The following is a 72,089-nucleotide window of genomic DNA, read 5'->3' on the forward strand; positions in this document are numbered from 1 at the left end:
TTAAGTACCGATTGAGAAGAGGAAAGTTTCTCCCTCCTCCATGGAATGCCAATTAAAATGCAGATTAAGTCTATTCTATGATCTCTCCAAAGCTTTAGAAATGAAGTCTATAGCAGGGTGTTGAGGGAAAAGGCTGTATCTTCTTGGAAAGAAAATGAGAAATTCTATATGGGATTTGCAAGCACAATTAAAAACTGTGAAGCTTCGATTCCTTCCAGGGATTTAACCAGTTCAGGGGAGCAGGGGTTAAACCCTTTTCCATGGATGGCTCTCCTTGAATAGGAACAGGCTGTGCAAAAAGGTGTTGTTTTAATCAGAGATGTGCTTCTAATGGGAATTCTTGCTATAGAAAGTGACTTGTTGAAAACATAATGAGCGGCTCTTTTTGTTTTTGTTTATATGAAGTGCGAATACTCTTGTGATAAGGGATGAAACAGAGAGATGAGATTTTGAAAGAAGAAAAAATACGTAATTATTATCCACATTCTATTTCAAATTAATGGAAACAAATTGGTAAGGACCCACACCTTTTAACAGGAATCAGAAGACTCAGAAGGGATTCTTGTGAAGTTTAGAGATCCTGCATGATTTTTGATGGCAATGCAAAGGGGTTTGGGATTCTTCAGAATAGATTACGTAATGTGCTTTTCTGTCTATGTACCTGTGCCTTATTATAGCGTGAGCTTGAGGGACTTCTTAAAATGGGCATTGTGACAGTTGATAGCTACATTGTGGACCTCTGAGCAGTTTCGTTTGATGGGTCTATTTGTACGTGGTCTACGAAAAAAAACAATGCTTGAAGAATGGTCAATGTGGATAGAATCGCACTGTTATTTATATACATGTTAATCTAATTTTTATTGGTTATCATTGATTATACATTCTACAAAGGAGTGTCCTCATAATCTGGTTTCCCTTTCAGCTCTGCTACTTAAGGGTGTAAAGGCAGTGAAAACCTTGCTTAGCAGTCTATTAAGAAAAAAACATATATTGGCTGGTTTATAATAAAATATGACGTATCGGTGCATAATGGTTATGCACTGGACGCATATGCGGTGCTCACTCCCAGATACTCAGAAGGCTAATGAAATGCATTAGTTTTACACATGATCTACAAAGCTTCAGATAGAGACCTGGGCCTAACTTGTGTGTTCTGCAGATATCTACATATATGTAGCCCACTTCTGTATTTCATTTAAGCTTAGTAGGTTTGTTGATCCACTGAGGTTCCAAAAGTTTATGTAACTTTCAAACTTTTTCTGTGTTTTCCCAATAAAAGGTATCAACTTCTACTAAAGACTCCATTTTTGTCTTGGTCTAATAAGACAATGTCATTTGACCTACAGTAGAATCATGTTAGATACTGTTTTATTAACGTAAACCACTGGAACGGAACATCGGGGATTTGATAAATCAACATTTAGTTACTAATAGCAATTTATTTAGAATCCAAATACAAAGATTGTGGAAATAAGACCATGGGGTACATAATACAGATGGCAAAGGTCCACAGTACTAGCTCCTCGATCTAGTGGTTGCTTTCTGGTTTCTAAACCAATAATTTTTTAAGCGACATGTATCGTCATTTACTAACCTGTGATCCATCAGAATCACCTTAAGGGCAGATGATTCCTTTAGGCTTGGAGTGTGAATTGTTTGTATAAATGATTACGTGGGTGACCATTACTATGTCTCTTGTCAAATGATGTGTATCTCAATGTGAAACCCCTTTGTCTATAATCCTAAACAGAACTGAGAATTTTCAAACTCTCCCAATGATACCCCTCCCCCAACTTCTTTTGTGTTTGTAGAATTGAGATCACAAGTGAAAAAGAGAGCAGCCAGGATCGCCCAGGAGAGTCAGGAGGGTGATTGATGAAGCAGCGGGTGGGATGTGGTAATTAGCCCTGTTCTTTCAAGCTATTCTTGAAAAAAGTGAAAATAAACAGGTAATGAGACCTAGGTGCTAAAAGTATTCCTCCTTAAGATAAACTTCATTAAGTAATTAAATTAACACCCATGTGTTAAGATTCATACCTTTTAGTAAGTGAGGGAATCCTTCCCAATTTTACAAAGAAGAATAAATTATTGTCCTATTAGTCGAAGAGAAAATTTAGTCCATAGTTTAGGTTGATGCCTTTTATTAAGCAAACCTAGAAACAATGTAAAGTTGCCGTGGAAGATTGAATCTGTCTAAAGAAGAGAGCTCTGATGTCCCAAAATGTTATAGATCCTTATTTTCTCCTGATTAAAGTGGACCTTTTTCTGGAATATTTTCATAGAACTCTTCATTACCCTTCCGCTTAATGCCTAGATATTCATGTTTAAATAAGAAAAAGAAAACAAATCTTAAAAAAACATGTTTCTTTTAAATCTGAGGGCTTTAAATAGCATCACTAGGTGTTGTTATTTTTTTTTATATACAATGAAAGTGTTTAACAAAAAGAAACAGCAGAAGTGAATCCAGACTCTTGATCAGTGGGAGTCAACCTGGAGTTCCCTGCTGTGGTCATCCACTATGATGTTTAGCACACCGAGGGACAAATATTGTACTGTTTAAGTTTCAACCGGTCTGCTGAGGATGAGAAGCATTGCTTTCAAATGGGACGAGATTTCAGTTTTTTGATTCAAGTGTTAACTTGGACCTCCTGTAAAGCAGATGATGAGCAACGGTACAAGCAGAACCTTGTTGGTGTGAACTGGACCTGGACCACCCTGTAGGAGCTGCAGTGTCGTTGTTGCTGTGCGGGAGATAATTGGCAATATTCCTTGTCCAATCCATTTTGCCTTATCCAAGCCAAGTCATTTTGGCAAAGTGCAGCCTCTGAGCAGCACTCAAGGAAGATGGAGTGAAAACAGGGTATATGCGACTGTAACTGTGGGGATAATGGGAGTCTAGCAGGCTTGTGCTGGGGTGTCATTAATCACTGGCGGGTGGACAGCTTCACGCTGGAGCTCTGGTCTGCGGCAGACATTGCACTGGCATTTGGGGATGACAAGAAACAGACCCTGGTCTGACTGGGGAATGGATTCTGCTATTAGGTCTGTTGTAGACTGCAGTGGGTTTAAGGTAGCTAAGTTACAGACTCTTGCAAGGAAGTTAATTAAAAAACTATGTCCAGGAGGTATGCTAGCAGTGATAATGCTGTACCCTGTCCTGTGTCAAAACACTCAATCTGTCTGTGGTCAGAATAAAAAGTTTGAGTAGAAACAAATATTAAATATGTAATATGTATTGCATCTCTAACTGATCCTTGACGTTATTGCGTTTGGATCACTTCAGCTTCCGCAAAGTCAGAATCTGGCCTAAACACCGTCCTTGAAGATTTCGTTTTTCCTATGAGATAGCAAATGCATGCTGATTAGAGGTTCATAGTAACTGTTTTCGTGGCAGATCTGTTGCCTATATCTCCAAGTTATTTAAGTGAACACGACTATTCTGTTGTAAAAGCTGTAGATATTTATAGGCCGGGATCGATGAGTGTGCGTGTGTGTGTGTTTTAAAGCTTATATTTTAGGGCTTTTTTTTTTTCTTGGGATCTTGGAATTTCTGGTTGTCAGAGGATTTTGGCAGGGATGATGAACACAGAGGAAGGTTTTGTAAAAGGTGTCCAGTAAGAACCTGCTTTCTATTTCACAGATGTAGCATAAATAATATATTATGAAACGCAGGTACTTAATTTGGTCGCTAGACGTAATTGATAATGTTGTTAACACAAATGAGACGTTATCTAATGTAGCACTAATAGGTATGGTGACATAAAGAAAATATGATTATTAATTAACCCCTTAAGGACAATGGGCGGTCCCTAAACCCATTGAAAACAATGAATTTTGAGCCTGTACATCTTTGGGCTTTGTCATTAAGGGGTTTATAGTTTAATGTGTTGTCGTAATACAAAGGCAGGGTCCCATCACACAATAAGATGCAATAAAGTAACAACTCTACTTAATAAGAGTTTTCTTTCCAACAGCCTATCAGGTGCGAGAACCTTTATTTATTACCTGACTGTTTAATACACCAAACGAATGGAGGACGGAATCATAGGAATCATATTGGGTTTAGTAGAGAAGAAGAACAGACAAACCCGCCTTTTCAACAGCTTTTCATCCTCATTTGGTTTTGTAACAATGAAGTTAGATGCGATATTGGAAGATCCCAAGGGTTCCTGATACGTGAAGGCGATGGGACACTCAGCGTTGTAAAGGTCTATGGTAAAATACAAGGGCTCTTTACCAGTAGCCACCGACAGCTGTCCTCTTAACCCCTTAATGACAAAGCCCTTACATGTACGGGCTCAAAATGCATTGTTTTCAATGGGTTTAGGGACCGCCCATTGTCACTAAGGGGTTAATGTTTCTGGGCCTTGGTCCTTTTACATCTTGTTCAACATTGGTAGTTCCAGCTGTTGGTGTAAAACATAAAATCAGCAGAAGGAGTTTCCTGGAGGTTCATTATTGTTTATTATATATTATATAGCACCATCAACAAGTAGTGAATTGCCTAACATTGGACTTAAGGAAAAAGTCTCTGCTCAAAGGAGCTTACAATCTATTCATGAGATGTCTGTCTTCTACTACTGTCTTTTATTTGAAGACCCTTTTATATATTTGCATATTTGGATTTCCAGATATGATTCCAACCTGCTTGGTATTTCATTTACATACTAAAAAAGTATCGAGTATTTGAAGCTTTAATTAATTTTTTTAGCAAAGGTGGTAAATTTTATATATTCTCTATTTGCCAATATTAGGGAATTTTGAATTAAAAATAAGATGTTTACCAATACTGCACAGAGGTACCATGTGCTTCCTATTACACAGTTAATACAGTTTGGCCCTCGAAACATATGTTTCTTTTCAACAATTCTCATTACATAGTGAAATACATGTGCAGTGATTAAGTATTTAACAATAAACATTGGTTTCCATTTTGGAAGTCCAAAAATGGTTGGATATCTCTGAGATCCTTTTACTTTTTCTCTGTGGGGGGCCATGCTCTTGTTTCTTTCGAAAACCGGTTCGGTTGGTAATTGTCACACATACCATCGCTCCCAGCATGCTCCATGAATGACAAAAATACATTTTTTAAAAAATACAGTAAAATAGAGTAACATAGATTGAAATTAGCACTAATCTGTCATTTTACCCCGTTAAACATCCTTTATCTGCAGACCTGGATACCTGTGATGATTTGGGTGCTCAAACACCACATTAAGCTGATTCTGTGTTGTAATGCTAATGAAGTCTGTTCCACCATAGACTTTCATTAGTCAGTGTGTCTGTCGGGGTGATTAAGACTAAGCCATTCTCTTGTTTACTGCAGGTATAGGATAAGTATAAAATCTTCTTTTATTCACTGCTTGGAAGCAACTCCAGATATGACTTCCAGATGGACCAGACCTGAAACAACATTGCATTTATTCCAAAAAATATCTACCCCAGCTGTCTGAACACTGAGTTAGTGTACTATAGGAGCCTAATATATAACTCTCATCCAGCTACAAACCTGTGACATATATCTAGATCGGAACAGGGAGATACTACTATTGGAGACTATTTTTATGGAACTCAAAAGGTGTATGTATCTTGCCTTTTCTTGTGTTTTTTTTTTTTAAAGCAAGGCCTGTGTTGGGGTCCCAATGGACAACTTACCCTCTCTGTTGTGTCTAAAGAGTCCAAGAAGCACTCGGTTAACACGCTATGTGCTGGTAACACTATACAGTATGGTTAAATTAAGAAAACATGAATAGTTTGTGCCAAATTACTTTTCTTTTGCTGTGGACCATTTTCCCAATCATCTCATACTCTAAATCCACATTTCATTGGTAGATTTTGTAAGAGTTCTGTATAATCTCTTAAAGATATTTTGAAAGTTGTTTAATGCCGTTTTGTTTCCATTTTGCACATGGCAGTTGTTTCAGAGGGTGGCAGTTAAACATCTAGTTTGGAATGGTACTGAGACCTTGAGTGTAAAAGAACTGATAAAGATTCAGGAGAGATACGCGATCCTTTAATCCTACTTAACGAGATAATTTATTTGAATATAGATATGACAGCAGGCTGGTTATCAGTCCTTCATACTTATCTGAATGATGTATTGCTTTCTATGTGTATTATGCTAAAAGTCCTTTACTGGAAGTAACCCAACAGACATCCAATTGCAGGAACACTAAGTTCATATATTGTATGGAATTAACAAAGGACCTTTTTCAACCTGAAAATCCACTTATGACCCAGAGTTTCATACTCGAGGCATATCCAACCATTAGTAACCTAAACAAGAAAGCTCTGTTCCATAAGTAATAGCTTATTAATGCTTAATTATAAATTGATTTTATTTTAAACCGCACAAATTCAAGTACATACATAAAATGGTTAAACATCCAGCCTGTTCTATTTTTGAATATAAGTTTTTAATTATTGGCTTCTTGGGAGTCACTGGCTGATGAGAATTAAAGTCAAATACCAACTGGAAGCCTACAGACAGTATGGTGTAAGTTTACCTGAATAAGACACTATAGCCTCCAGGCTGGTTCTTGCGACCGGGTAAAGGAATCTGGAAGCTTGGAGGGTGCGTAAGCGTTGAAACACGTTTATAAGGTGTGAACAATGAGTATTATCTTACAGAACCTGGGAATCAAGAGTTAAAAGCCAAACTTCCTGGAAATGTGGCTTTTACATTCACAGTAGAAAATTCTACATATCTTTTTGTACAGTCAACGTGTTTTTTTTATCTGGGATTGTTCTCATGTGGCTGTGTGCAAATAATTTTCAGCCAGAATCCTAAATGTACGTATATTTCCTTCGAGCAGCACCTTATTATGTCCTTTTATTATTGGGATGGGGGTGGTGAATCCCCAGTCTTTCTTAGGACTTTTACATCCATCATCTGTGCTGCCCCTTTGGGACAGATGTATTGTTTAATCTCTTTTGTGTGTTAAATGTGCCTTTATCTTTATACCCTGTATAGCAGAGCTGTTCCAGATAAAATTTTGGGTCGTCCGAGATTCACTCCACTCTTTCTAGTGATATCACTGTGCATCTGAGAGAATGATAAAGTAGGCATGAGGGCCACTCCAATCATCTAGATGGATGAATGTTTTCAATGCTGAAATTCCTTTCACTTTTTGTTTAATTTTCTTTTTTTCCTGTGCGCTTGGGGTACAGCGGTGGTAATGTATAAGAGAATGGATAGGACCTCTTAAATCTAGGATTGACAATTGTATTAGTTTGTCTGTATTTTGCGTTGGTTAAAAGTATTATTCATGCTCGCTTACGCCAAGGAATTTTATTTGAAATTTTTAGTAAATTTCCACTAAAAAAAAAAGTTTAGGTGCCTGTCTAGGCTCTCTAATGATTGTCAACTCGGTAAGCAAGTTTTAACCCTTACCATCCTATGGTAGTGTATTGTTATGATTTTTCACATTTGGTACTCTGAGAGTTAAATGTCAAGCATTCAAAAATTACCCCCCCCCTTCTAAGTGGATTCCGTCACTGTAACTTTGTAAGACCGGAGAACTTTGTTTAAACATTAATTTGTATAACACTGCCTATCCCAAATCCTTTAGTTTCATAGTACATAGAATAAAAAAAAAAAGAAAACACAAGCATAAAATTCTGTTTACATATACAGCTTACAAAAGCAGTGTCTCCGGAGACAGTGAGCAAACACAGCCACCTGGGCAGTTACATTCCCAAGCTATTCTCCCTTTCACCTTTTAATAAAAGAGGCTTTTGACTATTGTAACACACAAGCCTTTGTGCCTTTTGTGGTAGTTTGCTGAAGCACGTTTGTGTGTTTGTGAAGGTGTGTGTATGCGAGAGCTAAGCGGTTGGAATGTGGGTAGTGCTTACAATCAGAACTAATTGCCTCTATTCTTCCAGTGTCGGGATGGCCCGTCCAGGCTTGAAATATAAACATGTGCTCGGTACTTATCTTGCTGACCTAGAACAAATCTCTCCAGAAGACGTGTGTAAACCACACTGGTAAGAGTAGCTTGAGGATTCATTCTTCTATGCCTGGTCGTTGGTGGTATTACCCCTGTGAGTGCCAGTGGGCTCAGTCAACTTGACCTCATGGAAACAGAATTCGAATGCTGATAAAGATTTGGCTCGCGTAGCCTGCCCGTTCGATTCTACATGCTGTAAAACCTCAAACTTTACCTGGCCCTTGATTTTGTCTTTTGTTTGGGAATTATTCGTGCTTATCCAGTACACAAAGTCCCTCTTTATAGTAACAGTTATCATTTTTGCTGGAAGGCTATTCCACCTATCCACTACCATTACTTATAAACACCTTTAAGACGTCAAATAATGATTGAGACGAAGTACCAAAAAGTATGCCTCTTATATGGTGGAATGCTTCTAAGGAACAACCTGCTCTTCCATAAAACCTTCAATTCTAGGTTGCTTGTTGACCGTTATTTTTGTTGTTGATCAAAGTAAACAGTTTGTTGAAATGGAGAATGTGTAGTACTTTTGTACTATTTGTAGAAAAAATATGCAGCAGTTATCGCCTTGTGCCATACGGTACAAATGGATCATACAAAATGTGCAGTTTGTATTTTCTGCTGCTGTGTATACTGACGTTCATAAATATACTCTATTGGTCACGTGGTTCACAAGTGAAAATTGATAATATGCAGAATTACTGGCCTGCAGTGTTTTATCTAGCAGGTACTTTGGGCAAGTTGACGTGTCCACCCAATGGAATGTGGAATAAACAGCGACAGATAGAACAGTACAACCCTTAAAAACCTACGGGAGCTATAGATCCACTTTTCCGCAAGCAGTTAGGTGACCATTGTTCCTAAATAAACTGAATACCACATTTTTGTTTAGCCATTTGGCTCTGTGATGCAAATTATTTTTGTTTGGACACCAATTTTGCCCAATTTCAGTTTTTGTTTTCTTCTTCTTAAGGGATCTCATGGCACTCCAAAAAGGCACAAGCTAATAATTGTCGGTCTATAATGTTTGTAAAGTTCCCTCCAAAAATGATGGTTGACTCGGCTTTGTGTTGTAATAATTGTTATTTGTTTCAGACTGGTTTATATGAACCTCTTTTATTAAAGTATTTATAGTTTTGGCAGAAAATGAATTAAGTAAACTGTTTGCTTTAGGGACAGTATATGTTTCAGGCTAACATAAACCTTGTTCTGGTAGACTTGTGTTTTAAGACCAACAAGGTAAAATAAAAAGAAGGATCGTACATTTCAGATCTTAAAGAAAAGAAAAAAAGCTCAAGCTCACGTTGGCACAAGACTTAAATATGTTTTTATAGAGGCAGCAAGTTTCAGCAGGAGATTGTATAAAGGGAATGTTTGTGTAAGTGTTGCTTTTATAGGGGAATGTTTATTTAAGTATTGTGTTGTAAAGGTGGAAGGTTTATATATTTTTCTCTTGTTTCTGGTTAGGAATTCAGGAACCAAGACATTGATATGCTGTGGGGTAGACAGAAAAAAATGTTCACTCTCCCCATCTGTTGGCGTCTGTAGAGTTTTTTTTTTTCTTCATTTTGATACCTTCCTCATATGTAACTATGAACTTGTTTATAGTTTTGAGAGGAGTGTGTTTTATAGAGAAACTGAAAATTCTACATGGCGATGTATAGCAACAGTATCAAAAAACACGGTTTAAGATTTATTTTTCCCCTGAAGAAACTGTCACCTCTGCTGACTCCAGATGACTCCTTTTAGTTATATGGAACATGGAGGTCTTTATACCACCAAGGGCTTTGGTGGCATCTAGTAGGTGTATAGTGAGCATCCTTTGTTTTCTGTGTTCTGCTCTTTAAGGTTTGAGATGACTGGTCTATGTCACTCTCATATGTGAAGGCATCTTATCTGCTCAGATTAAGACATGTACATATTAAACTACAATGAATGCAATGATTAGAAGAGAAAAAGAAATGTACAGAATTATCAGTATGAGCCAGTAGTGTCCTACAGTTGCTCTACTCTAGGTGGATCCGTCTGATATTTCAGATGAGTTCCCAAGACTGGGAAAAGTAAAAGGGCACTACAGTTTAAGGTCTGGGTTTTAACTGGGATTATAGGCAACATTTATACCATTACTGGATATTAATGAGGCCCAGGTGTTGGACAGGACAGAATAGTACATAATGGGTTTGGGTTATTGTATTCCAGATCATGTAGCTGTACTGACCTCTGAAGGTCGCCTGCCTCTCCTGTCCACTTGTGTGGAACAGTCATATGTTACGAGAAGTAAATTAGAATGTGTGAATGCACAAACGGTATTTAATAGCAGTTAGAAATAAAAGTAAAAATAAATAGACTTTCTTGCATTATGCTCCAAGTGGCACTGCATGGAAGCCACTCATGATGAACAGCGATGCGACATCTGTTTGACGAAGGCTTCCTTCTCGGTAAGCCACCTGAACTCTTGATTTACTTATTGGGACACGTTACTAGGGGCCTGCCTGCACTCACACCCATGAGCTTCAAGATGATGCTTCTGGGATGGAAAACATCAGCGATTTCCTTCAATATGGTAAATGTAATAATTATAGTGTTAATGGTTGGCATTGGGGGAGCATGAGGGAATATGTATATTTTTATATGGTATATTTTTTTATAGTTTTAACCATGTCATCTGCTTTGATTTACAAAAATAGAAGAAAAGTTTATTTGCATTGTGTCTGACAAATTCCGATATGACCATGTAATATTAGATGAAAATGCAAGCACCTCCTGAATGTCTTGTTCTTAATGCTTGCTTGGTCTGTAACGTTGATGTGTTTGTTTAAAGATTGAAAGTGTTAACAATCCACATGTGCACGTAGGTTCTTGCATGCCTGCACTCGCATATAATCTCACACAAAGGTAACTAACTACATGCCTGTGCACACAGTGGAGGCTGACGTACTGTATTCTTCACGGGGGAAGCTGGGGAAATGCAGCTGTAAAAACGCTACCCAACCTACAGTGGTTTTCTAACTTGCTCTGCAAACATACAAGCTTTAGAAATTGTTCCATTTACAGGGAGGGCAACTCAAACTAGTGCTATTAAAAAAAAAAACCCCTAAATATATTTTGGAATATGCACACATTTTCCAGTGGTAGACCAGAACATTTATTTTTTTTTCGCAAGCGTGCTTTAAAAATACTAATTTTCTCACAATTTGTTTTTGCAAATAACTGCATCGGTAATTCCCTGCAATTTTTTTATTGTAGCATAAAAATAAGCAAACTGGCCATGATTAACCTTTTGAAAGAACTATTAAAATGCACATTAATAATGGGAATGCTCTTCCGGTTTGCTTGCTTTCTACAAAATGTTGGCAATTGTGCTGCATTTAGAATGAAATTGTATCAAAACAAATAGTGTGTGTGTGTGTGTGTATATATATATATATATATATATATATATATATATATATCGCCTACTATTCAAATATTTAAGGCCACTTATTTTTTATTTTTAAAGGAAGCTAATTCATAGGACTCTTTATCACTCCCATCACTCCTGTGTTCCAGTGGCACATTGTGTTCACTAATCCAAGTTTTTAACTTTAAAAGTCTGTGATTGTTCGAAAACCCTTTTGCAATTATGTTACACAGCTAGAAATGTCCTTGTTTTACATAAAGATTTGTAGAAGTGTACATTTCCCACCTGCAGTGGCTCTGTTTGTGTAATGACGCTTCCCTCCTTGCACACGTGCAATGCACCTTTTATTTGAGGACACACAAGGGACACAACGTAACTCAGGCATGAGACCATCTGTGAGACGGCAGGCTATAGGTCCGTGTTTTTACAGCAGAAGGCAAGAAACTTCCCTTCTTCCTTCCGTTCCACATAAAATTAGAACTATTTCTGTCTGTGGTCCCTGTAGCTTCCCATTGTGTGTTTCAATGATCTGTATACATACCTGCGCTGGATGTCCTGATAAGTTTATGAGTCCCCTGTGATGTATGTGATTGGTATCTACGTTCCTCTCCCTTTCCTGAATTATTCAACGGAATAAGTTAGGCATCTGTTTTGAGTATTTAGGACAAGAATTGGGAACGCCAGGCCCCATTTTTTTTGTCCTGAAGGCTGGGCTTGATGGGAGTTGTGAACTAGAAGTCACCAAGTCAATGTAGGTGGGCTAACCCTGATCTTGGTACTCGACGGGTAGCTTAGCTCAAGAACACCCTCATTGTATGTAGGTACTGAGAACACCCCCCCCACTCCAGAATTCAGAAATTTCAGCCTATATCCTTTAGTAAAACAAGCCAACCGCACGATTCATCCTGAAATTATGGGCTTATACCACATGTCTGTATTAAAAAATACAGATCCATATTTCTGGAGTGTTGGAATTTTTATCACGGAGATGTGGTAGCGAGTTATTCAGAGTGTGGTTCTGTGAAATAACCCCGTTCCTCTCTAATAAAATGGAGAAAACGGCAATGGACAGTGACTGTTTTTATGTGCCGTTATTTAAAGGGATAGGCTTCTAGTCTCTGGGTCGTATTTATTTGGATTTTAAAATAGTAACGTCTAGAGTGTCTGCAGTGCTGTCTGTAGGGCGCTGGAAGGGGTTAATTCACATGTAGCCAAAGAGGCCTACAAAAAAAGAGGGAACTTTTTTCGTTTTTTCTTTCTCTCTAGGTCCTAGAACTCTTGACCTTCAAACGAGAACAAGATGAAATTCCTACCTTTCAGCAACAATACAATTTAGGGCCGATATGTCAAAGCTAAAGTAAATTATGCACAGATTCACTAAGGCAGAGCTCGATGAAACTGGTGTGCCTTTTTTGTGAGCAAAAGTTCAATCCAGTATAATCCAAAACACAGATCCAGTAAATGTATTTCCAACGCATCAACTTTTTGTCAATCTCCTTTTTTCTCCTCTTCATTTTCCTAACGAGCTAAAAGGTGAATTTAATTGAAAATCTATAATTTGTATGCAGTTGCTGCCAGCTGGGATCACAGGACCTGAATATAAATATTTAGTTTTTTGGGGAGGGTAATCTGGCGGCTGAATTTGGCGGAATGCTCATGTTACCATGGATACTGATGATTGTATCTTTTTGCAGGATCTGGTCTCCCTTGTGGGGAGAGGGACTCCGCAGTGCCTGGGACCTCACAGTGATAAATCCAGCTCATGCTTGCACAAAGCCAATCGGATGGGGTTGTTGTCAGCGTGGCGCTCAGGGAAAGCAGGGGGCGGGTACACTGACAGGATGCTGCTGCTTTGCTTGATTTTGATTGGCCTGTCAAGCGCACGTCCGTCTTACAGCCGGGTGGAGGACACCACTGTTGAACCAGATGGTAAGACATTGTTTATTTCATTTCATATACTCTGTCATTCCAGTGATCCACAGTTGTACAATTTACAGTGTTGTGTGCATTGCTTTTTTAATGTACCTACTATATGTGGCCATTAAACATGGTGGAAATTGACAACAAATAGTTTAGTAGCTCCTTTCAAATGATAAATAAAGACCATAGGGAATTATTTCCTATCCGTAACACGTGATCAATCTAGAAAGTATTGCGAGAATCGAAGAGTGCAAATTTCTTTGTAAATTAAATAGTTATAGGGCATTCTCAACCGCCGCTCCGTAGGCAACTCATTCACAATGGCACGTCCACTCATCCTGATAACAAACTAACCTTTTTGAGGATAACATACTTTAAAATCCAGAACATTAGTGTAAAATGTAGACGCAAACATAGCTAGAACAACAATCGAGGCAAATCTGTACATACTTTGTTGGGAAATAAACTTCCATCTAAGACTACTCCCTTGCTTCGAGTCTTCTCATACAAGGAGAACGCTGAGGTTGGCCCGAAGGGATGTTTCTTTGAGATGTGAGATAAAATCACTCTGATTACATGATGTCTTTCCCACTGACCTATAGATTCCACAGTATCAGGCAGTCAGATGCGTAAGGTGAAATGACACCTCTCCTAAAGGTATGGGAGCAATGCAACCCATCCTGTTTGTGGTGTCTGCTGAAGACCGTGCCACGCCTGAACGACTAGTATTTCCCCCTCGGGTGTAAAGGGTTAAAGGAGCAATTTCATATATACCTTTTTATAATGCCGAGGCAAGGTCGAATTCTAACAATTCTTAAAGTTATGCATCCAATTTAGCCCGTTACATTGAGGATATACACTAATGTCCACACGGTAGATAAATACTCTTGAATATCTTTGTCTAATGTTTCCAGTATTTGGCCACCACTGGCCTCATTGTAAGTAACTGTAGAGACGTTGTTTTAAATATCACTGGTATAGCTGCTCAGAATAGATTGTAGATCGTTTTGGCCACAGATTATTGCGTTATCGCTGTGGGCCAAATGTATAAAAGGCAATTGTAGACCTCACCAACTTCTTCTGCTGCATCATCAACTTTGTGAACTGAAAAGGGTTAAGCAATTCCCTTTGCAGCGGAGACTAAATATATATATTTTTTTGTGTGTAACAATGATCCTTTTGTGTTTTAGAATTAAATAATTGAAAACTTAGCATTGAAACATGAAGCTCCATGTAAGGAAAAAATGCCCCGTTCATGAAAGCATCTAACCTTTTGGAGTTAATATTGTATTAAAAATAACCTTAAGAGGGGATAGAATTGTGACCTCACCGACATTGTTCTTTTGCATAACTTTATCATACATGTCGCTCCAATTTTGCAATAATCCGATTATAGTATACATCTAATAGTAGCAACATATAGGTGTCATTTAGCCGTGCACCGCATCTGCCATTTTAATTTGAAAATCAGTTAATGTTGTAATCTATTTCTGGCTGTAATTACTCAGACCCAAATGAAACACAAAAAGAAAGATATGTAAAAGCAAGAAACATAAACCGGTTTTGCTATAAATGAATACATTAAGGAAAAAAACAATTTTTATAATATATATAACTGTGGTGGGAACCAGAAGCCGTCTTGTGTAATGCTTGCAATTCAACATGCAGCTACAAGCACTTGATGCAACATTTACATCCTGGCTGGATCATTTTTGTGCTCTTTTCGCAATTGAGAATGAGCATGTTGTCTGACTGAGATGCCCTTGGCTACTTTATAACTTAGCCACTTAGCTAGACAAACCCCCCCCCCCTTCCCCTGGGGCTGAATGCTGCTGCCCCTTCCATGATTGTATTTTTGTACAATCTCAGGTTGAATTGGCTAATTCCCAGGATCACACAACCCAGAGCTTACTTTTTCAAATATTACTCTGATTTAAAGACATTTCAGCATCCATGTTGGTGCTTTTTTCCCCTATGTTACTTTGACTCCTAGATCAACATTGAAATCCCTACTTGTATATGGGTGACCATTTTTTTTGCCTTCCTCTGGATCAACACAGTAGGGACACAATATGTATATAGGTTGAACTTGATGGACTTTGGTCTTTTTTCAACCTTATGAACTATGTTACTATTAAGAATATGTTCCTGGCATGGTTTTAAATACTAATATATCATTGAGTTTCTACCTTCCTTCTACTTTCAGTTGGAATTTGAAGGTGATTGTTTTAAATATTAAGGACTATTTTATCATGGCAGAGTTGGTTTGAATACCTTGATTATTTCCCAGTCCTTCCCAATCCCAAGGGTAACACACCACAAAAAAAAGCATAGGAATAATTTCATGATGAGACATAATCAAGCAAATTGTCCGACCACCAGAGAATGGCATACATTTTAAGGAGATTTCCCAATAGGCCACTTTTACAAGCAAACACCATTGTGTGAATCTTTGTAATTATCCAGACCTATACATTGATTTTCTGCAGGACCAATTTAAAATCTGTTATCAATAACACAACTGGTTTATAATTATCCTTAATAGTTAAAATATAATGTGCTCCAAGACTGCCTGGGTCAGGGCCAGACTGGTGATGATGGGACGACACTGGCACTTTAAGGCCAGCGGCTGCCTGGTGAAGTAAATGCCTGCATAGAAGCTGATTTTTATGCTTGCAGAGGATGTGGCTCTGTTGGCCGGGACTGTCCTGGGTGCAAGCCTGTAAACGCAGGTTTGCCTCCATGATAATGAAATAAAAAGCTAATAAAATATCAGGGCTAACGACTTACCTCTTAATTCTGTTATCCTTTTGCTGTGTAGAAGGGCTTTTGCCTGGACATGTAAGCTGTTACTGAATTTTGAGTGGTGGAGACAGAGTGCCCGGCCTTACATAAACACCCTTGTGTAAGCATACGGAGTCGCTACAGTTTGATTCTTATGGTTTGCATTGAGAGGAGACCGGCCATAACCAAGAACAGCGTGCCCAGACATTTCATTCCTTGTGCATACAAGGGCCCCCGGGAGGCTATGTACATTCTTACCTGCAACTTATAGCACTGGCCGGGGTAATGCCGCTCTATAGCGCAGAAGGTCATTAAGGTGAGAGCAATTTTTCACTAGTAATGGTGATTTGTGGGATAAAGCCTATTTTTAAAAGGACACCTTTGTTTTACACAGGTGTAGATTATTTTTTTATTTTTTTTTTGCATTCCCGGTTTAAGGAATGTGTCTTTTAAGACCCAGGCATTTTTACTATTGGTCAATCCCTTTCCTTTGATATGCCAAGTTTTATTTAAAAATCTTTAAGATTTTCTTCACGTTGTATGAAGACCAAAATATGTTTTATGAGATCATTGATTCTTGTTGGGCTAATTTAATAAATTGAAGCTTTACTGAGATAGGATGGTTCCCCCTTGCAGAAACCTGCTTGGCACTTAATTTACTGAGATTCAGAGTCGGATTAATACCCCATGGGGCCCTGGGCAAGCTATCAATTTGTGAATCCCTCTCAATCGCTGTTTATATGGGGCAATTTATCAGTTGAGCACAATACCCCAACCTTTAACCTTCTGCACCCAGGCTGGATTGGAGTACGTGGCTCACACCAGCTCACAATTTGATGTACACGTGTTCAGTTGCATTGTAAAGGGCTGTCCTTGGGAAATGTCTCCCCAAGAAGAATGCATAGTTCAATCAGAGAGGCGACTTCTAATTTAATTATGCTTATATGGGGTCTTTCAAGCTATTGTAGCAGAAACCTGCTGAGGTTGGTCCTTTATAATATATATACTAAATTCAGGTAGATGAAACTTCAGCTCCCCTGCCAATTCACCCTTAAGTGAATAAACCCCACTTTGTTTCCCAAAGTATAACTGGCAGCCATATACTGCTGCTTAATACAAAGGAAGAGAGCATGATTTTCTATCTCTGTTTTGAGTATACTTTTTTCTTTTTTACCTAAATCTATTTTTGTATGTTTTTATGGGTAAAGGTATAATTTTTACTAAAAAGCTAAAGCTTAACCAATGAGTTGATGACAAAAAGAGTGTGCCTGACACGCCAAGCTCTGTTGCCTTCTATGGGCATGCTCTGAGAATCTGGGAGCACAATTCTTTCTCTTCTTATTTTGTAAATTCCGCTTTAGAGTGTCAGCTGGAGGTAATTAAGAATATTGTGCTTGTGAAGCAAGAAAGGGTTAACCATAGAGAGCTTAACCCTTTGGAGTCCACTGTTTATATTGGACAATCAATGGAATCAATTGGACAGTCAATGGATTTAAAAAAATAACCTCTTCCTACCAGCACCTATGAAAAAGACCCGCACCTCAACAGTATTTGACACAAATTCCTCATTAGTACTCAATATTAATCTTATCCAAATTACACTAATTCCGAAATTTATGTATTGGATTCCGCAATACTGTTTGCCGGTACGTGTACTTTGATTTCACAATGTGATTTCACCTTTGTTTACATTTTGCTTATGTGATTAAGTAACGTTACTTTGGTACTCCAATGTGTAGGTATTTCCTTGTCGGAGAAGTTATGTGTATTCCTTGCTTTGCCCCAATTTTAAATAGCAGAAGTTTTTGGGTGATATCTTTTAACACATAGGTTGATCAGATAACAAACCTTACAAATGAATAATATGGATGCAGAGCTTGTTGGAAGGGTATCGGGTGCCATAATACTAACGTAAAGGGCTGACTGTAAACAATATGGTTTAACCAGTAACAAAAATACTAACAAGCATCTACATCTGTAATAATAATAATAATTATATACAGGTTATAACATCCACTAACACCAGTGGGGAAAAGCATACAATGTATTCTTTATGGGTACTCTAACAGTCTCCTTAGGACTATGCTTGGTGCTTTGAATGTGTACTGGCTTTGGGAGCTTCACTGACATGTGGTGTATCCTCTCTCTTTGTCTGCTGCTTCCTTTTCTATCCTTCCTTGCAGAACCTCCGACAAAATACCCAATCCCGCAGCTAGATGTTTTTACGGTTCTCCCTGGCGAGTTACTCGATCTGCATTGTCCTCATTCTGATGCATCGATGGTGACTTGGACTAAAGATGGGGTGAAATTAGAGGCCAACAATAGAACGGTGATTGTCAGAAACTTCTTACAGATAAAGGATGCTACCCCCAGGGACTCAGGGCTCTATGCCTGCAGTACTCATTTCTTCCTTGTGAATGTCACAGGTGAGTGACTTGAGTTCATTATTTTGCATTCCAATGTGTATCCTATTGGTTTGGAGCATCTTTTGCACTGCAAACCATGAACTGGCTCAATTTGTCTTCAAGAACATTGTTACAAATAATGTAAATGTTTTGCTCATGTAGACTTTATTGGAGAACCGCCACTTCTCTCCTAGGTTTAGTCTGTCCATGGTTTTTTTCTTTATTTTTTTTAGGATGTTTGGGTTGTGTAAGACAAGGCTTTCCAATATTGCTGCCTGAAGAATGGTAGAAGGTTAAATCTAGAAGGAATGTGTGGCTTCTTTCCCATCACTCTAGATTAGGCTAACCGCACAACAGCGTTCGCTGAAGAGACTAATGTCCAGAGCAAAAAAAAAGTAGTTCTACGCACTTGGAGCCAAATATTTAATTTTAAATTCTCTGAAAGGAATATGTGGTTTTAATTGCTACTATTTGTGAAACTTCATTTAACTTTTATCTATTTATTTTTAGAAGCCAGCTCATCAGGTGATGATGAAGATGATAATGATGGTGCGGAAGATTTCTCCAACGATAACAACAATATAAGTAAGTGTGCGTCTACCCGAATAGCACATAGCGTGCATACAACATTGAGGGTGCAAATGTTATATTACTATTTTGCCTTTGATTGATGAAGATAGATTTTTAACCATGCCTTGATGGAAGTGTGGTTATAAGCAAATCTCTTTCTAATGTCAGAACCTCCTTACTGGACAAACACAGAGAAGATGGAGAAGAAACTTCACGCTGTTCCTGCTGCCAACACTGTGAAACTACGCTGTCCTGCTGGAGGAAACCCTACTCCACATATGAGATGGTTAAAGAACGGCAAGGAGTTTAGGCAGGAGCATCGGATTGGGGGGTACAAGGTAAGTAAGCTGCATCTGTGGTCTGTCCCTTTATGTATCTGTAATGGAAAATTAATATAGTCATGTCGGTCCAAGGGAATACTTTTTTTTAATTAATAGTGAAGCCTACATAATCAACAAACCCAGAGTTTAGACAATTTTATTCCAATGACCCTAGAAATGGAGATGAGTTTTAAGAGGAGAATTTAAAAGGCAATTGGCTAGTGGTCAGGTTTTACCCTTTTCAATATTTAGATAAGGATCATAAAATTCCAAGAAAAAACAAAACTAAACAAATTTGTTTAAAAAATGCAGTGATACATTTCTGACATTAAATCAACTCAAACACAAAAGGTTTAGTGTAAAAAATGTGTCCGTGTTCTTTGAGTAAATGAAAGGTCACTTATAGTTAAAGTAATATTTGTTAATAATTGTCGTGCTTTCAATGTTCCATATACCCATATAATGCCACATTGTTTGTGGATAATAAAAGCACCAGGTGCAGACCTGTTATCGTAAAAATACAGCTATTAAGCTGTCTAGATTTTGCTAATATCAGAAGACGACTGTGACCTTGGTGTGTAGTTGGGACCTTGTACTGCCACAGGATAAATCATGAGTTACAGACATTGAAGGAGAGGGGCACTAAATGGTGATAAGTATCTCCGGTGATAGAGACTCTCCAACTTGGCTATATAGACACTCTCTTTATCAAAGAGGGAAGTTGACGGCCAATGTAATCTAGAGCAGAGTGACCTAAAGCCTTGGAGAACTTTTTCTCGATGATTGGTACTTTAGTGCTGCCACTGAACAAGTGGATGGGCACCACAGGCATTGCTCCCCTGTGATAAGACCATTCTGAGCCTTTAGAATACAACTAGTTGGCTTATGGGGACCAAGCTAATGCTGTATATGTTCAATATATATTCATAAATATTATGCTGAGTAACCTGGTGGAGCTTGGTGGAAGTGATTAGTCCGGAGCAGCTGGCCGTGTATTATAGACTTGCGCCAATCAAGTTACAAGCCCAGTGCCGGGTTACTTAAGTCTGTGTTTTAGTGTGTTTTTTTTGGTAATAAAAAGGTACTTTCTCTTTAAGAAGCTGCATATTGTTCTGAGAGCTTTGCTAATTGTAATGGGCTGCGTGTTGGTGCTTGTGGCTGTGTTTTCACTGTGCGTTTTATAGCAGTGTGTGTAAGTGTTCTCCTTGTCGAATGCTCTGGTTCCTGCCTGTCTGTCTTTTACACACACTTGGCAGACAGGTAATCGCTCTTGGGTGTGCGCTCACCACCTGCTCCGTGTGTTTTCTCTTGTGTAAATTACTAGGATGAACATTAGCTTTCCGCCCTAGTTTTTGTACCTATTCATACGCTCCTACTTTTATGTCTGTTTTTCTCTATTGCTTCAAAAGTGTTTTTCTTTTTTTAATATCTGAAAGCTTCCAAAGTTGATCTTGACTCTCTTTTTAACCTGGTGCCATTGGTGAAACCCTGCATAAAATTTAGCAAATAAGACTACCCAAGAGGTTCTGAAACCAGCTAGTAAGTGCAAGTTCACTACAGATCACTACAGACTCAGTGAATGCCTTTGTGAATTTATCTAGAGCATTCAACTTCAGATGTCTAGATTGAGCAGGACCCTTGTTTCCGTAAATCCAAAATGTTATGTGATGCACTACTTGTTATATGCAGTGCTGAGGAATATGATCTAGAAAAAATAATACTTTTCTTGCCTTATTACATAGTTTGATTATTGGAGGCTTCCCAACGTCTGGAGATTTGTATTGTTCTGGTAATGGAGGCATCTACACTTTGTCTTTAGAGAGGCTGCTCTGTGAAGATACCATTACCCTCTGGGTTGCATCAAAGTGCCTGTAAAATAAGTATTACTAGGCTTATATCCGACTCCCCAATTAGTGTTGAGTAGAATAGATCAGTGTGAACGTTTTGTTCATATTTCCCTATCTTTCAAGCTTCAAAACATGATATGTTTAATTGGAACCGCATTCTCTAAAAGCCACAGTGCCATTTCATTATTATTTTTCCAGCTTTGAGAAATATATTTCTGCCTTTTATTAACATTTAAAAAAATGGATTCATAATAGTATTTTTAATAAATTTTTATTTTTTATCAAATGTATGTGAAATTACAATACGTCATATATGATCCTGCAAATTGTATCGTATAATCAAAATTTTTTTTTTTTACATTTTAATCCAACAGGGATCTTATTTTTGGAGCAGCTACCAAGCGCATATACTATATATAAATATGATTTTATTGAAATGTGTACACACATGACACAGGCGATATATTACCTCCTTATAAGCGTGGAGTGGTTATTTAAATATATTAAGGTTTGTCTTATGCTATAGCATCCAATACAGTGGCCCGTTCAACAGGAATAGTCTTTTCAAGCTTTGCATTAAAGTTAATTTTCTACATTATACTTAAATGATCTCTCCAATATTTTGGGGAGGCTGCTATATAGAGGTGTCCATGCAGTTTAACTTGTATAAGGGGCCATAGGTAAGCTCATTTTTGATAAATCCCAAATATGGTTTTAAAGTCAATAACTATAGTGCCAAGATATGCACAATAGGTTATCTCATGGAACATGAGCATAACAAAATGTATTACTTTTACCCAATTAGATAGTGAAGCTCACTGGGGAAAAATCCAACCACAAAAACAAAGTCTGTTTCAGGCAGCAACAAGATCACCAAGAGTGCAGATGATTAAGAACTTGAGCAATCTTTACTAATATGCCATAATAATATTGCATTCCAGAGCTACTGGCTAATCTAAGATTGAGAGGTCACTTGGGATAAATCCACTTGCACTGCCCAGCCGTGCAAACAGCATGCCAGGGGACTAAAGGGCTGCATAACAATGTATCAAAAGAACACAGAGAGAGGTTCTCAGACCTCGGATGGTAACATTCATTAGTTGACTTGTTAACCTCCATAACAAAGTATCCGGAGTTACTCAGGCGCGATGGAAGGGACCCACATCCGGAAGCACAGTGAAAGTGTGTAGCAGCACGCACCCACTTCCAAGGAACACGTCAACTTGCCTATAAAAAATCAACTTTCTTTATTGCAACCTGTAAAATAACATTATTTTTGCAACTGAATGAGTGCGAGAGACTAACCCATGTCCAGCGCTAAGCGGCCCGTGTCTTCAGAACGTCACTCGACGTGATCCCTTGAGTCACTACTAGTGCGGAGGCATACGGTATGACTACCACTCCTTTGCTAGAGGAATGTATAACACTCCTCTAACCCCAACAGAAAATTATCTGGCACTGAAAGGGTTAAGAGAGCCAGCAAGGCAGGAAAAGTTCTGGACAAAGGAGGAAAAATGTCTGTGCTGTTGTAGTTACGTAATTGTAAAGATCTGGTTAAAGTGACTTCTTACATGGCTCTGTGTTGCCTTTATCACCTGGAAAGGTGTATCTATTAACACACTGAGACCCATTTAGCCATTTACTTTAACCCCTTCTCTGCCAAGATGCGTTCCATTCTGATTCAGGGCGACAAAGGGGTTAAACCGTTCCAAAATTCCAGGACGCTTGCCCTTCATTCCACTAACGGTTGTTTTGTCCACAATCAGCGCTGTGTACTCGGGCAATTCTCGGTGATTAAGCTGTTTGCTTGGCTTTCTGTTTGTTCTTCAACCTGACTGTGTAGAAAGGGCTGTGGCGGGAACAGCTTATCTGGGCCAGCAGATGTGGGAACAGAGTTCTGTTAATTTTAAACTTGTCTGCCTTGGATGGAGTAAATTTGTTTTCTGGGAGGGGCGAGGAAACTTTTTCAGTCGTGTGATTGCAGGTGCAGCCGTACAGAAGTACAAACATACAGGAGCCACGAAATGCATACTGAGACATGGATCTACATGTAAACCTGTATGTACATGCACAAGAAAGGACAAGACATACACGCAGTTGCCAAAAAAACTTTTAAAGTAGCTTATGTCGTTTGGCATTCAGCCACGTTAAAATAAATACATCCCAGAGACGGGAAAATAGTATAAAAGACATATAATGCTCTTTAACCCTTTGGGTCTCCAGAAGTGCGATAGCACATTTGGCATCCTATAGCATCCTGCCTGGTATTAAGTTATTGTTGTATTCTAAGGCAGAGTGATCATATTAAAATGTGACGGGTTCCATTAGCACTCCAAGTGGCTTTGCACCGTGTTCTTTGTAATTACCCTTTTGGGAATCCTGAAGCACCGCATAGTCTGGATTCTCTAGTCAGGACTTTCTCTCATCACCTTAAAATGATTTCTCAATATGTGCTGTTGATGGAGCAGAGGTCTCTTCTGAATGGGACTTTGTATGTTCCTGAAAGGAGGCTCCTTACTCCATTAAGAGATACCGGCTTTCCCTCCCCCAGTCCATGCCATGTCTCCCCTCCTCTGCATTCCTCCAGACATCCTGCTTTCCGCACATCTTTCCAGCTTGTAATTACTTGGTGGCAATTTAAAGCGAAGCGAAGTGGGCTTCGGTTCTCCACCACGGGAGGTTACTGTGTGTGTTTCACCCAGACCGTAACATATGTATGTTTTCAGTTTTCAAGGATCTTAATCTTTTGTTATGTCATTTTCCAGCCCAATAGAAGAGAATTCCAAGTTTTAGTGATTATTTGCAGAAATGAGAACATCAGAATCTATTGTGTTCTCCCATAGTAGCATCAGAAACCAAATGGCATTTTGGCCTGTAGTCCTAGCCACTCTTTGCCCACCTCCTAAAATAAGCCTTTCTAGGGTTCTGATAACTTTTTTTAATTTTTTTTTTTTTTTTACTTCTAAATTTGTTACAAAAGTTTTCTTTGTTTTATATTCCGCTGCCAGAAGACTAGAGTAAGCTCTCTCGTGGCCAAACTTCTTTAGCGCTCTTTCAGAGAACTTCATTATGTCTTAAAGGGCCTCGGCTATTCAATGTATCTCCTATAAAATATGTTTTTGATTAGACACAGGCATTTTATTATTTACTGCTAAACAGTAACAGAGGATTTTTAATGTCTTTCCTTGGCGCAATGAAAGCATGAGAAAACAAGAACAGTCAAGTAGTTACGATTTTACGCAAGGAGGCATCTATATCTGTATAAGGGTTTAGTCTGTGTGTTAAGACACGGTTGTTGTCAAACCAGTTTGACGAGGACTCCGCAGCCTGATAGAGTATTTCTATAATTAATCCAAAGTTAATCAATGAGGATTTAGCGATACACATGGCAAACATAGCCGCTTCAAGAATTAAGCCCTTGGCTGAGGCAAATGGGAGTGGTGTGGTCTGAAAGCTGAAGGCCAGGGACAAAGCTATTCACTGTAAGGAAGACAATGAATAGATTAAGTTTACCAATCCCATCACCCTCAGACATGCACTCACCTGCTTCTCATCTTCCAAGGGCCTTCACATAGAAGTCCGTTTTATAGAGTATGAGTTCGTAGCCTAAACATCATTTTGTTCTCACCAGTACTGGTTACCAGTGGGTTTTTTGTTTGATGTACATCGGACACAAGCAATAACATTTTAAATCTTTTCTCTTTTTTTTTTCTTTCTTTTTTTTGCTAGGTCCGAAACCAGCACTGGAGCCTGATCATGGAAAGCGTTGTTCCCTCAGACAAAGGGAGCTACACTTGCATTGTGGAAAATGAACATGGATCCATTAACCACACTTACCATCTTGATGTCATTGGTGAGTGACATTCTTCTAATGTTTTATAATTAATATACAAATTTGGAAAGATATGTAAAGGGAGACTTCAGCTTTTCTCTGATACTTGGTTAACCATATGATGAAGCATCAAGTTAGTTGCTCTCTAGAACAGGTATTTTTGAAGGCTGCTTTTCTGAACAAGGAACTGAGACTTAGTGTGATAATAAAAAAGAATACGAGTGGAAATAAATCCACAATAGTCTAATTTGCTGATTCAGGTTGGGAGGGCATTCGGATGTCTCGGAACAGCCCTCTTCATGCCACGAAGTGAAATCTGGACCTCTCCCCCTCAAAGCTGGGACGGCATTCCAATATTGAGTGCCAAGTACTTATGTCAGGATCCCCCATTACCAGTTTCTTCTATGACTTTTCAAATTTGTGACAAACTCACAGAGAGGGCGGCCAGGAGCCGAGGAGGAAAATTCCGAAAAAGTCTCCAGCAACGTAATTGTTGCCTTTGCTGCCAGAGGGTCTTGCCATGTGCTGGCAGGGGCTAAGCTGGGTACTACACCCCTGTTTTTTTCACACACAATTAATGGGTCTTCTGGAGTTCACTAATGCTATCCAGAGGTATGCTCATTACAAAAGATTTGCTGATTTACATGGTATTGCTTGTAGAACATCCCCAAATGGTCACTTTTGTGTGTTTTTGTTTTTTTAGTAAAAAGCAGAAGTGTCGCTTTTAATTTATGCAACTTTCTTCTTTAAAGTTTGTATTGATGATTGTACAACACTAGGGGGACACTAGAACAACAAATATTAATGACGCTTTAAAAAAAAAAAAAATATAGCTGTACAACAGATTAGATGCAAACAAGAGCTTGTACCGTAAATAAGGATTAGCCATTAGCCCAAAACAGAACATGTCAAATAGGACACTATAAAAATAGCTTTTTGCTTATATGAGAATCGTGAATTTCCTTTGAGGAATGTCTAAATAAAAACTCCAAATTAGAATTGTTTTGAACGTTTTGCCAATTGTGACGGAATTTTCTGTGAAAAAGAGTACTTTTTTCAGGAATTCCCACTGACTTACATTTTTTTTTTTTTTTTTTTTTTTTTTTTTTTTTTTCCAAATCAAATTTTATTGGTTTTGGTTGAAAAACGGGGGGGGGGGGAGGGGGGATACAGAAGGAAAGAGGGGAAGGGGGAAGGGAGGAGGGCAGCACCAGTAACAGTATGCATGTACAAGACATGACAATCAAAAACCGCAAAAGGTCATACATAAAGGAGACACAAAATAGCCGATAAGCGGTGTACAGGCACAAAAACAATTAAGGAAGGCGGCCGCGCACGTACGAGAGCCAATAAAACCAGGTAGCCGTATAAGCCTCCCTGAGTTCAACGGAGGAGGCGGAGAGGTCCTCAATTACACGGATCTCCTCAACTCGAGACATCCATGCCTCCAACGTGGGGGGGCGAACATCCCTCCAACATAAGGGTATCAAGTGCCTGGCAGCGTCGAGCAGGTGCCTAACAACAGACCGCTTGTACTGCGAAATAGACAGCTGGGTATGGTGCAGGAGTAGGGACAACGCTTGGAAGGGTGGAGGGGAATCAGTGAGCTCCACAAGCACTGCATAAATCCCCTTCCAAAACACCTGGATCACCGGGCAGTCCCACCAAATGTGGAGCATGGTGCCCACCGCACCACCGCACCTCCAACAAAAATCCGAAACGTTAGGGAACATAACATGAAGCCTCTGCGGCGTACGATACCACAAAGAAAGGATCTTATAGTTCGTCTCCTGATACCTAGTCGCCCCAGAGCTCTTATGCGTGAGGGTAAAAATCTTAGTCCAGTCCGCGTCAGAGAGTTGAGTCGAACAAGAGGATTCCCAAGTCGAACAGAAGGAGGGTCTGGAGGCAGAAGAAGCAGTCAGCAGCATAGCGTAAAGCAAAGAGATGGCCCTCTCTGGCGAGTGATCACGGGCACACAAGCGCTCAAAGGGCGTGAGGTCCCGGTATAGAGAATGCTGGTTGGGGAGAGTGGCAACATAATGGGCGATCTGGTGGTACGTGAAGCGGTCCCGCCAGGGGGGCGGAGCAGAAGCGGAAAGGGCCGTTAGGGGCAGAACCCCCATCTCCCCAAGGAGCGCATGTAGGCGGACAGGGAGAGGGGCGCCCAGGAATTCCAGGCGCGCCCGATCCCGACCCGGCGCAAAGTCAGGATTCCGCCAGAGGGAAAGCATGGGGGAAGGCGACGTGGAGAGCCGGGCCCGACGCCCAGAACATCTCCACACCGCCAAACTAGCGGAAACGAAGGGGTGCCGCTCCACACCACAGCCAATCCTGGGGCCCCACAGAGCATGGAGTACTCGCCCCCTGGACTCCCCGAGCTCCAGCGCGACCCAGGGTTTTGCGTGAGGGCCCTCAACATTCCATTCAATTATGCGCAACAAGTGGACCGCCTGGTAGTATTTCCAAAAATCGGGGAGAGCCAGTCCGCCCCGATCCTTGGGACGTGTAAGCTGTGAGAATTTCTGTCGAGGACTCCTATGGCCCCAAATAAATTTGGTGATGAGCGAGCGAAGGTGAGCAAAAAAAACCCTCGGTACACGGATCGGCAGGGTCTGGAACAGATACAACACCCTGGGGAGCAGATTCATTTTAACCGCATTCACCCGGCCCATCCAGGAGAGGTAAAGGGGAGACCACTTACAGAGGTCAGTGGACAGGGCGGTGAGTAGAGGGGCGAAATTAGCTTGGTAGACCCGGGACGGGTCGTCGGTCAACCAGACCCCCAAGTAGCGCATCTGGTTGGAGCACCACTTGAAGGGAAAACTGGAACGGAGCGCTGGGGTCTGCACGGGCGGGATGGAGATATTGAGAATCTCGGACTTGGAATAGTTAATCTTAAGGTTGGAGAGATCACCATACAGCTTAAATTCGAGCAAAATGTTCGGTAATGTAACGCTAGGGTTGGAAATTACGAAAAGGAGGTCATCCGCATAGGCCGCCACCTTATGGTGCACCTCCCCAGCGCAAAAACCCTGTATGTCCACATTGGACCTAATGGCCTCCAAGAAGGGCTCGAGGGACAGTACAAAGAGGATCGGCGAGAGGGGGCAGCCCTGCCTGGTGCCGTTCCGTATCGTCACAGGCCTCGACAAGACGCCATTAACTCGGACACGTGCAGTGGGAGACGAATACAAAGCGTCAATCCACATCAACATCGAAGGACCCAACCCCTGGCGTTCCAGAGTAGCTCGTAAGAAGGGCCAGTTCACCCTGTCAAACGCCTTCTCAGCATCAGTGGACAAAAGCATTATCTGGCGTGCCTCTTTCTTAGCCCTATGGACGACGTTGAGAAGTTTAACAGTGTTATCACGAGCTTCCCGGCGGGGGACAAACCCCGCCTGGTCGGAGTGCACCAGGTGAGGGAGGAATCGACTCAGCCGAAGGGCCATCATTTTAGCGAAAAGCTTGAGATCGGCATTAAGCAACGAAATTGGTCGATAGCTGTTGCACAGACTCGGGTCCTTTCCCTCCTTAGGGATCACCGTGATTATCGCCTCCAATGCCTGAGGCGGTAAGCGGAGACCCTCCCGAAGAGAATTGAGAGCCCGTACAAAATAGGGGAACAGCTTTGTCGAGAACGTTCTATAATATCCAAGGGGCAGGCCGTCCGGGCCCGGACACCTGCCCCGCTGGCTAGACTTCAGCGCGAAGGACAGCTCATCCTCGGAGAAGGGGTCCTCCAAAGACGAGGCCTGGTCAGGGGTGAGTTTGCGGCGAACGTGTCTGGTAAGATATTGGTGTAAGCGATCTTGTGCACCCGATTGGGAGCCCCGGGGGTCAGGGGTACCTATATCGTACAGCGATGTATAATAGGAATGGAAGGCCTCAGTAATCTGAGCCGGGAAAGGGGAGACCCGGCCACTCGCAGTCTTGATCTTATGAACGTGCGATCCGCGGTGGAGGGGGTGCAACACCCTGGCCAGCAATTTGCCACATTTATTGCCATGCTCATGAAAGAAACGTTGATTGTAGCAAGCAGCCCGCCGAAAGCGAGAGTTAAGGATATCAGAAAGTCGACCCCGCGCAGCCAGTAAGGCACGGTAAGAGTCAGACGAGAGAGAGAGTTTATGTAGAGTTTCAAGGTGCATTATCTGCGATGTTAATTGGGAGATTTCCTGCGAACGCGCCCTCTTCCTCTCAGCACCCACTCGGATGAGAAAACCCCGGATCACACACTTGTGGGCCTCCCACAACACCAGAGGGGACGTCTCCCGTTTGTCGTTGTCCAGAAAATAAGTGCCTAGCTCCGTCTCGATACGGCCGACCAGCGTCTCGTCAGTCAAAAAGGAGTCGTTCAGTCTCCATGTCCACTCCCTGGCCCGATACAGCGGGGACGACATAGTCATAAGCACCGGGGAGTGGTCCGACCAGGTCATTGGCAGAATAGTTGCGGTCTGCAGTAAGTCCAAGTGGGGCTGGGAGAGGAATAAATAGTCAAGTCTAGAGTAGCGATTGTGAGGCGGTGAGAAAAACGTATAGTCACGAGTCGTAGGGTACAAGGAACGCCAGCAGTCGATTAGAAGGAGCCGCGACAGGGTACCCCGAATGGAGCGAAGCCGGTTGTCAGGTAAGCTACTCGTGCCGGTCGACGTGTCCGTCAAAGGGTGCAAAGGGGCGTTCAGATCGCCCCCTACAACTAGGATACCCTCCTGGAAATCGGAAAGGGAGGAGGCAATAGAGCGCAGGGCCACATCCTGGCCAGTATTAGGAAGGTATATGCTGGCAAAGGTGTACGTGATCCCTGCGATAGTACCCTTAACAAACGTAAAACGACCAGAGCTATCAAGTAAAGTATCCGTAACTAAAAAGGGGACCGAGCGGGCTATGAGAACAGCCGTACCCTTGGATTTGGCCTCCGGGTTATTGCTAAAGAAACCCAGTGGATATGAAGCATCTCTGAGAATGGGGGCCTGCCCTACTTTAAAGTGGGTCTCCTGCAACAGCACCACGGAGGCCCTGTGGTGCTTAAATTCCCGGAGAGCTCGAGAGCGTTTTTCCGGCAAGTTAAGGCCCTTAGCGTTGGCGGAATAAAACGTGAGTGGAGAGGCCTGGTAAGCCGCCATGAGGAACTGAGAGCGGGCGAGAGAGGCGGAAAAGGGAAAAAACCTAGGGGAGACACGGGGAAGGGTACTCGGGGGAGGGAGAGGAGAGGTAGTCAGGTAGGAAGGGGAAGAGTGTCAATCGCCGGAGGCAATTCCGCACTCCAAACAGAGAGTGCGGGATCCCCGGTAGATGGGGTAAGACACCAAGTCCCGTAGGGGCCAGAGGCGTGCAGGCGGAGGAGAATACGAGAATCGAAAACCGCCGTGAAACGAAACCAAACGTCAGGAGGTGTCTGGATACGGCGAAATAACAACAACACCGACCACCCGCTCAAGCGTAACAAAACAAAAGGTGAGCACCACGTAAAGTAACAGGCAGGCAGGTATAATTGGCCAACAATAAGGCAAGGAGCAGCAGACATAAGGGTCACAGAGTAATGAGCAACCCCAACGCAGGGGGAACACAGTGAGCGAGAGAAAAAAAAAAAAAAAAAAAAAAAAAAAAAGGGAAAAACACCCCACCAAGATGTATCAGAATGTATGTAAGTGCATGTGTGGTGTAGGTCTAGTGGAACAAGGCGGTGGGAAGCGCCGATCACTCGAAACCGCCCTCGTAGGACCAAAAAGACTAACGGCACTGCCGCGCATAGGCATGCGGCGTATGGCATAGAGACCGCGTGTAAGCAAACAAGTGGGCAGCAATAGGGCCCAGTAGCGGCGCAAACGATAAAAAAAAAAAAAAAAAAAAAAAAAACAAAACACAAAAATAAAGAAACAGAAACGAGCATCTTACGTGAACCCCAAGCGTCGTACGAAGGAGAACGTCCAAATCTCCCTGAGTCCCGGCGGTACAGTAGTTCGGGAAAAGTCAGACGAACGCAAAAAGCAGCAAACGAGGCGCGGGCCAAAAGGAACGTTCACCCCTCCAAGGGGCGAGCAGGGACGTCCTCCTCGGCGGCTCTCCGGGGCGCGTGGGGACGAACTCCCACGGGCCGTGGGGGTCGGTGTCGCTGCCGGCGCGGTCCAAAGGGTCCGGCGCTGTCGCTGAGCCAGTCGGCCACGGCAATCTCGGGGAGATCCAGGTCCTGTAGGAAAGATGGTACATCAGCCGGGGATCGGATCGTGGCAGTAACGGTGCCTCGTCGCGCAGTCAGGGCAAAGGGGTGGCCCCATCTATATGCGATGTTAAGGCCCTGGAGCGATGTGGTAAGCGGCCGCAAGGCACGCCTTGCTTGTAAAGTATAGCGGGACAGGTCATGGTACAGGGAGACCTGATGGCCCTCGAAGTCCCAGGATCTGTGGGAGCGTGCTTTCAGCATGATGTCCTCCTTCTCCGCATAGTTGTGGAGGCAGCAGATGACGTCTCTGGGAGGGTCACCCGGGCCACCGACGGATCTCAGGGCTCTGTGTGCGCGATCAAGTTTAATGGGTTTCCCACCGGGGTCCACAGGGAGACCGAGGATCATCGAAAATAGCCTATTCAGTAGGCCATGGAGGTCCTCTAGGCGTCCACCCTCCGGCAAACCGCGCACCCGAATGTTCGATCTGCGGCCACGGTTGTCGAGATCCTCCAGGCGGTAGAATAAATCGGCCAACTTCGTGGAGTAAAGGCGATCAAGGTGAGTAAGACGGTGATCCACCTCCCGCGCCCTGGCTTCGGTAGCCGTGAGCCGCGTGTCTAGGCGCGCCATATCAGTGCGCAAGGCCGTAACCTCCGTGCGGACCGTCTGCTTCACCTCTGAGACAAGGAGGCTGAAGTCGTCCTTCGTGGGGAGGGAAGAAAAGATGCGCCGCCAGTCCGTTGGAGTAGGGTCCGGAGAGGCATCCGGGCGGAGATGCGGAGGATCATCCTCCTCATCCCGGAGGCCCGCAGGGGTCGGCGCCATGTTGGATTCAGCGGCCTGGGACTGTAAGAGAGCCGGAGTATGGAAAAACTCCCTCACAGACGGAGGCTGAGGTCTGGCACTGGGTCCCGGAGTTGCCGGGTCCGCAGGTACCCTCTTGGTCCTGCCCATCGCCGGCGGAAAAAGGTGCTTTTGCCAAGTTTAGAGAGCGGGTGGCACGGAGCTACAGGATTATGCGGCCATCTTCCCCGCCAGGTCAGCCACGCCCCGACTTACATTTTTTAATAAATTCTTTTGGTTTAGTGGTAATATGGAAGATGAGCACAACACGCTGTAGAACCTTTGTATTTTCACTTCCTATATCTGACCATGTATAAGTCAATGGACATGTTCATTTAGTCAAACGCAGCGTTGATCAAGGTTGGCAATAACTTATGTTCTCAAATTGTACTGCTGAACCGCCTTGCCAGTATGGGATAAGTATCACACTTAGTTGTTAATCTAAGTGTTTTTATTGAACAAGAACATTTTTAGCTATAATTCCAGTTTATAGCGGACTGGGGTCTGTCACGAGTTTCTTCTCAATGTGTTCTTTTTTTTTTGTGAATGTTGTCTTTTCATCTTATTGGCTTCTTGGTGGTTTCACGCTTTAGTTTCATGTCTAATACTAACGTGCTGGATACTGACCAGGTTTTCTGGATAATACTATGAAGACAATTCTTTTATATTAACTAGAAAACTATGCCAGGGTTATGTGGAAAACTATATATTTCACCTTGAAGTAAAGTGTCCTTAGCATTTGTCATTTCAGGATTGTATTTATGAGAAAGTACTATGATAAATACTATGGGTTATATCCAAATGATAAGTACTGTGTGTTGTCGTATCATAAATGAGAGCTGGCCTGGCTGTGAGTCCACACTTTCTGAGAACTGTTTCAGGTATTATACATGGGAATAATCACTGATATATGAGTATATGAGCCACTGGGGGGGGGGGGAATATATCCCCAGGTCCTATTTTTCTATAGAAAGGGAACCACCAGAGTAGTGCTCGGCAGGTTAGTTTCAAGGGGAAGAAGTTTTTTCCAAGCCCATGCTCCAGGAGAATACTACAAATACTAGTTCTTCCATCTGAACGTTGCTTGTCCTGCCCTGACTTGTCTCGGAGGCTGGGGAGAGGTTGTTGACATACATCAGGTTTGGTTAGGTGGGTTGGGATTTGGGACAAGACTCTGCAGAGCTGGGCAGCGCCCCACTCTCCTCGACTAGTGTGTTATCAAAAGGACATGCTACTTGTTAAAGGGTTAAGTTTTACTACTTGCTGGATTGGAAAGCTTTAACACACCATCTGAGACTGTTTTAATGTGATTTATTTAGGGCTTTATCAATTAAGTCGGCAGTGCGATCTCACAACAAGTATGAGATGTGAGGTTGAGGTGCTTTGCAGGGCTTTTCTGCACGTTTACTTTAGCAACATTTCAGGAGAGGGACTACACGTTTTTTCAGACGTAATATTACTTTAAAGCTAACCAACTTGTGCTTGCAGTGTTAAGCCACTTCATTGACTCATTAAAACCACATGGTAATAATTCAGAAACGATAGACTTTGTGTAGACTGTGGTATTTAGAAATCCTGGTATTTTGGTTTAAAGTATCTAAGCGCATCATGCAATGGGGCATTGTGCACTGGGAGCAGAGAAGCCTGGACTTATTGTAATTCACTGTGCTTGGAGTCCTGTGGGGTTACGGTCAGTGTTCAGATGGGACTGAAAAAATCCTGTGCTCCAAGAATGAAATGAACCCCCATACCGGTAAATTGTGAGGTCACCGGGATCTCATTAGTTGCTTTACGTGAGGTTGTGAGGTTCAGGTCGATGTGTGGTGTCTCTCCTGTGCCCCAGCTTGGCCCTGGTAAGATTTCCTTTCCTGGCCCCCATGCCCGTTGTGCATCTAGGGCAAAAGAAATGAAATCCTGCTGTGGAGTTCTGAAACCCTAATCTCGGCAAGTGAAGGAAAATCAGGAATCTAAGACTTGTAATAACATTGTGGCGGCTCCCATAGGAGGCAGAGAGAGGGTTGTGGGAGGGCTGTAAGGTTCCAATTATACTGGGATCATGTGCAGAAACCAGTCTCCATCACTTTTTTTCTCTCCTTTTTTTTCCCTCCTTTTTAACAAAGTCAACTTCCCACAAAATGTTCTAAAGGAAAAATGAAAGGGAGCATAGATTTCAAGCCAGACTGAGTTAAGGCTTATATCCCAGCATTCTCCAGCAGGGAGGAATGTAGGACATTTGCATTTAGAACTTTTTATTTATTTATTTATTTATTAAGGAATCACTAAAACTGTGTTCTGCTGAATGAATTTTTTGCAGGGACTAGACAGAACAATGATACCATGTCATGCCATATACAAATGCAAGGTTAAAATGTAACCCCAAGACCACCAGAGATATAAACCGTAACCGTGCAAGGCTCTGCAGCTCCTATAGGGACAACATTGAAGTATTAAAGGTTCTGTCCCACGTACTCGGCTTTATTTAATATTTTTAGAACTAAATATAGTGTTAGACCCATTCCTGGGTCTGTTCAATGCCCAAACCATGTCCAGAAATAAATTCAATCATGTACAAAAGTCTCTGTGGCCAGAACAACCGAAAAGCTTTTTAAACATTTCTATGCTTGCTTTGTGCTGTTAAACTTTATATAAAAGGTAGAAAATAGCATCTGATAAGGTTTATTTACTTAATATACTATATACTATAGTTAGTGGTTTGTCTGAGTGGAACAGCATCTGTTAAGGTCAATCTTTGTAACAAAAAACATGAACTGCCTTAGTTTGATGGAACGTTTGTTTTTGTTGTTGCTCTATAGATTAAGTCGATTGGAAGTCCAGATAACATGAAGAATTGTGTACTATATAGGCATAATACACCATCCTGCCCTAAAAAAATAGATACATATTCTGTATTTTTGGGTTGAAATATATAAGTGAATGGCTCCTTGGCACCCAAGAAAATAATAATTAATAATAATAATGGGAAGAATACCAATTACTAATTGAAAACACCAATTAATCCACTAAAAAGACTAGGGAAATGTGGTTGTGCCTTTTCTTGTGGATGAGAAACAGTTGTTTAGAAGCCCCAGCTTTGAAGAATTTAATTTAATGATACTTTGCAAAATGTTACAGTATTTATTGACCATTTGTTTGCAAGTCTGTGGAAACACTATTGCGGTGAAAATTCCGTCAATGTGTGAAACAGTGATCTTCATTAAAGGGACACTGATACCTATTCATTCCTTTACAATGTGAGTGTTTTGGCGAAAGGACAACCTGTACCTCATGGTAACAGAACTGATTACAGATTATAGTTTGCCCCCACATGATGATTCGTATGTGATCATTATTTTATGTATTGGCTTCCCTGTCCCAGTATCCCAGCACTTGTTCCCATGTTGTCATTCTAGATTTGCTCTAAATGTGTGGAGGAACACTCTGTAGCTTATTCAGTAAGAACGTACTATGATGGGTCAGCCACAAGTTTGTCTAGGAATGCCTTATGAGAAGTCAAAGCCCTGCATCACGTGGCTGGTGAGAAGAAATGTTAAACCTCATCTCATCTCACATACAAAATCATAGGTTAGCGAATAAACTAGTCTGTAATGGGGCTGGCTTCATATTTTCTTAAGTTCCTTTAAATTCTATCTTGGCATTACCATGTTATTGTGGTTTCTTCTTATCTGATGGTCAAGATCTGCTGATTGTTGAGATGGGACCTACCAAGGAAAGCGTTGTTTTTTATTTTCATAATAGCAACTCTTTATTGTGATGTTTGTAAGGAAAGGCATAGTAAGTCCTTAGTCTATAAATAATTGGACGGGGTCTTTTCTAGAAGACTTTGAAAGAAGAGAAGCCGTGAAGCAATAGTACGAATTGTCCTAATGGCTGGGTCCTTGGTCGTGTTGCTGGAGGTCCTGCAGCTGTCTCCACTGCCACCATCCTTGCATTATACTCCAAATCTGTACGTAGAGGACACATCCCAGTTGGATTGCTTAACTCGCCCCCTCGTTTAACCTCTTTCTGTTTTTTGGGGATTTGAGAAGATTGCCTGCCTCATTAGTAGTGTCTGCTGACATGCCGCTCGTTAATGGAAAGCAGCATACATTTAGTCCCCGGAGAAACAAGATGCAATGCTGTTCCGTAAAAGCAATAACAATAGATATTGGGGTAATAAACCAGAGTTTGGAATCTGTTGTAGTTCCAGTGCATAACTCCACCAGTGTACCAAATGCTAATGAATGTCCATTCAGATAAAACCAGTGACTCGGGTTCAATGAAAACACTGGATTTGTGGTTCAGTCCTTTGTCAGTTGAGTATTTAATTTTTTTTCCCCCAAATAAAAATGTATTACTTAAAATCATGTTCTGCTTGCTAGGTTACGGCAGGAAAAATCAGGGTTTATTCCTTGGGGCTAATTGATAAAATAGGTTTTCCTTCCCGTGTTTAGGTTTGTCTCCCATACATAGAATAAAAAATGTATTTATAGTATGATCTAATACGTGTTTGTGTACGTTGATGTAGATTTATGAGGAGGTGAAAACCTCTCGGCTAGCCTGTTGGTGGGTTGCCTAAATTGCTTCTCCTGTAACTAGAGGTGCATATGCAAAATGCACATTTCAGGGCTGTTAAATATTGGCGTTCATCAGCTGAGAATAAGGCTTCTTTGTTGAGTTTTTCACATTTTTTTTGTAGATTTTCATTTTTTTCCCTGGTAAAAGTAGCTTTAAATTTTTACATCTACTGTAAAATTTTAAAAGCTGCTTCTTGGATATATGAATAAACACCGTATCAACCTAGCCACGTTAACCATTTAGCTTCCTTTTGTTGCTGTTGAGCAGTGCTTTGTAGCCCTGCAAAGGGTTAAATAAATGAAATCTCAATATGTCTCATCCAGCGTTTAACCACAAACCCGATACTGCCACATTCTCCTGACCTTCGGCACAAAGAGCGGTGCGATTATTAAGTGATTCCAATGATTTTTTTTTTCTTCATGCTCTTTAATAACTTACTGCAAGTAAAACAAGGTTGGTGCCTGTAGTGTGGCTGCCAGCATTACGTCAGCGTACCAATTCCCCACGGAGTGCCAGGGAGAACAACCTGCATGAATGCCGCCTTTGTTCCAGGGAGGTGTGCTGGCTTTATATGCGGCTGCTCTCTGGACGTCTGTTTGTGAAACAATTTATTGGAACATTGGTGTGTGTGTGTGTGTGTGTGTGTAAGACGCTCCCAGAGATTGGATACTCTAGGCTTCTTAACACCTTCCCTGCCAAAGAATTAAAAAATAAAAAGGGCTTCTTTGCTGCGTGTACAAAGGGTTAACAATGAAACCACTGAACTGTATTTGCTGTGTGCTTTAAAAGCTTTTTACCTGTCAAATTTACAAAAAAAAACGAGAAAAGGCAAAAAAATTAATTGGCTTTTAAACTGCTTATAATTTTAAGGTATTTTAGAGACTTTTGGACTGTGCGATATAGTACCAAACGTATTACTTTAGTAAAATATGAAATTCCTTTATTTGGTCAAGGGGAAAGCTGTACATTATCCTTTAACATAAAGAGGTGTAAATGTTTATTCTATGCTTTCGTCTTTGCATATGAACAATAAGCACGAGCCCCGCTTCTCCACACGTCCCATGTAGTGGTTACACGTTCTTTCCTGGATCAGGGTGGAAAGCTACTGCCGCCCTGGCCCAATGCGTCGTGGAAGCTCCTAGTAGGGTTAGCCAACACTCCCACGTACAGGTGAAATGTAATTGTTGGCATTCAGAGGTTGTTGGAAATGAGCGCAGGGAATCGTCCCCACCGTGTCCCCTTTGTTTTCTGTGTTCTATATAACTGAGGATTCTATTCCGACCAGCGGCACATTTTGAAGTCCAGGCACAGACCTCCTCCTCCTCTCCATTACTTACAAATTCACGTCTCTCTCCCTTCTCATTTGGCAATGTTTTTTTTTCTACAGGGATTGGTGCCAGGAGCTTTACGGGTTTACAGACTTGGGTTGTTTTTTTCCCTCCTGCTTTGGCGGCTTTGCCTTTATTTGTTTTATACTATATAAATATATAATATTGTTTTATAGTTGAGGGCTGGGAGGTCGAGCAGTCCATCTGTTGCTGTAACAATAACCCTATCATCCACAGTGAAATGCAGGCTACGTATAATTATTATACTAGGAAAAGTTTTTGCCACATTGTTGGATTCAAATAATATCTGCTTTACATAGTTTATAAATCACTACAATCGATGGTTTTAATGTAATGTTTTTCAACAATTGATATGTTTTGCATCTCGTTTTGTCCTAGGGTTATTGTTAAAGAACTGTAGCATGTTAGGGGATATCTCAATTTTTAAACTCTCCTAATCACATACAGATTAAATGGCAATGTTTAATAGGCTTCTGGCATTGCTTTGTTAAAACAGCCACCAATGCTTAAATTCTGGTTTGTTCATGTAATACAACAAAAGGAAAAGATGCACGAAAGACAAAATTAACAGGGGCCTAAATGCACCCAGTGTTTTAATCCATATTTATAAGTTGTATACTATGTAAACATATTTAATATATAATGATGGTGCAAAGTCTGTTTATCATTCTGTATAATGGACATAGCTGGGAACTCTCCAGGTTTGACCTGAGTCTCCTGGTGAGTCTCGGGTTCCCTGGGTCTCCTGGTCAGTTTCCTTGTTCTCTAGGCAGGGGTGGAGTGTTTGGCTATGCTTACTCTTCACCTACTTCCCCTCCTATTCTTTGTCTACTTAAAACTATGTGGACTAGCTGCACCCCTACACAAAGCCAGGTTCCCCAGATTTGTATTAATTTTTTTTTTTTTCTTCTCCCCACCAGAACGTTCCTCTCACAGACCCATATTGCAGGCTGGCCTTCCGGCGAATCTCACTGTCACAGTTGGAGGAGATGCTGAGTTTGTCTGTAAGGTGTACAGCGATGCTCAGCCTCATATCCGCTGGGTGCGATATGTGGAGAAGAATGGGAGCCGTTTTGGTGTAGATGGACTCCCTTATGTGAAGGTCTTAAAGGTGAGCAGTAATAGCTTCAGTATTTATGGAGAGCTGGGTAGCGAGCAAAGTGTGCTAGATTTATCAAGTGTTTTGCAAATTTACTTGGCTATAAGGAATTTTTTAATCCTCTGATCTCCCACAAACATAAACTTGTGTGTTAAGCACGTTTTAGCAAATATTTCATTAAATGCAATCTCTTTGAGTTGGTGAGAATGCATTACTCACACTACCAGACTACCATCTTGCTTAGATGTTGACCCAAATTGGCGATTGTAAAACTTAAGACAAAAATGAAGAACATGCTCTCTAGTTATAGCTGTACTACTCTTCTAAGGCATTCAAACCACACAGGTGTAAGATTGTTGGTAGGGGCAAACTGGATCAATGTGTAACTGCCTCCTCTCTAGACACTTGGCTTGTAGGATGTCCTTGCATGATGAGAATGTCATGAAAAGCACAGCCATAAAACACACAGCTTAATCTCGTTGGCTTTAATCTGTGACAAACAGATCCTGATAGTCCAACTATCACCCCATCAGTGAGATGCAGTAAGTACTGTGTAACCCCAGCCTGCAGTGACCGCTCTCTATATGTTTTTTTTCCCTTATGTTGCCTGCCTTTATTTAGCACTCGGGAATAAACAGCTCTAGTGCTGAAGTGCTGAAACTGCACAATGTGACTGAAGCAGATGCGGGCGAATATATTTGTACGGTCTCCAATTATATAGGAGAGGCCAACAAGTCTGCCTGGCTCACGGTGGAGCGCAAACGACCAGGTAACGTCCCCTCTCGCCGCACACTGGCTGCAGTGTGCTCTTGGTGCTTCTGGCGAAGGTGGCGTTTGTCAAACAATCTGGCGTTGGTGTTTTGCCGCACATAGCGGCCATGGAAAAATACCCACAAGGCTACAGGATTTCTTTCCCTTGTTTTATATACATATAGTTCTTGGCCCTGCATTTAATGTAATTTTTTAAAGAGCCCTCCCGTTGTCTTTGTTATCTCTACTGCCTTATTTTTTATTTTTTTTTGCCCTTGCTTTTCTGTTCTCTCCACCCAACCCCATTAACTCTTATGTTGACTATTCTTTCTGTTTCTTTAATTCTCTAAATATTCAAGGTAGGCTTGGTGAGCACTAGAAACGCTAATAGGTTTGTAGGAGTATTTTAAGAGTTGTTTCTTCTTTAAATCCGCTATGGATATTTTCTATATATATAAAATATGAATGCCCTGCCACCTAAGCTTTAGTTCTAATGGTATTAAGGTCCTCTACCCCCTTTTTAGTAGTTGGCTCCTGAAGGTTAACTTCCTTTTAAGTCACTTATAGAGGTTTCACCCATGTTACAGATTATTGTATTGAACAGATAGCTGTCTTTTTGACAGCCCTAACTATAAGTGCTTAAAGAAGTTAGCCTGATGGAAGCACATCATTCAAAGTCAGTTGATGAAATTCTTCCTTGTGGGTTGCATTTTTCCATGTCCTGTGATTGCATGTAAAAATGGTGATTACTCCTGGTGATGGGTCATGTGCATTAATTTGCATTGATTATGTCTTCTTTAAACATTCTCTGGTGTTTTGGGTCTCTTGGACTGGGGGCTCTGTGGAAAGTAAAGGAGATCCTCTGAGCGTCATCTGCCCTCCAAGGCTCGAGTCATCTCCTGAGCTCAGTCCACAAGTTCTTTTTCTCATCTGGTGTTTCTCGCTTTTTCTTTTCTTTTTGCCATCCTTTCTTTTCCAGGCTGCCGGTGTTAACGTTACAGATGAAGAGATAGAAGTCTTGTATGTCAGGAATGTTTCTTATGAGGATGCGGGGGAATATACTTGTATAGCTGGAAATTCTATTGGGATTTCTCAACACTCTGCCTGGTTGACGGTTCTTCCAGGTATTGAGCTCCTGTCTTGGGTCACTGCCCTTACCTTTTCTCTTGATAAGATATACATCATAAAAGGTTCCTTGCAGCTCCTGTCCAGTGAGAAGCTTAACAAATGCTATGTTCCACTCGAGGGAAACCTGGTGTAATCACCCCAGTACCTTGAAGAGCTAGTGTTTAATAACTATAGTCCACTAAATATGTTTTAAGTAAATTAATAGCAAGACCTAAGAAACCAGGTCTACTGCTTTATTAATGTAAGGAACATACGTTGGTAGGCTTTCAGTGTAAGTTGAAGATTAGAGGGGCCAGTGTATTGCTTATTTGCAGAGATGGCATTTTGGAATGTTATTTTCCTGTTCCATTCAGGTCCCTTACGGGACTTAAATAAAGAAGGCTTCACTCCTAGCGGAAAGCATGCAATGAAAATGATGTTTAGCCATTCAGATATCTGTAGTGGAAAGTATGAATAGTGGAAGTTCTGGTGTGATTATGGAAATACATGTTTTGTGTGTATTTTTTAACAAAGCTATCTTACTGGTTCCTAGGAGCTGTGGGGAAATGTATATCCTCGCATGAGCACTATGTTCCCCAATTGCATGGTGTGGGTTTTTCATGCAATAAGGGGTTAGATGTTTTGAATCTGTATTTTAAGCCCTTTGCTACTACTAAACACAAAGGGTTTAAATCCTGCGCAAAACATCACATGTTGGGGAGGCTAGTCTATGTCTATCTCTCTAGACATTTCTGGTTTTATCTCTTCTTTTCCTGCTGCTGTGAAATGCGTTGGTGAAGCAGCGGATTGCTGTAGTAAGGTAATCTCTACCCACACGCTGCCTTAGTTGGATCCTTCCGTTTATATGAACGTCTTTGTAGATGTATAGTTGTTTGTGAAAGGCTGTGTGCGTGAGCAGAATGTGTTTTTATGTTTTATTGTTTTTTTTGATGTACTAATCCGCTATTGCTGTTGGACAGCTTTTTTTGATACTTCGCTAGGTTGGCCGCATTGGCCATTTTTTCCAGGACACCTTGCATTTCGCATTTTCTTTCTAACACATGTAAAGTACTGCATTTACGTCTGAAACATATGTGTGTCCTTCAGAAAATGGCCATTATGGTCGCCTTACTGTCCACTTCTTATTGAACTCCTATGACCCTCAGTCAGATAATAATAGTGATGACCGCTGACAGCTGCAGGGCCATTGCTAGCTCATTTGAATCCTATGTATGGTTGATGAATGTGTTGGCTATAGCAAGAACATGCTCTTATAGATCATTGTCTGTAGTAGAAACAAGGGCTACTTTGCTAGTGACTGTCTTGTATCTGTAACACAGTAATATATCAGTAATAAGATACAGCTAGGTTTACAGTCAATACAATTTATAGCCATTCTTATAGGAATCTCTTACTGGAGTTGACCCCTGGTAATGTATAGTGATATCAGGCAATTGAAATGTTCAACTTTCCTGCAAGCTGCCGAGTGAATAGACCCCATTGTCTGTTGTGTTGGCACTGATGTAGTTAACTTTGTAAAGACACATAATTCCTCCGTAAATCACAGCCCCATTAAGAGACTAATTACTCCCTTTCTACCACCGCAGGTGTGATTTTTAACATCCCTTATATATATACTGGGATTTTCTGAGTGATGCACATCATGCGTCGCTCCTTACCCAGTGAATACTAAGGCATTATGAATGAAAAAACGGAAGCTGGTGCAAAGTTTAAAAAGGTGGTCTGATCACTATAGCAACCAGTGGAATGTTCCATTCAGCAGGGGTTTGCCATTGAGTACTGTGGTGTTAAGATCACTTTTGAGATGTTGTATCGGACCCATTATGAGGGCTCCTGTTTACCAGATAATGGAGATTTTGTGGTGTAAGTTATCTGTGTTAGATTGAACATAGGTCTGATTATGATATAAGCATATCTTAGACATTATTGTTCCTCGCTGAAGGAATGGCCATAGCATGTTACGCAACGTTTGCTTTAGCAAGAAATAGCTGGCAAAACCTTTAAGGGGCAGTTTGTCCCCTGGCTGAGGGTGGTAAGAGTTCAACAACAGCAGATGGCTTCAGGGGCAATCCTTTTTTCTGTTTTGCCTCTTTTTTTTTTTTTTATTTATTTTTTTTTTTTTTTGCAGTCATGTGTTTGTGTTCTTGTGGTTGTGAGAGTGTCAACTGTGTCTTCTGCTCATAATAATCCCTGCCACACACCTTCTGCATTTAAGACCCTGCTCACCTCTCAACCCTGCCTCGTTCCAGACCCAGAGACCCCCACTGAGGAGACCGCTGTACCTTATTACACAGAGGTTGGGATATACACTGGTGGTTTAATACTTATCACCGGCATGGTGGTGGTCTGCATTGTTTACCACTGTCGACAAGGAGGCAAGAAGAAGAAGGATTTCAGCGGCCCTCCTGTAGTCCACAAGTTGAGCAAACGTATCCCGCTACACCGCCAGGTAACAGAAAGTAGATAAAGAGTTCAAAAAGCCTTATACACAAAACGGCCACCATGCGCAGGACAGGGGCAATGCAACTCACCACATACGCATATGGGACAAGCACCATTCCCATGAAGCTCAGCCAGCATTGTATGTCCAGAGGTTATTAAATTGAATACACAAGTATTGCTAATTATAATTATATACACACACACTCACACCATTTAGTATGTGTCAACCATTTCTCATAGAATTATCACATTTCGTTGTGCTGGAGACAGTTGCTTGACCTGTGATTTAGTACAGCCATACATTGTACATTTTCTATATTTTCGTATATAAATATTCAGCCTTTCAGCATTTTTTTTTTTTATTAGAAATCATTTCTAATATTATTGTAGCATTTTTTATTAAAATAATATAAATGGCATTTATCATGTTATATAGTTATCATTAAATGTATTTATTAAGGGGTTATTAGACAGAATTGAATTGGTCCAGAAGTTAAATCTTATTTAATATGTTAATTGAAGGGGTTTCAATTGATCTATTTGCTTCAGAGACATTTTAATTTATATTTAAAAACTGCAATGAAGGTGCTGCTTTTATAGAAGTGCTATTATATAAACACTACAAGATTAAAATGTTGTCTTAGTCTCATCTTGTCAGACCCCTTGAATATATGTATTGTATTAAGCGCTGCGTAGATTGTTGGCGCTATATAAATAAAAATAATTTTACTGTAAATATAGCATAAATATTTTGATGAAGATATTCCAGTTACAGGCGTGTATATGGCAATAATTTTCATATGGTTTCAGATGCCTGTGAATTCATTTTCTTCCAGTCTTGTTGTTTTTTGTTTTGTTTTTTCTTTTTAAAGGGCAGCAGTAACAGGTAACGATGATTATACGCTGTAAATGCCACATGTAACACACACCAGGGGGAGGAGGACATATGACAAATAGTAGGGAGAAGTGTACTTTCCATGGAATGTGTGTTTCCTGTCGGAATACATTTAATAAATATGAGAGGGCACACAGAAGGCCATATGTCCGTGTTAGAGAAAACATGTCAAAGCGGAAAATCCAAAACGTCTGAAAATCAGAGATTGGGGCAGGCTATGGTATAATTTGTTTCATGAAAATCCCTGTTTTTCATATAATCAAAATGGAGTATTTCTAGTTTTACAATTAGTGAGAAATAGAACATTCTTCTTTCTAGCCTATAATAAATTACTGGGGAATAATGTCAAAAGATACTTGTAAACTTTTTCATGGATATAAATCCATTCTCCATAACTAAAGAAGAGTACGCCAAAAATGCGCATGGTATGGGCTGCCCTCTCGCTCTCGTTTGTGCTTGTGCTTGTTCTTGTGGACAAGTGTTACATGACCTGTCTGTGTTTTTACAGGTGTCCACCGATTCCAGCTCCTCTATGAACTCCACCACACCACTGGTGAGGATCACAACGCGTCTTCTGTCCAGCGCAGACACCATGATCCTGCCAAACGTCTCTGAATATGAGCTGCCTCAGGACCCCAGATGGGAATTCCCAAGAGACAAGTATGTCTTTAAACCAGCCTGAAAAAATCATTGTAGCCATGAGTTTGGTTATTTCATGTATGCAACTGTACGTTCCACTTGTTCTTTTCATATGCAGTTCTAGATCAGGGAAGAATTATTTAACTAAAGAATTGTTCACAAGCTTGGGGATGCATTGTCCCGTTATAGTAAGGGAGTTTGTGAGTTGGTAGCTTTCCTGTTGGGCTACAGTTCCCACCACCTTCAGTCACTTGTGTGGTGTTTAGGATTAATGAGAGTGGAAAATGGGAAAAAGCAACTTCAGTAATGTCTTTTGTTAACCCCTTCTTCTTAAGCATATCCAGCAGCACTAGGATGTCCACTTTGCCAGTTCACACCTACCCCCTGACCTCCACTAACTGCTGCCTACTTTGGTGTAACCTTTCACAGGATGACACTGGGTAAACCCCTTGGAGAAGGCTGCTTTGGTCAGGTTGTCATGGCAGAAGCTTTAGGAATTGACAAAGACCGTCCTAAGGAATCTGTGACGGTGGCTGTGAAGATGTTGAAAGGTAAGGAGCTAGACGTGACTGCTTCCTGCCCTCTCCCCCGGGGGGGGGGGGGGGGGGGGGGGGCAGGTCACATTCCTGACCTTCAGGCTTCAAGGTAAATCAACAGCTGTAATAGCTTAGCTGCCCCTCTCTGTGATTTGAAAGCAGTGATTATGGGAAGGGGTGTAATTTACCGATCTCTCTCCTTTGAATTATGCAATCTCTCTGTCACTATCCCGGTGTAGAATTCTTCTGTCTCCAGGGCCCCATGACTGCATGTTTCCATTAAATCTTGTCTGTGGAGTTTCTTTCGTCCTCATGCCTAAATTAGCTGCATTTTGTCTAAGTGTGTCATCCTCCTGCCATAAATGAATTTTTCAGGATAGCTTTAAAGCAGCAATGCCCCAGTTCCTTTTAAACACCCTGTTTAGTTGATTCTAGGTCATTACAGACTATTAAGAAACTGGGCTGTTTGTAGAGATGTGAGACCTATCTAATAGCCTCCACTCCTATCTGGGAAGAACAGATTTTTTAAACGAATAAAATATATACAAAGTAAATTAAAAATGAAAAAGTTCAGGTATCATTTTCCATTAGGAATCAGCTGAATAATTATGCACAATACAAACTACACCACTGCTTTGATTGGTATTCTCTCATAACAGTCCAGCCTCTAATAAATGTTATCTTACTAGACATTTTCCGGTTGCTTGAATGCTTAATTGACAATAACAGAATATTAGATTGCTTTCATGGAATTCTGAATGCCTTCTGAAACCCTTTAAGACTGACACTGTGACTCAAAGCACACCTTGTATATTTTTTGTAGATGATGCCACCGAAAAGGATTTGGCTGATCTGGTATCAGAGATGGAGATGATGAAAATGATCGGAAAACATAAAAACATTATCAACTTACTAGGCGCGTGTACCCAAGGAGGTGAGTGTTCAAATTTTTAACCAATAAGAAAGCTCTTGCATCCTTAGTGAAGAGGCAATAATTATGTTATTAACTGGTGTTTTAGGCTTCAACTTTAAGTTAGTTAATTGCTAGTTTAGTTGCAAATCACAAACCTAGGGTTCGCTATATTAAAACCATCTTTGTCCCCTTAATGTCAATATCTAGTGGTTATTCTAACGAGTTAGAAAGAGTAACCTGTCCAAGGCAACTGGGAAATACAACCATCATGAATGTTTACTCAAGCCAGGTTTGTTTTATTGTGTTCTTTTCAGGCTCTCTCTATGTGATTGTGGAATACGCTGCTAAGGGGAATTTACGTGAATTCCTCCGGGCTCGACGGCCTCTAGAGATGGAGTATTCTTTTGATATCAATAGGGTTCCAGAAGAACAGATGACCTTCAAAGACTTGGTATCATGCACTTACCAACTAGCCAGAGGCATGGAGTACCTGGCATCCCAAAAGGTATACCGGAAAAAAAAATTGCATAGACGGATGGCTGACAACTTAGCTTTTCATGGGTTTTGTTATTAATTTGAATTTTAAAAAACGAGACTCCTTGGCACATAAGGGACACAAGCAAAAAAGGAAATATTTTATATAAAACTATAGTGATCTATGATTACAGTAAATAAGTAGTCAAATTCTTTCACCTCCACAAAGCGCTTCATTGTGATATATTGCAATCACTGTGGGGACCATATTGTTGACCATTTTATACATGATTTTACTTTTTCACACAACTTTTAATTGTAGCTAATTTAATGTAATACTTCTTGGTATTCCACCCCAGCTACAATACCTTTAGCGTTACATGAATTCCTCTCTTAAATCTATATGTGTATCACCACGCATACTTAGATTTTCCCATATAATTCCTTTTATGTGTCATTAACTTGATCATACAATGACATGGTGACATCTCAAACTAAACTTTTCATTTGTCCAACATGATGCGGCCTCCAGCTGTTGTCTACCTCTCTGATAAGTTGGTTGCTTTGCGTTCATGATACCTGTATTTCCATGAGCAGTCAAGCTTGATCTAATAATATACTAGATGTATTTGGCAATTTGAGCTGGCTGCCATTTAAGCATTCAGTCTGTAATTATTGTCCACAAGGCATTATTCACGGGCTAGTGAATGAATTTGTCATATAATGTTTCTTTATATATGTACATTAATCGTCCGGTGTCTTTGGTTGCTCAGTGCATACACAGGGATCTGGCTGCCAGAAATGTCCTGGTAACTGAAAGTAACGTTATGAAAATAGCTGACTTTGGCCTGGCTCGGGATGTCAACAATATTGATTATTACAAAAAAACAACAAATGTAAGTGTTTTCTCTGGAAATCTGAAAAGATCTGGGGAGTTTCTGTCCCTCATTGTTTACTGTCTCATACAAGTGGAAGATGCAGATGTTTTTGGTGGAATACTTATTTTAGATAAATATCATACCTGCTGTTCATGATAACTGACCATTGATTGAAGAGTAATTCTATACGTCATGGAGTATTTTTTCATGGAGTATTTTCTTCTATCCCAGTCTTGTTGATGACATAGATAATACTCTGTCCATATAAACCCCTTACTCCATCCTAGACCTTTATCACTTGCATTTCCTTAGTGTGTTGATCAGTTTTGCCTTTGCTATTTCAGGGTCGGCTTCCTGTCAAGTGGATGGCTCCAGAAGCTCTGTTTGACAGAGTTTACACTCATCAGAGTGATGTGTGAGTTTCACGCTACCATTCTTAGCCATTATAACATATTTAAATTAGTAACTCCATCAGAAAGGGCAGTGGAATTTATAGTTATGCTATAATTCTACTTCTTGACACACTTGAAATAATCCAAAAACGTGGAATCAGATTTATAAATAGTTTTTTAATTTTTTGATATATTTATTAGGGAAAGTAAATGGGGGAAAATAGCCAAAACAAAATTGTTTCCTTGGACATGTACATGCTGTAGTAATGGATAAAGCAAAGTCTTTCAACTAAAATTCTAGAGATTAGTCTGGGAACCTTCCTCATATATGTATTCCCCTTATTTCTCCAGCTGGTCGTTTGGTGTGTTGATGTGGGAGATATTCACTCTTGGGGGTTCTCCATACCCTGGAATTCCTGTTGAGGAACTTTTCAAGCTGCTTAAAGAGGGACATCGAATGGACAAACCAGCCAATTGTACCAATGAATTGTAAGTAGCCATTATTTTTTGCATTGGAAAGCTACATCTAAGGAAACCTTTAGCAAGTTTTAGAAAATTCTAGCAATTGCATTTAAGTTTACATAAAGTATATCTACTTCCATTTATCATTTATCTGTAACTTTTCTGCATTCCATACCAGCAGTCACAATCCTGTTACTGAATGAACATTGACAATCTGGGTCCTACAAATATATTAAATAATGGGTTGTCTGCATACAATCTCTAGCAAGTCAATAATGGCCATTGAACATCTTTGGAGTCCTTATGGTATTGTCCTTGAACTTCAGTCATCATTTTAGTAGGACCAATGTGTGTTAGAATTAGGAAAAGCTTGATCTGCTATCTTAGCCATGTGTGGAAATATTTTAGATTAATTCACAAATATGGCAATTTCACCAGCAATAAGGGATAAATACTTAATATGTACTGGTGGCACACTCTGCTGAGAATACCCCATCCTTAGACAATCCCCCCTTGATTTACTAAACAATTGGTTGTGACCCTATAATGGTAAACATAATGACATTTAGACCCTGAGGCTCTAGTGGAGTAATGTGTCCTTGTATTGCTTTTACTAGTGTATCTTTCTTTTGGCAGGTACATGATGATGAGAGACTGCTGGCATGCTATTCCATCACACAGACCCACCTTCAAGCAGTTGGTGGAAGATCTGGACAGAATACTTACACTTACAACCAATGAGGTTAGCAAAGTGATCAATACTCTTGGCTAGCACCCCCATTGTTATGCTCTTCCACTCACTCTTGCATTTTCTCATAAACAGGAATACCTCGATTTGTGCGCCCCACTGGAGCAGTATTCACCTAGCTTCCCAGACTCCTCTTCCGCTTCTTCTTCTGGTGATGATTCGGTCTTTTCCTCCGAACCCATGCCTCATGATCCCTGCCTCCCAAAATTCCAGCACGTCAATGGAAGTGTGAAAACATGAGCTATGCAGCGTTCTGCAGCCCTCTCCCCAAACTGCTGGTCATATGGACAATTTCTGCAGAACGCAGAGGAATGTGAACACTTCTATGGAAGAGGACACCAAGTGGGAACAGAGCCTAGGTTGGACCCGTCTGATCCTTCGCTATTATTCCTCATGTGGGCATCAAATTTGCTGGATACAAGCATGACCCACAGGTGGTGACGCTGTGCACAGAGGCAGCAGGAAGAATAATAACTTTTTCAGACATGTTAATCAGCTACTGAATGACTCCAGGGTTCTTCCATTGGACTCAAGGCTAATTCATATTCTTGCCTTTCTTGTTAATTTTGTAATATTTTGAGAAGATATATTCCAGCACCCCTAACCTTTCCCACCCATCACCTGAGCACATACACAGCAATGTCGCTGCTGGACATAAATGTAAATATAGTAAAAGTATGTATAAATATATAAATATATATTATATATTTACAATGAATTATTTTTTGTATTGATTTAAAAAAAAATGTAAAAAAAAAAATAAGCACCATTCTTAGCCGAAGTTTTCTTTAGTAGAGAACCCTGGCATCGAGTTGGGATTTTTTTCTTTTTTCCTAATTTGCAAAAATCTCTAATATATGTATGTCATTCTTTGGGCCAAGATGTTCTTTTTGTTTTGTTGTTTTTTTATATAGTGCATTGCAAATAGTGTACTGCAGGGACATCTGGTAACAAAGAGTTAAAATTAAACCATTACTTGGTCAGTTGTTGAGTAGGCTTGAAATAACAAAACAAAAATATACATCACTAAATTGGGTATTATGAGATCGTAAAAGGCAAAGCTTACACATGCCTTATTGTAAAAAGATATATATGATATTTATGCTTAAAACAGAAAGGGAAATAGTCTTCCTTAAACAAAAAAGAACAAAAATTTAAAATAGTCTATTTGTTTTTTTTTCCATTGCAAAAGGAAATGTAATTTTGTAAATTGAATAAATAATGGAATTTGTAAATACTAATAAAAAAACATTTTTGCTACTCCATTATCTGGTTTAACATTGTTCCATCACTGCATAATTTTTTATTATTTTTTTTATTCTACATTATCCGAATTACCAGGCTTTTGTGTTATTGGAACCTGGTCGCTAAGGGAGAATGTAGGGTTTATGTGTTTGTGTCTTTGCATGTGCAGTATACCAAGCCCTATAACCTGCTGGCAGACTGCAAATTAATGAGAACTGCAAAGGGACAGGGTCTTTTTTTGCTTTGTGTTTAAATTAAAGACTCTGTTTCTTGTTTCATCATACTCTGATTTGGTTACGAAATGCAGCCCAAAAAATATCCTAGTGCTGATGAATGCCGAGACCCTTCATAGATATAATTATATGAAATTTAGCTTTATTCATATTTTCTCTTGGGAACTTATAATTTTCATGTTGGCACCAAAGAATGAACTAGTTGTCCCCATAGAAGCCAATTAGGTTTCTTTAACATTTCTGTATTTTTCATCAGTGAACCTTAAGAGCAAAGAATACAATTACATATTTGCTTAATATACAAGAATATATATGTTTTTGTCTTTAATATGTACGATTACTGCAGGTTTAAGAAGCTTATGCTATCTGAAGAAAACCATTTCTATTCAGGATTTAATATGAAAGAAATAGGGATTAACTCTTGGGGAATTGTCAAAAGGTTAACCATTTTTTAATCAAAATTAACACTCTTTATAATGAGAATAGACACAAATATTACATGCAACCACCTTTTATAATCAAATTAAATAGCCTTTTCTGTGCCAATAGCCAAGATTCCTTTCAGGAATTAAATTACACTGTCTAATAAGTTAATTACCTGCTGGAGTCATTCTGTGCTGTAACTTGATTTGTTTTAATTTATACTGACATTTTTTTGTCTAGCTCATGTTTACACATATACAGAGAATGCTTTTAAATAATTATTTTGTCTCTCTTAAGAGGCCTATCTACTAATATGTTTCAGGAAGTTTCTAGATGAGCGTAAATGGTTCAGTCAGTATCTGTCTTTCAGGGCGGTGTTAAACAAAGAACACCCTGTGCTAGAAACCTTTACTTTTAGGGGCAATTCAGGACCGGCACTGAGAAACTGAATTAAGGCACATGTCCATCATGAACACAGCAAACAGATGACACTATCCAAATTCACCTCAGAGGTTAACAATTCATACTTTCCCCCAAAGGCAGCTGGACTAAGATATGTGCGCTTTTGTCTATTACCATTGTTGGGAGGAAAAAAAAGGGCTGTCGACAATGGCTGCAAAAATGTCCATTTGCTTTGCTGTTGCAAAATATTGCCAGCACGAACACATGATGAAGATCTTGCCTCCCCTGGTAGGTACACTATATGGAGAAATTTATTGGGACACACCTCCTAATTCAGGTGTTTAAGGCATATAGTGCATAAAAGTCACCTGCTGGTTGCATAGCTAAAGAATTCCAAATTCTACTGGCATTAACATCAGCGCAAAAACTGTGTGGCGGGAGCTTCGTGGAATGGGTTTCCATGGCTGAGCAGCTGCATGCAAAACTTGCAACACCAAGTAAAATTCCAGGTGTCGGATGGAGCGGTGTAAAGCACACTACTAATGGACTCTGGGGCAGTGGGAACGCGTTCTGTGGAGTGACAAATCACACTTCTCTGCTTGACAATCTGATGGGCGAGTCTGGGTTTGGCGGATGCCAGCAGAATGTTACTTGCCTGTCTGCATTGGGCCAACTGTAAAGTTAGGTGGAGGAGGGATAATGGTATGGGGCTGTTTTTCAGGGGTTGGGCCCATTATTTCCAGTGAAGGGAAATCTTAATGCTTCAGCATACCGAGACATTTTGGACAATGCTATGCTTCCAACTTTGTGGGGATATTTTGGGGAAGGCCCTTTTCTATTCCATAAAGACATGGTTGGATGAGTTTGGTGTGGAAGAACTTGCACAGAGCCCTGACCTCTATTGAACACTTTTGGGATACAGTGTAATGAAGATTACGAGTGAAGTATTTTCATCCAACATCAGTGCCTAACCTCACAAATGCTCTACTAGGCAAAAGCCTTCCCAGAGTGGAAGCTGTTATAGCTGCGATGGGGGCGAGGGGTAATTACATGTTAATGTGTGCGTATTTAGAATGTGATGTCACAAAAATCCCTGTTGGTGTAATACTTTTGTCCATATAGTGTATATGTTCATAGAAACTGATGTAAACCACAAAGCACATGTGCTATCCTATTCCAATACTAGACGTTGTCTAGTGTTAAATTGATACATTTCTGGTAGTCTTTTAACACCTAGTCAAAGCAAGTCTAAAAACATAGCAATTATTGAGTGTTATAAATCCATTAAAACCACGCACTTGTGTGCTGTAACACTACACCAATGTCAATATGGAAAAAATAAACCTTGCAATGCCTAATAAAACGCGGTACGTCATTCTCAATGCTACGAACGTAAGAACAACTGCCACCTACTACGAAGAAATGTGGTGTGTAGCTATAGTGTGTGCAATATGTGCAAAAGTGTATATGTATGTCAACCATCATTTAAATCACCTCTTGCTCTGTCTGACCTCTGTGCCTAAGTCTGGCATCAAATTACTAATTACTATGGCAGTCTTTATATGCTTTCTTTTGATCTGGTTTTGTCTATGTGATAATCTTTTCACGGTTTGGAAGTGTCTCGGCATATAAGGCTTGACTGCCAGACATTGCAATTTCGATTGAAGTGGCTGATAGGATGAACAAAATAGAACGGTCCGTCCAAAACGTTCATTTACTGAACTATATGTTTAATCATCTTACTGGGAAATAAGAGAATCAAGCCCTAGGTCTACTCAAAAGGGTTATTTCTGCAGTGATTCCCACATTTAATAGTGGACCAAGCTTTTGCATGTGAGCCACAATGATCCATACATTATATTAACCATATTATTTTATTGATAAAGTTATTCAGGGTTAAATCTTTCCGCTGGTAACTTTCGATGATGGAGCTATGTGTCGGTGCACCCAAAATGCACCTTTCCTCATTTAGTATAATAGATTCTGAGGCTCTGGACAGTGCATTGAAAATTTATATTTAGGGGATAATGTATAGAAAGTGATTTTGGAGCAAAATTTGAAAGATGGCCTTATCACCATAACAACCAGTGAAATGATACTGTTGCGCAAGGCTCATTTATTTGTTGCTATGGAGATAAAACCACTTTCACGATTTTTTTTTTATATGTAACCTCCATGGGGTTCTTACATGTGTGTAGACTGTCACGCTTATACTGTCCTTACTGTAAGAAAATAATTTCCTGTGCTAAACCTGAAATCTCCTCAAGGTGCTCATAAGAAATGTTGATACAATTAACCTCTGTGTAGTAATGAGTAACCATACTGTTTACACAGTAGTAGAGGAAATGGCCACTTACAATGTTCGGTTGTTTCAGGCAGAGATGGGCTGGGCTTTTATATAACCTAACGTGCCTTCGGCTACGGCTCCCATACCCATCGACTGGCCTCCAGGTTCAGCAAAATGTCTTAAAATCATCTCTTGCATGAAACAAAGAAATGGACTAGAGCCAAGCCGATGAATAGTCATCCAGCTAGATCAATAGACTGCTAGTCCCATCATCCTCAGCAATACTTTGACGACAACTAACAGGATTGTAGATGGCTAGAGTAACTTTTTTATTCAAAGCTTACCTACTTGGTATTCAAACAGTTAACTTTTTTGCTAGAGGGAACAAATGATTTAGGATTGAAATGGATTTCGAGCTAAATTGGCTGTAAATCACATTATTAATGGTTCCATTCTTCTGAAAGTCTGGTTATATTTTAACAGCTCAGGTTACCTAATTTCATTGTTACCCCGAGACTATAAACGGTATAATAATTTTCTGTCATTTCGATCACAACGTCTTTTCCAGCAGGTCATCTATGGCTACTCTGTTAGTCAGTAGGGACAGAAAGATATATTTTGTTATCCCTCTTCTTAATTAGTTTAATTAGTATGGTTCTGGATTAAGCAAGGCATGTTGGAAAGAAGAATATCCTATTAGGTTAGAACGACTAACCAAGGGCACTTATGGAAATAGTATGCTGCAGGGTTGCAATAAAATGAATGTTGCTTTGCATTCATAGTTAAAGACGTTGCTTCTTAAACTTTCTTGGTTCACTTAAGAAATATATTTGACCTCAATGAGGTCCATTAGGTGACATTATTCTTCCTTTCCAATAAAACTGAAAGAAAGCTGGTCTTGGGTAAGACGCAGGGTATCAGCCCATTTCATTAATCAAATATTAGTCCATTTCAAAGCAGGAGTCTGTAATCTGTAAATCTCACGTAGTGGTTAAGGTGCTGAACTGCAATACAGTCGTGGTAATCTTCACTGGGTGCCAAATGTTTCCATAGTGTGCAAAGTATCTTGTCAACTATCTCAGGGTCGCAACAACGCATGGCACGTGTACCCAACAAATGGAGATATCAAAAATGTAAATAAGTGGTGTGCATGTACCAGACAGGGCTGTAGGTGTGGGGGAGATAGGAGTGAGAAGTAGCATTTAGAGATGGATCTATGGGAGCATGTAATAGATAGGAGTCCAACTATGAGTGCAGAGTAATTACTGAGTATTAAAGCCCGCTCCAAACCGTTGCAATACATAGTGACATCTTGACCTGTGAAAAAACATCAAGTTCCTGCCTTTTGTTTTGCTTGAAATTATGATCGAGATACAATGTACAATGCACATTCTTGAGTTTGCAATGCTGTAACATGTGCTTAACTATGTTATAAGATGTATTGGAATTGGAATATCGTAAACATGTAACGACTTGGCAGTACTGAGTCGTCTGCATATTGTAGGGGCAAAGTTAATTCCCAGCTCTTAAAGGGACACTCCAGTCATCAACTGCACTTTAATGTATTTAATAGATGTGTGGATCCTTTACATTTTCAATGTGTCCCCCTTACAAATGCATAGGGGATTCTGAAGATCCCCCCCATATGCATTTTTGTATTTATACAAAATAATGTATTACATTGATGAATAGGGTTTCTAGAGAAAACCCTGCTTGTGCTGAAATAAACAATTTATAATTTGTGTGGGTAAACTTATTGAGAGAGACATTACATTTAAACACAATAAAAACATGAAAATTGCTCTGGTCCTGTAGTTTAAAATAGACCTGTCCTGAAGGGGTTACGTAGACAAACCTTTGCAGGATTTAAAGATTATTTCCGAAAAAGGTTTGTAAATTTCACAGCTCTAAGAATGATGTTTCTATTATATGTAATGCCTAATTACATTTTATTTGTGTTGAATTCAGCAGAGTAGGTAAACAGCACCTTTCAAAACAAAACATAAATATGTGTACATAACTAATGCAAATGTTTAACCCCTTAAGAACTAGGGTTATTTTACAATGTTTGAGCCAAATCCTTTTGTTTTTGCTATATCTTTATTCAACTTTATTCCACTAACTCATTTAGCTTACCGCTGCTAATTATACTTTTTTTTTTTTCAGGACAAGTAGGACATTCTTTTGAAATTATACTTTTATATGTATATATAAAACCATCATTTAGAATGAAAAAAAGACACATTGTTCACAGTTTGACCTTCGCATAGCTAAAAAAACCAAAAAAACATTGTATTTGTCCTGATTTTGGAAACCCCTCCCACGCCTGGTATTTTCACCTCTTTTGGTTGTTACAGGGCTTAATATGAAGGACGAGCATCACTGTTTCCAAACTAGATTTAAAAAAAATATGATATGCTTGGAGTTGGGCCCCAATAGCGGCTAGAAGAAACAAAACTGCTGAACAAAATAATTTTTTGAAAGTTGACAAAACAAAGTATTTTACTTGGGGCATTTTAACACTTTTTATTCAACTATTTTAGAGCCAATCTATGCCAAACATCAAACTTTTTGGCATAAAAAAATCAGAAAAATTTTGTGCTTTACCTTTTTAACAAATGTTGCTTTAGTTCAGCCGATTTCTTTACCTGTGTATGTACAAGTACTGAAACAACTTCAGCAACCCCCCCCCCAACTACCCTACTCAATTACATAAAACTACAGTCCAAAGGTCACAACGTCACATAAAAATTCTTCGTAAAGTTCTGGACCTAACTACACCTCTAAAAACAAAGATGGCAAGTCCTATGCTTTAAAAGGACCTCTCAGCTATCTAATGCATTAAAGTGCCTGTGATAGCCGGCGTGTCCCTTTAACACAGCTGAGCTACAGCATCGAATTATCTCATATATATATATATATATATATATATATCTGAACTGAGAACTCTGTGTGAGACACACTACCGACGGCTGTCACTAATTTGGGCTGCTCTTGGTAATGATGGTCTTTACTTAGTGGATGCACATGTCTGGCCAAGCATGCAGCTGAAAGTGAGGGGGATGATAGCAAGTCAAGGAATAGGTGATAGATGTGTGCAGGGGAGGCATGGTGTGGGCTGCTTGTCTAGACACGCTTACCTGGCAGGCAGGGTAGCTGTTTGGAAATGCAGATCCGTAATCAACGTTGTCAGAGAGGGAGCAGAATTTATTTTGTGCAGTGACCTCAGAATATGAGGCAGCCAAGTATGAGGATATGGTAGATATAATCTACTAAGAATGCTAAGTAGAAAATTAAATAAAAAATCTATATGGTCAGAGTGCTAAAAATTTTTTTACATCAGCTCTGTACAAGTCATCATTTATAAGTGTCCTTATTTAACAAGAGCTCTGGTCAAGCTGCATCCACTGCATCCACTTTAATGTAGTTCAGAATGTTTGGTGGGTATACGTGTATCCCAGCCATAAACCTCACAATCATATACTGGTATTTAGAAACAGCAGAAACGTGTAAATCAGTAAAAATAAATGTGTAAATTGTGTAAATATAAAACATTATTTTATTTCACATTCCTTACTCAGTAACATAGCTATTAAGAGGTCATAAATTCGCATTAAATGTTTCAATAAAGCCCTTTGCCACACTCTAACAACACCACCAAACCAACACTTGGGCCATTTTAACCCCTCCATGACCATGACATACCAGTTAGTCATGAAAAAATGTCTCTAATGGATCAATAATGTACCTGGTACCTGGGTTAAGGCGGTCCCACATCTAGAATAGTGATGGGACTTATGCTCTACCACCGTAAATGTCTGGCCCTGTATATAGTTTTGGGAGTTATGCTGTACCACCGTCACTGTCAGGCTCAGTATATAGTAATTGGAGTTATGCTGTGCCATTGTCTGTGTCTGTCTCAGTATATATAGAGATGGGAGTTATGCTGTATGGCTTAGTCAATGCATGTCTCAGTATATAGTGAACACAAATATAACTTTGATGAAGTCATTAATCAATTTGCAGAAATTGAAGCTCCAAGGCAGAGAAAATAAATCAATTTACCTTTGCAGAATAAAATGAGTGGTCACTTTAGACTTGTGTTCTTTAAGGTTTTGTTATTATAGAAAGCAGTATTATCTGTTCAGTAAATGTTATTTCCTTAAACTTATTTAATTTATTTTTTCGTATTTCTATTTTTTTCCAGTTGACGTACTGTTTACAAATTTGTGCAATAAATATTCTTGGAAACATTAAACATTTGTAGCTGTTCTTACATTTTAAAGAAGGTGTTGTCACATATAAGAACCACCCCGGGTACACCCCTGGGTCTATTCAATGAGAAAGAGGGAAATAACCGTTGGAAAAAGACGTTACAAGCTGTTATACTCACTGTCCCCTATAAATACAGCAAATCTAGTGTTTATGGGATATGGCATATAGTTAAATGCCCTTTGGAGGTTTAATATGGCTTTCTGTATCCACTTGGGTTTATACTGAGAGAGGAAGGAAAAAAGTTATAGATGTTATGTTATTGTTCATTTTTGGACTATGTGATGCAGTCAACTGGTTGAATGAAATATAGTTTATTATTTCTTTAATATTTCACTATAAACATTTCTCTATTAACATATAACCCCAGAGTTGTATCCAGTGTGGGGTGATGCAGAGACTGGAATACTAGGAATGTTATTTTTATATTGTACATACAGATCATGGTTGGGAAAATATTACTCCTGGAAGTTTGCCTAGTCACTACCTGCGTGTGCTTGCTGTTATATCTCTGATGCTGGCCAGACAGGGTGGAAACAACCTAACTTAACCCCGTGAACTGCTGGATATGCCAGAATCTGCATATACGCTTTCTAGAAACTTAGAAAACCTTCACGATATGGATTGTTATGTGTCAGCATGCTCTGAATTAATCAGGATTACTCATTTCTTGCATGTTCCATGCAGGCCTTTTTAGAGACGCTATAAAGTGCCCCCCCTCGACCCCTGCTTTGCTCGCCCATATAGGTACACATACTCACACACTCCCTCTCTGTCAATCATTTATCCGGAGCCTGTCCTGAGCCTTGGTCACGCATAATGCCAGCTGCAAAGTCAGACCGGCCCTGCGTGAAATTTTTCTGCATCCGGTCAATACTAAGACTCTATAATAATGTGGACCATGTGTTCACATTGACATCATTGACTGATGGAAGTGGGGCCTGAGTACGGTGAACTAAATTCTTCTTGCTTTTATAAATTTGTCTCTTAATGACAAAAAGGGATAAAGTCACTGTGGCACTTCATTTACTCTCACAGCATGACAGGTGACAGAAGGTTCAAACTAAAGTTAATTTTAAAGGACTGACTCCCTGGGCTTGTTTGGAGGCTTTGAGACCTTGATGCCTTGTTTGGGGAATGGGTTTATGCATTCCATCACAAGCAGTAAATAATATATTTGCAGTTCAAACAATCAAAGCGGGTAACAAAGGATACTAGCCATGCCATATTTCCTCAATGATTCTGTTCTGTAGTTAGGAGTCTGGACATTAACCTTCTAATGTTTCAGGAAAATCAGTAGTCATTGTGTGGACCGTTGATTAAAAATAATGACCCAAATGCGTGACTACAACATCTACTTTCTGCCAGTAAGTACTCAGCTTGTTGCCAATCTATGTCCCAGTAAAAGGTTCAGAAAGAAAACTACAATGGGGCATATTCAAGGAGCCAGGAACTTACAATCACAGGCATAGAACAAATAAATATCTGTGTGGCCAAAGTAATAAATACGATATTGTGCTGTATTTGTATCCTGCTAATTAGAAACACTAACAACGTTTGAGAGAGCAGCTACAATGGAAAATTGTTTGATGGCCAGCACCTTCAGAATGTCTGATGTCTGCCAATAGATTCATGTTGGGATGACCATTTTCTTCTGAGCTGTGTCCAGGGCATAATTTGATGTGTCTATCCCACAGCTCTCAACCTTTCAGTTGACTAAAGACGGACACTTTTATTTCACGCACTGTGGAGTGTCTAGAGGAGAAATCTTTGATTCTATTTATGTGATTCTGTGATGTACTGATAGCTATTTCTAAACTTGATAATGAGCAAAATCTCAACATATTCCTCCTGATAAAATATTTCCTAAATAAAGTATTTATGTTGTAAGGCATTTACAATTGTGAATTTTATTAACATAGTTTAATTCATAATTACCTTTCATTCTGTTTCTATACACATTATTGTGCCTTTTAGAGCTATTGATAAACTCATACTCAGCAAATGTTCCAAAGGGCATCAGAGGAGGACAGAGGGATTTGGGTCCCAAAGAGGGTCTGTTACTCCTAAAGTGGGTGATAAAACGCTCAATGCGAGGTTCCCTGTATAGTTTTCGTTATTGAATATTTAGAAGAGATACACACATCAATAATCAATTTTTATATTCTGATAATGCAGAAGGTGCTAAAGCTTATATAGGATACATGTCCAAATGTGAACACCACTCTAAATTATTGAATTTAGGTGTTTCAGCCACACCCATTGCTGACAGGTGTATATAATTAAGCACATAGGCAGCCACTCACACTCACAGAGTGGAGCTGTCAAGTGCTGAAGTGTTCCGCCAGTGGAAAAAATGAATATGTTGCACTATTGATCGTCATTGGTCCCAAACATTTTAATTCATTAAATATTCTTGGTTTTATTATGTCTTCTATGACATCTTTGTTTTTTTCTTCCACTAAGTCAAAACAGATCTAAATTTGCACAGCATTAACAGACAGGAATTGTCTAATATCCACGGGGGTTTGTTGCCAAAGTTTTCCCTTGTTGCAAAGCTGCTAATCCTGAACAATTTCTCCAGCACAGACTTCTTCTTGCTTTGTGAGACACAAAGAATTCAGACACAAAGTCCTCCCTAGCTAAGTTCCAGTAGATAGGCCAGTTGTCTGTTCTTCTGCCAGCCGCCGTGTGCAGTCAGTGATGAAATCAAACAGCTGTTAGGCTGGCAAGTATGTTTCTATTGTGGAAGGATCCTCATTAGAGAAGAGTACATAATTCACATAATTCTGCTCCAGATCTTCCAGACTACTATTAATTTTTTAGTACTTAGAACATTAATGGTTTAAGAGACATAAGTCAAGATTTTTTTGGTGGAACATGATCTCAGTTGATAGAAATGGTAGCCAACCTATAGTCAGGTGTGCAGCTAGGATCAAACCACAACTCTCATGGTCCCAGTCAGCCATAGCCCTCATATGTTCCTTCACATTACATCTCATAGAAAGATTGTATAGCTCTTGGGATTTGCCACCTTAACATTTAGCACACTTTCCCAGCACAATATTTATTTGCCTCTGGCAATATTATTGGCCTTCTATGATAGTTGGATCTCCCTGTAAAATAAATGTCTTAAATAAAGTAGGTGCTGGATTATGTTATAAATATCTGGTGTTTGATTGATCACTTGTACACACCTGTGTAAACGTTCAAAGCTCACTTTTCATGTAGTATAATGACTTTTTTTGTTTTACTACGGCCAGGTATTCAGACGATGTCATTACATGGCTGTTACTAAACATGTTATTGTTTAGTTTTGTTATTTTTCCTACCTGCCAACTGACATGAATTATAAACCTTCACTGAGTATGATTTATGCATTTGCAAACATACAACCATAATCTGGCGTAGCTGTACTGTGGGTGTCCAATAATCCAAAAATATTGTTGAAATAATACAGTTAGCACAGAAGGCTATTGACCAGCGCCATTGTTAGGCGAGAGATTCAAAGGCATAGAAGGGATTTGCTTGAGTTCTAAGGCCTAATGCATACCAAGCCTGAACAGTTGCATGCTTCATATTATGCAGTGGATAAATAGAAACAGAACTCATTAAAAATGTAACATATTTAATCACCATGCTTCGTTCACAGGTCTCTATGGTCAACAGCCATGTTTTATGTCAGCCATCTTAAAAGCAGGTACATGAGCATGGATTCTGCTGCTGGTAAGTAGCCACACTTGAAATAAGTAGCCACATTTATGATGCATTATCACCAGTACTCCACTTAAAGTCTTAGTTTCACAAAATACTTTAAATAGTTTATAAAGTACAACATTTTAAATTCTTTTAACGCATTTTAAGTATTTTCTCCTCCTAGAGACCCAGGGAATAAATATTCATCTATATATCAATATTCAGCATGGCCCCTATTCCCGGTTCTCCCTTCTATTGCATCACCTGAAACAAGGTATATTATGGTTACCTCACTACATTTTTTATGTATATCACATTTTGTTAAAAGGTCATTGATCCAGATTATCCAGGGCTCTTCTGATATACTTCCCTTACCACAACATTTTCACTCGACATTCTTACACGTTTTTAAGTGACTATTTATCTTTATTTTGTGTTCTTAACCTGAGATCACAGATTTTCTTTGTGGGAAATTTAAACATTAGACTTTGAGTCAGGTTGTCATGAACCCATGTGGAGATATGGAAAGAATTTTAAATATTATATATATTTTACAGTGTGTGAATCTTTTACGTTTTTGATCAGATGCCCTCTTTTCTTTATGGAGTAGTTTGCATCTTGATGGAGTTTGTCACACCCCATAGTATGTAAAGCATAGCATACATTATTGAGGCCAGATAAATGAACAATGATAATAGTAAAGTAAGATGCTGATAATTGTAAAGTAATATGCTGATAATAGTAAAGTAAAATATTAATTTGACAGATTTGATTTCCTTTTGAGTTGTAGTACCATTACAATCTTTAGGAGTATAGAACTGATGTACACATTAATGTGTAGATCCACTTACTGACTTACAGGTCAGTAAGGATTTTACTTACTGATACATTCCACATAACAATAGATAAGGCAACTGCAGTAACTTAGTATTTCATATTTTTGCCTTTAAAGTGCCACTACACAAAATAACATTACATTTTTGTCCCTAAAAAAGTACTACTTACATTCTGTGTTTTAGAGATATAGATTTGGGACATTTTCATGTCTAGTTTCTACAACCTGTATTAAATAAAAATTTGAATTTCATACTCATTAGTTTTTAAATGGAAGTATTATTTTGGGGCCATATACCAACCCTACTTTTGGCTTCCAACAGTAGCCAGTATTGGATTGGGGAGATTGGGTTTATACAATGAGAGCTTAGTGCCTGTGCTTTGTGGTTGGCATTATTCTTCCGCCCCCTCTTATAAGTCTCGAGCCAAGAAGCTGCCACCCTACTCTTGATAAAATACAAAACACCTGTTTGACTAGGGTTCCTAGTGTTGTACCTACGTTGGTTTAATGTTTCCTTCTGGTAAACAAAGGATGTTGTGTGTTATTACACTTAAAAGTATCTTAGGTCAAATTATGCTAAACTGGCATTATTGTTGGAACCAGGTTATAATTGCTGAATCTGTTTTTATGTAACTCATATTATTTCTTCAGAATTCTGATCTCAGTCCAGTCATTTCACATCAATGATAATTGCTCAATGGAATTTTCCCATGTCTGTTCTGTTTTCACATATTTTGCACTCAAGATCACTTCTAGTTTTTATGCTGTTTATGCCAAGCTACTAATGTTGTAGATGTCAGCAGATAGATTCTGTTTTATCATAGGGAAAAAGGTGCAACTGCCCTTGGCCTGAACAGCCCCAGCAGCCCATATAACATTGTCATTTCCCCAATGATTAGGTGGGCAAGTGAGGACAGGAGATATACATTTTTATCAATGTGCTTTACACAGTAATGAGTTGTTTTCATCAGGGCTCCATTCAGATTAAATGTGGCCCTGTCAGTAGTAAAGATGGGTGAAATCGACAAATTGGCAAAAAGTCATACAAATCCAAAAAAAGACATTCTCTCTTCCAATGGAAATGCTCATATAAACATACATTTTGTGCTGGGTGATATCCTATAAGTAGAAATAAATAAATACATAAATAAATAACCCAGCAAATTGTGAAACATATTGGAAAATACAGATGCAGAAAGATTTTGCTGTTCCTCATGTCTTCCTGTCTTGGTGTAACACAACTTTAAAGTCAGTAGGGATAGGTGAAAAATATTTTAGAAAATGTGTGAATTCATTCTCAATGATCCAAGAGGATTGAAATTGGTTTTACTAAGGTTATTTACAAAAAGAAAAGAACCGATGGGATTATTTTGGCATATGAGACTCGATGCCCATTGCAAGTTAGCAAATTGTGAGAAGAACCCTTCAGTCGTGTGGGCCTGCAGTTCTGAATGGTTAACGGGGGCTGTAATGCAACACACTGGCTCGGGTGGAGACCATAAATGTTTACGGAGCTGTTCTAGGATTCTTTTCTTCTTCTTTTAAGATCTTAAAAACTATGGGAGACAAAACAGATCAAAAATATCAAGTCATTTTATTACAAAAGTTTATTCAGAGTAAAGAATGAGCAGACATTGATGTTTTCAGGCTGTGGTTCAACCTTTTAAGAACTGCAGACTCCTGTAAAATATCTTCTGACTCAGCAGTACCAGTGCTAGGATTTTCTTTGATGTCAAATATATTATCGTTTCAGTGGATTAAGAGTCTAAAAGTAGTGATAGCTAGATGTACACATGGGCCTTACTGTTGTATTGGGATTACAACCTAGCTGGCATGACAAAAGGCAGAATAGTCCGAACACCAATGAATGCCCTACATAAGCAATCATAGGTAGATACATTGGTAGTAGGTACTATATAATTACAAACAGAGCCTCCACCAGAGCTGGATTCAATTCTAGTCTTCCATTTCATTATAAGTGACTTTGGGACAAAGTGAGGTATAAATTCAGGTCAAGACAGTAGAAGTATTTTGCAGAGAATCCTGGCAGACATTTTGGTTGCAACAGTTTTATATTGTTTATCATCTTATCCGGATAGGTTGTAGGCCTGTGTGCTGTTTCCCCCTCTTAGCTCAATGATGGACGACCCTTTCTTGCATTGCCAGTGAAAGAAAGCTGTAATTACAAACAGATTGCCCTTGTTTAAATTTCCAGGAATTTTCATCGGCTCTGTGGTTAGAGAAAGACAAATACAGGGCGACATCTCCAACTGTGGTTTGCAGGAGAGATGGAGGCCTCAAATGGAACCTGAGAGCCGGTTATTAACAATGCATTGCCTGATAATATATCCTGTTCATTAACCCCTTGTCTGCCTGGTTAGTCATCTAGTGGAAAAAAGTGGCGCATAAAGGACCATTATGTACAGTATGTTTATTATTGCCACCAGTAAAATGCCCATAATTCTTTAGTGTTGTGTTATGCGTCTTATACAAAATTTCTTGTGTTATTTAAATGTAAATTTAAAGAGTAATGATCTTGGTTAAGCACTTCTATTGTTTTGTCTATCAAGTTTAAGGAATTGGATTTTAGATCAGGTTTTGCTCCAGGAAACAAAGTATCTGATATCTCAAGAGCTATAATCACCAGATCAAAGGCTTTAGCAGTTAACCTATAATCTAAGTCCATAAATAACACCAATAATAGGGGGTATTAACCACCAGGCAACCTATATTAATGCCAAGAGCCCTTGGTAATGTGATTGTCAACAGCCACAGAAAGAAGTTCAGGAGAAAAGTATAGTGATATAAATCTCATTGTCACTTAATATATTTTGAATTAAAAACCAAACATGGTTGGGGGTCCTGATTTGTAAACATGCCCTAATTTAGGAAGGAGATATTTTAGTGAAAAAAAGTACATTTACATATACTTGGTCTATGCTGTGATTGCATACGCTGATCACATTAATATATGTTGTTCTTGTAATTATTATTATTTCCGTTTATTTATAGAATGCCAGCATATTATGTGGCACTATTAGAATTAAGGAGAATACAGAATTAACAAAAACATTAGAATGCACAATATACAAAATTAACAACAACATAAACACACATTGTCACTGGTGACTTACTGGTACAGAAGAAGTATATTGAATCCCAGTGTTTAATGTACATTGCTTAATGTATGCAGCCAATGGGGGAAGAGGCAGAGCACAGATTCACTGTACCATTGGCTAGGCAGTTTTCTTCCTTTCCCAGCCTAGCTCCATATGCTTTTCATCCACAACACTGCAAAAGAAAGTGCTAAATTTGTATCAGGAGACTTCCTTTCCGTAAAGGAACAACATTAGAAGATATTAAGCCAATGGTTTGTCTCACTTCATTGGATTTGGTTTTGCGGTCAATTGATACAAAGACAACCCGACAAGCATGAAGAAAAAAGAGACTGAGGGGAGCCTCGGCATTACAGGACTAGCCTGGGGCAGCAGCTCTCTCTGCTACTGTTTTTATAGGCCAAGCCTAATCTCAGCACTAGAGGTTTATTTTGCAGCTAATAATTAATAGAACAATAGAATACATCATAGTGATCTCAAATGTAACTCTTAATCCTCATACTTATGAATACAATGACCAAAGAGTTTGAGGCCTGACTGTTGAGTTTACAATCTCTTTTGCAACATCACAGTCATTGATTAGATCTGGTCCAATGTGGAATTTCACTTTCTCAGTTTACAAAGACACGCACTCTTTTTGAACGTTGCAACAAGTCCTGCATCCAATATGTCCAGCATCAATGGAAACCAGAAGGATCGAGGCCCTGAAGAATCTGCTGTTCCCCTCCTGCTTTCTGTATTGTTTACATTTCTTATATTTTTGTTCTGCTGCTCTCCGAACAGACATCTCCAGACCTTGTGGATTAAGAAGAAACTGTCCATATGTGCTGAATTTAGCCGGGAATTAAAACACTGGGACTGATAGGAAACAGTTATCATGGTGTTAGTGTTCGTCATGTGGAGACCTGTCTTTGATTTGGAATCTGTCTGTGGGAGCGCAGGATTCAGTGGGATAAAACAATGTATTTAATTGAGAGTGGCATGGAGCGAGTGGGGGTGGAAGTTGAGGACTCTAGAATGCTCCAAGATGAGAAAAGATGGAGACGTCCTTCAGGGAGAAACAATATACAGTTATATATAAAAGTGTTTTAGGCATTTATGGGGTCAGTTTAAGAATGCTGCTAATCGGCGGAGATGAAGCCGTGAATTATATTGTATATGGTACCTAAGAGCTATTTTAATGGGCATTCACTTGTTGTTTTGGCCTAATAAACTCTAGACAAAATCAGTAATTAGGTGTGAATAGTTTGGATATCTGCCACTCCAATGGAAGAAACTACTCTAGTTCCTATGGAGCTTTTGTAATATGGGCTGTATTATGTCATATATCCTTGTAAAATAATTTGATATTAAACTAAATGACAGAATTTTTTATATTAAAAGTAATCGCTTTTTATTTTTTATATTTTGTTAAGAGACAGTGTTTGGAAGCGGTGCTGCACACACAGGTGGCCTTTTATAGAATACAACAAATAAAAGCTGCTCAAACATGAAGGAAGACTCAAAGGGAAACTGATTAATCCATTGCACATGGCGTCCCAATTTTTAAAAGGTATTCATTTGTGAATTAAGTTTTAAGAAATATCTTAAAACTGCTCTATGGTTTCTGATAAGACACGGAAAAAGTAATTGTTTATGCACTGTGCTTTACTGATTCGTGCACTAGCTAGAATACAAGTTACAGATATTTTAAAATCATATTCAATAAGTTGATCAGGAAGAAAAAGAGGCCAGGTGTCTAAAGCAAAATGTTCAACGCCTGATACAGGTAAAGTAGGCTAAAATTTTATATTTTAAAAAGTCAAGGCAACACAGGGGATGTTGAGGTTGCCTGAGGTCCTGGCCAGATATCGGAGCTTGCCCATGTCCCGGTTCACGTAAATGAAGGCACACAACTACATAAAACTCTCTAGACAGAATGGTTTAAGGGTCTGGGGGGCAGACACAATCCACGGCAGGTTTATACCGGGTCTTGCAGAACGATGAGTATTTGTCCTGGTTTCACCTACCACACTTACAGGAGACTGACATCTATGACACAGCCTAGGAGATGCATAGCGATACCTGCGTCCCTGTAAAGTGATGCCTATTTTCTCTTCTGTGCCTCTTCAAGATGTAACATATGCAGGATTCAAATTATACAAAATGTGAAGCCGCCTCTGCAGACCTGTTTCATTGCTTCTGGCAGTGTCTGCAGATAGAATACGTATTGGCACATACCTTGGCCTTTTGTAAGCAAGTGGGAATACGATTACAGCAAATAACGCCAGAGCTAGCCATTATAGGGATATTTGGGGCAATAGAGCAATGGACTGGTTGCAAGCTACTCTGGACAAGGAATTAGCAAGGTTTTTTTCGAATCTGGGGCAGGTTCTTTGACATACTTGATGATACTGTTAAGACTGAGATAAGAGTCATGTTCCAATACACCTCTTGGTATTGGTTACAACTGGTTGGTGGCCCCCCTCCCATACGTCTGGCGCAGCAGGGGGCATGGAGTTGACCTTTCCCTTTTCTCCCTTGCTGATTGTGATACATCATGCTTTTAGGATACCACTATGGAAGCACTAAATAAAAGGTGAGGAGCTAGGTTGGGGCAGACCTTTGTCACTTTATTTTTTTCATAGAATGGGAGATGTTGGACACAGACAGATTTATTGTTCGTTCATTAACTGTTTATTTTTTGGGTTAAGTTTTCATTATGTGGTAATAAATCTCCACAAGTGGATGCTTGTTAATGCTATTGTACATACTCAATGGCTGAATGCACTGCTTTGTATCACACTAGGACAGTGATGGCGAACCTATGACACGCGTGTCAGTGCTGACACGCGTAGCCATTTGGGGTGACACGCGCAGGATTTCTTGCGATTCATCCTCGGCTCCTGCACGGCCGCCGAGGATGAAAGCATCTGTAGCTCCGGCCGGCGGCATCAGCACGCACCGGCCGTTTAGATTACATTCCCAGCAGTCTGATGGCTGCATAGTGATGGGAGCAGCGTGAGGTGAAAGCTCCGCCCCCTCGCACTCAGACTGCTGCAGCACCGGATGTCAGGTCAGTGACTTCCTGTCAGCATAGAGGAGAACAGTGTGCAGCTACCAGGAAGTCAAGACAAGTAGAAGGTGAGTAAAATAATGTATTTTTTGTACTGTATAATGTTTTTTGTATTTGTTAAAAACAAAAAAAATCGGCATGTGTGTGTATGTAAGTGTGTCCCCCTATATGCCACTCTGCCTCCAGAAATGCCTTATACCCCCCTATATGCCACTCTGTCCCATGATATGCCTTTTAACCCCCTATATGGCAGAGTGGCATATAGGGGGTTAGAAGGCATATCATGGGACAGAGTGGCATATAGGGGGTATAAGGCATTTCTGGAGGCAGAGTGGCATATAGGGGGTTAGAAGGCATATCAGGGGGGCAGAGTGGCAAGCCTGGGGGCAGAGGTGCATGTTTTTTTGTCGAAGTGACACACCACGCGAGTTATGCTCGATTTTTTGCCGATTTTTGACACACCACGCCAAAAAGGTTGCCCATCACTGCACTAGGAACTATATACATCTCCTGCATGCACTTATGTTACACATAATTATATGAATGGACACCCTGGTTTCATAGTCCCATCATGGGTGTAGGAACCCCTAAAAATCTGGGGGGGATAGCATTTTTACTGGTAGGGTATACTTGACCATTTCACCAACAGGGAATTTTATGACATTGCATTATAAATACATAGACATTAATATGTAGTTGGTTCCCCTTTGCAGCTATAACGGCTTCCACTCTTCTGGGAACGATTTCCACATGATTTTGGAGAGTTTCTGTGGGGAATTTTTGCAACCATGCCTTTATGGACCTTGTTTTGTACACTGGGGCACAGTCATGATGGAATAGAAAAGGACCGTCCCCAAAACTGTTCCCACAAAGTTAGAAGCATAGTGTTGTCCAAAATGTCTTGGTATATCACCTTCAGCTCATAAAATGTTCTACTAGATGAATGGGAGAAAATTCCCACAGAAACAGAAAAATCTTACAACCACAGGTGGACCGCACTGGACACGGCCACAGAGACTACTATGATGTATTGAAGGAACCATCTAAGACTCCTAACACGTCATGTACACAGGAACTTATCCACACACTTAAACACTTGAATAACATACATACACATGCACACACTAAAAAACACACACACACACAATAATACATCCCAAAACAATCCCACCCTAATATACCTAGACACATGCCCACCATAACACACGTCTGGAAACATACTAACATACCCATAAAAACAGATGTGCACAATAACATACCCACAAACATACGCTATCACACCCAGACACGCATTCAAACACATCCTTTACTTACTCTGCCTACCCCTAGATTTAACACGTGGCGCTTTGTATTAGTGATGCCCTAGACCAAGTCGCACCCCGCAATATTCTCTTGTGTCCAAATGCTACATACAGTGACACACACAGTCATTTTAACCAGAAATAGGCCTGGATTTAACCCTAGGTGCCCCTGAGTTGAACATGTGTTACAGGGAATCATTCTCTTTCCTTTAAGTACGACATGCCTGCTCATACACACACATATGCACTGCTCTTACGCATGCCTGCCCACAAAAACACACATATACGCTGCAATTGCCTGCACATACACACTTGCCAGTACTCACACATATGCACTACCCTTATACACGCCTGCCCAAACATACATAAACTGCTCACACACACATGCCGCCCCATAAATATACACTGCCCTTGCACATACTTACACAGACGTATACACTATAACACAAATACACTCCTTATATACACACATATACACTGCCCATACAGACGTACACATATACACAGCCCATACAGATGTACACATATACACAGCCTATACAGACGTACACATATACACTGCCCATACACACGTATGCACATACACTGCCCTTATATGCGCATGCCCATACAAGCACATATACACACACACATATGCCTGCCCAAGTGCCCCCCTTCATTTTGCACATCAGACCCCCCCTTTGTTTTGCACATCAGACCCCCCCTTCGTTTTGCACATCAGACCCCCCCTCGTTTTGCACATCAGACCCCCCCTCATTTTGCACATCAGACCCCCCCCTCGTTTTGCACATCAGACCCCCCCTCGTTTTCCCACTTCAAACACCCCCCCCCTCGTTCTTCACATCTCTTACCTTTCTCTTCTTCCTTTCTGCTTTCTCTTCATCCTCTCCTTCTGGTTTGCCGCTCACTCTCAGTGCAGTGCTGCTGCGCACAGCTGTTTATGCTGAGCGCCGGGGCTGGGATATAAACGTCATATCACATGGCCCGGCGCTCAGTGACAGAGAGCACACTGATCTCCCCAACCAGTCCTGCACGCTGCAGCTGCTGATCTGGCAGCTGTGCACCACTTACAGCCCTGAGGGGATTTCTCTATTATCGGTCCCCCCCACATGATTTCCTGGAGGGGATCCATCCCCCCCGTCCCCCCCGGTTCCTACGCCCGTGAGTCCCATAGCTTAAGAGGTATGGTCTAGGGGGCATGTGGTTGCCAACTCAATAGAAGTGGCAGGTTTACATGTCCTTTTCCTTATGGGAGAACAGAAGTAAAGGACAGTAAGATCTCGGGAAAGAAGTGAGTAGTATGTTGTTACATCTGAGATAAACCTGTAACTAAGTGTATGTTGTTGTCTTTTAAATTGTTCTATTTTGTGTTTCTCAGCTTTAATATCCACACAGGCAGTGAAATACAAGGCAAATATTAATACTAATAATTAGTGAAACAATTATATTATTGTTGCTGTTGTGATCACCACCTAGTAATAATAATTATTTTCATTACTGGTTTATTATTATATATACGATACCTTGCCCGAATTGATTGCTAGGTAAGCAAAACTACACTACCCAGCCCTTGCTAGATGAAGCAGCTAAATGTAAACTGTGAACAAACTAGGTAATATTTTTTTTTTTGAAAACCATGCAAATTGGTTATGTTAACACATGTCTTATGCAATATCCTTAATTCATTGATGAATGGATTAGCATACAAGCATTGGGGTTAGTAATATGCTGAATGTGACTCATTTTTAAATCTTTTTGGAAGGATGAACATTGAAGAAGAAGATGCCAGAACTCAAACCTGTGAGTGTGAGGTCACCCAGATGTCTGGAGCAGGTGGCTAGGTTCCCCGAGCCACCACTCTGGCAACCTGCCACTTACTTGGGAAAATATGAAGTATTTTCTTGA

The 72,089-nt window shown here is 40.1% G+C and overlaps 1 protein-coding gene across 1 annotated transcript; it reads left to right on the top strand.

Moving 5' to 3' along the window:
* The first annotated feature begins 13,136 nt into the window (after positions 1 to 13,136).
* On the top strand, positions 13,137 to 49,559 carry LOC149298982 (fibroblast growth factor receptor 2-like). The gene is made up of 17 exons (XM_089486958.1): positions 13,137 to 13,281; positions 18,240 to 18,482; positions 18,972 to 19,046; positions 19,200 to 19,369; positions 24,928 to 25,051; positions 38,884 to 39,074; positions 40,792 to 40,936; positions 43,190 to 43,389; positions 44,786 to 44,937; positions 45,346 to 45,467; positions 46,276 to 46,386; positions 46,680 to 46,870; positions 47,613 to 47,735; positions 48,062 to 48,132; positions 48,461 to 48,598; positions 49,208 to 49,313; positions 49,395 to 49,559. The coding sequence occupies exons 1-17, from the start codon at positions 13,137 to 13,139 to the stop codon at positions 49,557 to 49,559; spliced, it is 2,472 nt and encodes an 823-aa protein (XP_089343084.1).
* The last annotated feature ends 22,530 nt before the right edge of the window (positions 49,560 to 72,089 follow it).

Source organism: Sceloporus occidentalis, unplaced genomic scaffold (genome assembly GCF_023333645.1).
Source record: "Sceloporus occidentalis isolate IW3139 unplaced genomic scaffold, rSceOcc1.0.p SCAF_30, whole genome shotgun sequence".
Taxonomy (NCBI): Eukaryota; Metazoa; Chordata; class Lepidosauria; order Squamata; family Phrynosomatidae; genus Sceloporus; species Sceloporus occidentalis.

Coding starts and splice junctions, on each gene's coding strand:
- LOC149298982 (XM_089486958.1), top strand. CDS start 13,137: ATGGGGTTGTTGTCAGCGTGGCGCTCAGGGAAAGCAGGGGGCGGGTAC. Junction 25,052..38,883: donor TTACCATCTTGATGTCATTG/GTGAGTGACATT, acceptor TCTCCCCACCAG/AACGTTCCTCTCACAGACCC. Junction 46,387..46,679: donor AGGCGCGTGTACCCAAGGAG/GTGAGTGTTCAA, acceptor TGTTCTTTTCAG/GCTCTCTCTATGTGATTGTG.